The sequence below is a fragment of the Rhinolophus sinicus genome, chromosome 4, assembly GCF_057876585.1.
Source record: "Rhinolophus sinicus isolate RSI-liver-muscle chromosome 4, RSI-T2T, whole genome shotgun sequence".
Classification (NCBI taxonomy): Eukaryota; Metazoa; Chordata; class Mammalia; order Chiroptera; family Rhinolophidae; genus Rhinolophus; species Rhinolophus sinicus.
This window is the reverse complement of record NC_142504.1, coordinates 74,692,463-74,764,551: the sequence shown is the minus strand read 5'-3', so window position 1 is coordinate 74,764,551 and position 72,089 is coordinate 74,692,463. Positions and strand designations below refer to the sequence as shown.

Below are 72,089 nucleotides of genomic sequence, written 5' to 3'. Positions count from 1 at the left end.
CATTCCCCTCAGCCAATTACCAATGTACTAGTAGATTCATTATTGGGACAATTAGGCTGAGAAATCTTTGAGAAATTTAAATATTTCTCACCATGTAGAGCCCACCTGTACCAGATTTCCAAAGAAATCTTTGTACACAAAAGCTTTCTATTTTCCTTTTCATGTTTCCACTCTTTTAATTTAATACTCTGTAAGACAAAATAAAGGATAAATTGCAGTTACATCAGGGCAGATTTATTTTAGATGACAGTTTAAATATTGTTTGCTGATGCTAAATGTTAAATGGATTAGTTAATCCAGTTGTAGAAGACAGAATCAAAACATATAACTTCCCTTGTTAGATTTAATAACTAATTAGCATACTCAAAGTATTTATGATTATTACTTGTACTATGTAATTCTTTAAACTTGAATCTAAGTCAACTATTCCACTAACCATCTTTGTGTTTGGGCTAAAATTGGGCCTGGGTAATTTTTTCAGGTATTAATCCTCAGTTATTAAAAAGAAAACAAAACAAAGTAATGTAAGAAGTTAGCATATGAGTCTATTGTCTTATTGTGGGTTGACTAAGTAAACATAAAATCTTAGATAAGGAAGAGCCCAGTAACATACTAGATATTGTGTGTGGGGGACAATTGTCTTTTTTTTTTTTAAAATATTTAAACTATTCCTTGGAAAAGACCAAGTTATTTTGTCACATTTGTTTATGGTTTGTAAAAATCTTGGTCCTACCATTTTATAATCATTTTAATCATTAGTTTAGAAAATGGGATTATCGGATAATTGTGCAAATTTTATAATATACTGTGACCCTTATGTTCATTGGTTAATTTTTGTTGATTATATTATCTCACAACTAGAATTTAAAATATATGCATTTCGTTTCCAAGGTTTTACAAAAATCATTATTGCTCTCTCGTAGCTCTATACACTTTGCATTTATCTTCAATAATCTCCCCATTAAGACTAAGTATGTGAGTTTTAAGTATGTAAGGCATGCACTTTTAAATAATTAACTTTGCTTTTTAAAGAAGGGTTGGGGGCTGGATGAGAAAGGTGAAGGGATTAAGAAGTACAAACTGGTAGTTGTAAAATAGTCATGAGGAGGTAGAGTACAGTATGGGGAATATAGTCAATAATATTGTAAAAACTATGAATAGTGTCAGGTGGGAATTAGATATCGGATTCCTGAAGTCAAACAGAATGCATATTTGAATTATTGGTATTTGGGCATTAAGATAAGTGAAATTTTGGGGTAAACACTGTCAACTTTAGAGTAATTTGTACTTCAAAGAGGTTTTCCTAAGATGGAAGGAATTGTCTACATCAAAAGAATGAATCAAGAATGGTGAAATGATAACTATTGGTAATGTTTTAGGGACATTCCATGCCTAGTATGCCCACCCTCAATTAAAATTAAACCTGCTTACTTATAAATTGGTTCCTGTTTTGTTCCAAAAATTATCTAGACCTCAGAGCCTGAGTAACCCCCGTCCACCCTCTCCCTGCCCCAGATGGAAGAGCATCTCTTCAAAAACTTTTGAAGCTATTAAAGAGTTGGATCTGTATATCTTTGTTCTATTCCTGAGCTTACTTTTTGTCTAGCCACTTAATGAAAGGAATAAAACATTTACTTTGCCACCATCCTGTGATACTAGATAGAAAATTCATTTAGAGTAAAATTATGCCTATATTCCATATCCCCCTGTAGTTGCAATCCCCTCACCTTGCCCATAACCATTCTGAGAGGCTAATAAAATGTTGTTGAGTAAGTAATGTGAGCTATAGACAATGAGAGTGATGCTGGTGATACTGAGCTGCTGGTGACACTGAGATGCTATTAACAGGACTCAAAAGTCTCTGAGAATCTTTATGTGAGGATTGTGCAACCTTGGGCATTCCAGGATTTCAATTACAGAAACAGGAGCTAAGTTGGGAACTTCAAAAGGAATGGCTCTAGCCTTTTTAATTGATTTGTTCCACCACTGATATGTAGAACCAAGGGGTGTTTCGGACTTTAGGGCTAACAACGTCCTGTGAAAGGGGGCTTTACACTGAAAGCTCACAGATGGCCAGGAGAATGGTATCTGAAGAGTATGAAATGGACTAATTGTCAGGGCGTCCATACTTTAGAATTGAGTTTTAATATCAGGTGATACTGTGTGACATTTAGGAATCTATGGTTGGATTATTGTAGAAAAAGTTAATTTACTTTCTGGTCTGAGGATAATCCTTTTTTTTCTTTCTGAATCTTTAAGTGACATTTTCCCTCCACATTAATACTGGCATAATGGGGTTTTATCTAAAATGATTTGTGGAGATATAAATGTTTACTGGAATAAACAAAATGTTGATGTATTTTAAGATGATTTAAATGCTCGGTTCTTCTGGTTATCTAATATCTGAAAATTATTGTTATTTGGCAAACTTATTTTCTACTTATAAAATAAAATTGTTGTATTGTTAGGAAGGAAATTAGTAGCATGCCCCTTTAGGGAATGTATGCCTTTTAACCCATAATGCCCTATGACTTCGAAAAGTTATTACAGAAGAAATAGAGACACCCTGCAACAGAAGTGGTGGCCAGTTTACTTGAAAGAAATCTTTTTTACATTTTTTAACTGCCAGGCCAATAAGATAGCACTTTTTATTAAAATGGCAAAAAGATAGGAGTTGAAGTTTGCTCTCTAAAATTTTTATCCAATGACTGATTTAATAATTTAGGTATATTATGGCATTTTAATTTCAACATCTGGGAAGGGAGAATTACCCTTTAAAACACCATTAATCATTGAGGCTTTGAGGCTCTAGAATATCCTGCTTTGCAAAACCCAGAAGAATTCTAATTCCAATCTGTGGCTAGATTTTGGGTTATTTGGTTGTTTACAATGTGTCCATGGTGATTTTCCAACACATTTCACACTTAATCTTAAAAACTAGTGTTTTCTGTCACGTCTTCCACCCACTCTTTTTTTCTTGCAGAAACTGTTTTGAGTGATACATAATAGATAAATATATTCATATATATTCTGGTAGTTATGTTTACAAACAGATATAATTGCCTAGCAATATGTTTTGTTATTTCTGGGATTAAACCTTACTAATTAAATATTGTTTTTAAAAACATAAAAATTTAAACACAAATTTTCTCACCATCACTTTCTTTGGTTTAATATTCATACATGAGTTTTCCTAATTTAATGCATGAGATTCATTGTGATATTTACACCAGTAAATATTGGAAAATATGACATTCTTTAACACTAAATTATAATAACAATAACAAACATTTAATTAAGTGCTTGCTATGAGCCGAGTGCTTTCCAAACATTATTTGATTTAATCCTCATAATAATATTCTGAGGTAGGTAATATCCTCATTCCAAATTTACAGATGAGGAGATTCAAGTCTAGAGAGGTTAAGAAATTTTCCCAAAGTCACACAGCCAATAAATGATGGATATGAAACTGGTATCCAAATCAGTTTGCTCTCAAAGCTAGCTCTCTTAAGCTCTATGTGTTTTGTCACATAGTAATTCCATATACAGACAGAATTTCTTTGGTTTTTAAAGTGTCTGGAAGCTATGTGTTAAGAAATAAATCAATCTTGGGTGAGAATGGACCTTTGTAATCCAATTCTCCTACAGAGGATTCTTGATATGAGTATTACTGATAGTAGATACTTTTGTTCATTGCCCTTTGTACTGTAGAACTACTCTGATGGATGTGACACATGGATCTATCCTGGCAGGTCATCGCTGTATGAGAAACTGGGACCTCCACCGCCTGGATCCCTGACTCCTTTGGCCTCTGCTACAGTGACCTGTTTTGCTTGTAGTCACAAAAGACATCTTGAGAGAGTCCCTCTTGTTATTCTTTGGGATAAATCCTTCTTAAGAGGAAATTTCTCTTATGTTTCCTCTTTTATATTGTGTATTTTCCTTTATGGTATTGTGCTAAAACCTAGGAACTGCAATAAAACACTAACCAAATAATTCACGGCGAGCTTCTTAAATGCCACCTAGTATAAACAAGACCAGACAGGCCCAGAAGACCAGCAGGCTCCACCAGGAGGGAAATTCTGCACAGGAGAATTGCTCCTGACATTCCTGCTTCTAGTCTAGACTGAGGTAGAACTCTGGCCTAGGAACTGAGATGTGGTTTTTCATACCAACTCTGTCAATAAATTCTTGTGGGGCTACAGACAAATTATTTAATCGCTCTGGGCACCAGTTTCCTTGTTTGTACAACAGAGATAACAACGATTGCCTAACTTTACCTGGTTGTGATGAAGATTAAATATGGTAAAGTATTTTGAAAAATATAAGGCACCACACAAATAAACAGTAGAAGTACGTTTCTATGCAGTGAATTGATACAAGCATAATGATGCAGGCTTGTAGAAAATGGAATCAGTGGCTGGGAGCTGTGCATTCGTGCATCCTTTCTGTAGAATAAGATTCTGATGACTACAGCAAATTAGAATGAAGACAAGTTTCTAGGGAAATTTGGCCTTTTCTCTGAATTCTAGTATGACATTTTATTTATAGGTTTGGTTTTCAGCTCAGTTAACTGCAGGCTTTACTGCGAAGGCACAGCAACCAGGACAAAAGGAAAAGATACCTGCCATACTTTCACATGGGAAATGTGAGGCTTAAACTAATTATTTGTTAAGGACAAGAAAGAGATCCCAAAGATCAACATTTACATATATTCTATTGAGTAGCTATGGTTTGGGATAAGCAATTTGCTGTACATAGAATTTTAAGATGCCTTCCCATCCCACCTGCCCCAAGATTTTCTGCTCTAAGCTCTGGAACTGTGAATCTAATGAGCCATATGTCCACAATTATGTATGTACTTACTGATGGTAATCAGTTGACTCTGAGTTGATCAAAAGGAAGATTATTCAGGTGGGCCTAATCTTATTACATAAGCCCTTTAAAAACAGAATTTTCTCTGGTTGGTAGTAGAAGAAGAGTTCAGTGAGAGTCAAAGCATGAGATGTATTTAACCTGCCCTTGCTACCTTAGAAGATGGAGGGGGCTACTTGGCAAGGAAGGTGGATGGCCTGTAGGAGCAGTAACTGTAGTTTGTTTCACTAACCTTCTTGTAATTTTCCTCAGGGTTAGAGACCAACCAGAATCCCAGAAAAACTCATCTCTTAAGGGTAGACCAACTATGTGAGGTAAATGAATCTGTGTGGCACACCAGGTGGGCTATAGTGAAGCTGTGGTCCCCTCTTCAGGACAGAGACACTTACTCCATCAGCTGCCTGGAAGATTGGCTGCTGACAGCCCACATCTAAATCCCTCTCTTAGAATTGTCCTTCACTCATGGGAACTGTCTTGTCTGATGTCCAGTCCCCTCCCCAGAGCAGCTTATGTCCAATTCTAGTCAGTCTGTGGCTGCAAAGGGGTTCCTGACCTCAGTTTAGTACCACATGGTGTCCATCCAAGATGCAGGTATCCCTGTGGGATTGATTAAGATCTCTGTTACATCTGCATTGCTCTTCAATTCTTCCCTCTGCCAAATCTCTTTCCCTCACTACATTACAGGTATTTTTCTAGGGAATAAACCGTTAAACCTTCTACATGCAAGTCTCCATATCAGAGTCTATTTTTCTGAAAATCTGATCTGAGATAGTAGATGTGCAATACATAAGTGTATTACATATCCATAGCAATATGCCAGATTTTGCCCAGGCTTGTCTGGGATGATGGGACATTAGATGAACTTAATTTTCTATTTTAGATTGTTCTGCTTTTATAAATTTTCAACACTGTCATACATAAGTTCGGATAATTAAGTTCACAAGCTTATCCTAGAAAAAGTGCTACATACCTTGTTGTTGAATATCACTATCGTCACCTTCGAAATACTCACCTTGGGAAGCTATGCACAGATGCCAGCGCCTAGTCCACCCTTCAAAGCAATTTTGGAACTCTTTTTCTGGAATGGCCATCAGCGCTGTCGTCGTATTACCCTTGATGTTCCTGAATGTCATCAAAATGTCTTCCTTTCAATATTTCCTTTATCTTTAGATAAAGAAAGAAGCCATTGGGGGGCCAGGTCAAGTGAGTAGGGAGGGTGTTCCAATACAGTTATTTGTTGACTGGCTAAAAACTCCCTCACAGACAGTGCCGTGTGAGCTGGTGCGTTGTCGTCATGCAAGAGCCATGAACTGTTGGTGAAAAGTTCAGGTTGTCCAACTTTTTTATGCAGCCTTTTCAGCACTTCCAAATAGTAAACTTGGTTAACTGTTTGTCCAGTTGGTACAAATTTATAATACATAATTCCTCTGATATCAAAAAAAGTTAGCAACAGCGTTGCAGCAATTTCCTGAACTTAATTGTCAGACCTCGTATAAAGTAATCACTATTGTAATGTAAAAAATAAGAAAGAATACTATATTTGAAGCCAGAAAATTTAGGTTCTGTGGATAAAATGCTGGCTGTGTGGCTTTTGTTAAGTCACTTAGCAGTTTTTCTATAACAGTTTTGTCTTCTGTAAGATGTGGATTGTTATTATTACAGTCTGGATTTGTTTTGAGAAAAAACATAATGACTATAATACACTTAAAAATCTGTAATGTACTATAGAGATGTTATTTGTTTTTTTATTTTATTATCTCTTGGAACTGTTTCCCACTGTTTTTACTTTTATATGTTGGTACCAAGTGGCTTAAATGACCAAGAGGCTCACTGTATATACTTTATTTACCTATTAAGTGCAGATTAGAGCTGGACCAGTCAGTCTACTTTGTCAGACTGTACCCAGATCAGAACTTTGACATTCTCTATTAGGGTAAAGGAAATCAATATATTGTATGAGTTTTGCAACAATTCTGTATATCAGATCTATGTTTACTTCTGGGACTCAAAGCCAGAACACTCAATGCCTCCAAAGTAAATGATTCCCAAGGCATTCCTCTAACTGTTGGGACAAAATAAATGAATGCTCTATAAAGATTCCTGCTTTTACTCAGCTTGCTGAAAGAATTCTGCTTGCTGTAAAATCTAGTAAGGTTGGGACACTTGGATCTTATTTAAAAGAGCCTTCAAAATTTCCCTAGGCAGTAGCTCAAGTCCACGCAGTTATTAAAATCCTGTCTGCCTTGAATATAGAAAGCATCTGTTCACCACTGTTGAAGGAATTCTCAAATGAAATTTGTGGTAATTATCTGTAAGTCAACCTTCTTCTGTAGCCAAATTAGTCTGGTTTTGGTCAAAGCTAATTTAAAACATAGCATGCATTTCTATATCTAATACTTGACTAAATGATTTTCCCATTGTGGTAAATAACAAAAGGAGACAGAACATGTCTATTAAAAGGCTTAGTTGAGACTAATGTTGATGAGGCTCCTTTTTACACTAGTTGTTCATTATATGCAATGGGAATTTGTGTTCACAGAAAACTGTAACAAATTTAGAAAAAGCATGTCCCATGTACAGGTGTATGTTTTGAGCAAGTGTGCTGAGTCCAAAATTCTGTATCTTGTGGATTACTACTTGGGAAAGTGCCACACAGAAAATGCTAAGTAAGCATTCTTAGACACACGAAGTTATTTTTTGGTGGAGTTTCCTTCTTAGGAAAATTTTTAGAATGGGAAACTTTTAAGGCGAAGGTGGTAGGAGACAACCTCTAAGTTAACTTAATGCAATAAAATTTACAAAAAGATAGTAGTAATAGATATTTTTTGTGTGTATTCTTCTCTATTGAGAAGTATTATCTTCAAACTGGAAAGCATTACATTTTTGGATGACAAAATTGGGAGGACAAGTTATGATATTGAATAATATTACCAAGTTAAGTGAGATGGGGGACTTGATGGGTTGAATTTATTCCCTGAAATTGATAAGATTGTATTCAATTGGAACACATAAAACCTTGCTTTTGGGTTTGAACAACTTACTACAAAGGTAGTAAAAGACCAGTTTTAATACTAGTTCAAGTAAAAATTTATTTAAGTTAGTTTGTCACAAGTTCAGTATGAGTTGAGGTATGAAATGACTGCTGAAAGATACACTAAATAAGGGTTTAAGCAGAGTTAATATAGGTAAAACTAAATTTGGAATATAAATACTTCCATTGTATTTTGCAATTTCTGACCCCTTCTGGAATATTAGGTCATTGTGGACCCAAAATTCAAAGAGCAAATTTGACAAATAGAAGAACAACCATCCATGTTGTCAAGAGGTCTAAAAATCATGTTTGTAGGAGGGACAATTTTAGACTTAGGGACATTTATCATTGAAAAATGAATATGCAAGGTGGAACAGGGTAACTTTTATAAATATTTGAAAGGTGTTGATGAGAAAAGGGATTAGATTTATTTTCTAGGTAGATTTTCAGAGTGGAGCAGAGTTCTCAGTCTCCGCACTGAAGACATTTTTGTCTGGATAATGCTTGGATGGGCGGCAGGGGATTGTCCTATCTACTGCAGGGTGTTTAGCAGCATCACTGACCTCTCTCCACTAGGTGCCAGTAGCACCTCTGGACAAGCCAAATGTCCTTGGGTGGGCAAATCCCCACCCTTTGCCCCTTTGGTTGAGAACCAGTGGGGTAAAACAATAAACAAATACTAATGCGTCCTAATGAGTATCAGTACATCTTCAATATACAGAACTTCTCAGTTAGATCTCTCCACAGTGGCATCTCTGCCCTGTGCAGTGGTTGGGCATCTCATTACTAGATTTGCTGAGCAAAAGCTTCTTGATTATGTATCAAATATACTATTGAATGAATCTATTTTTTTGATGTTAGGTTAGATTAATTTATTTATAAATTCACATTCAACTTTATATTCTTTGATTTGATGACTCAATACAGATTATAATCTGCTTCTTGGAGGTTACCTATTGGTAAACATACCTTTGATTAATATCACATATAGATGCTAAATATCTTTAAGTATGTTACGAAAATTAATCACGACCATTACATATTATTCAATGTAAGAAATATAGCATTGATCTAAAAGTATGAAGTGGAAGGACCCTTGAATCATGAGGGTTTGTCCTTTCCTGCTTCCATGACCCTGGGTATTTTCCTCAACTTTCAGTGTCTAAATTCCTCATTATTCACTGAGGAAAACAGTCTAGGTCCTCAGTACTTGCCCCGATTTTTTGAGAGTTAAGTGAGATAACACTTGTGAAAATACTTGGAGATACATGCAGTGGTATATAAAACCATTAAAATAAAATGATTCAATTGCTTCTGTTGTTTTGCTCAGTATTTTATTTGAATTTCTTACTTCTTAGTAATGATAAACATTACAAATTATCAGATATTATACTCAAACAGCTTTTAAAGAAAATACGGTTCTCATACACCTTTAGAGATGACTATTCTAATGCACAATATTATGTTGTAGTGAACCTATTTTTCATGAGTTGGACAAGATGTGAAATCAGAGGTTCTGAGGACACTCTTAATAGCCTCTGGGTTTAATACAGCCTTCAGATTTGCACCTATCATGAACACAGTTACCACACAGATCTAAGGCAATGCATGACAGTGTCAGCCTTTACAAGGCCAGAGGGTACACAGGTGTTTATATTGGCAATTTAATTGCATTGGCCATTGAGCTGATCAGCAAGTTCCAGACCTTGTTTTAAATGACCTGTGAGAAAGAACATACTTTGTTCTGTCTGGCCACTAATTTTTCAGCTGGTTATAAATCACTGCTACTATGAGAAAAAATAGGTTTTCTTATTTAGCTCTGCCTGTGACATTTCTTTACTAATTTTTATTTTGAGAGATGTATAGAATTTTATTGGGGTGAAGAAGGGAACTGTCAAGCCTGGTATATAAAAATGCATACAGAGGCCTGACTGGTAATATCTTCTAGCCTAAGCCATGTTCTTGAGTAAATTATTTAGAGTTTACATATGAAATATCTCTTTGAGATCAGTTTTCCACTTGTGACCTGACAGCTTATAGATGAACATTTAGTGTGTTTTTAAAAACCCACTATTTCACATTGATGTATGTGTGTGTAAATGAAAGAAAAGACCTCTCCATTCTTTAATCTCCTTTAAACTCTCCTTGCTAATGGATTATAGGACTTCTCTGTGTCATCTGTTTTGTAAGAGTGGTGATCGCTGTTACTGAAGGTCACTCAAAAATAATTTATCATTTGTTGTTGATTATTTACTTATAATTGTAGCATATATTCTGTATGCTTGTGTATCTGCCCCTCTTTATCTTTCTAGCTCATCTTCACATTTTACTATAATGATCATTCTTATTTGAAGAGTATATGATTTATGGTTGTACTACAATGTAAGCAAGAATTTTCGAATCGTGGTGATAGAATGATTCATTTTATGTTTGATTCTTTTAGATATAGCAGTTCACATTGTGAACTTCTTTTTTTAATTTGGAGTAATCACCAATTTGTAATTCTTTTAGAAATAATGAAAATAAAAACTTCAGTTGAATATTCTCCAAGACCATAATACTTGGCAGATTTATTTCATTGTTATCTTTTAATTACTAACTCTTGACTGAACTAATCATAAAGGAAACAAACCTTTTAAAAGTTTGATTATGTTTCTGAGATTCGAAACTTTTGTTTTCATTTTGTCACTGATTTATAATATTTTTCTTTTGTTATTACAAAACATTTTAAAGAAAAAATATCTCAAAATTTCAATAACTGAACACTACCATTTAAAAAATATTCCTTTTTAATCTTTGTTTTGTGACATACTCATATGACTTTGTATTCCTTTTCTTTGATTTATATACTAAGTATTTTTAATGTTTCTATAATTATTGTTGTCAGTAACTACATAGTAGTTAGATATTACACTGTAATTTTCTTAACGATTCCCTATCTTATATTAATTTTTTTTTTTACTAATTTTGATAATGCTGTAACAATTATCTTTGCCTGGATAGCTGTTCTTTCTCTGCTGAGTTAATTACTTATGAAAATATTATAACTTCTTAAACTTATTATCATTTTGTAGCCAGGAACAATCAGGGACACAATTTTATAATTCCACAGTTGTATATAAATGTATTAGTTTTACCGTATCATGAAAATTCAGTGTCAATATTTTACTTTTTTCATTTTAATAGATATAAAAGTATACCTTAAGGATGCTTTCTTTTTCATATCTTTTATTTTATCAAATGAAGACTGAATATTTTTCAAATTTTAAATAATTTTTTGTATTCCTGCTAGTGTGAATTGTTTCTGGGACCTTGAGGATACTTGGAGAATTTACTTCAGTTCTTTATTCTTATTGGTGCTGATACTTTGTTTTTCATATTAATCAAGTATTTTATCAAACTAGTTTTAATGGGAAGCTGGAGACTAAGGACAGAAATTTGATAGAAACAAGGGAGCTTTGGAGGTTTGAGCAGTGGCACTACCATAACAGTCTGGTCCACTGCTGCTTCCAGGACATGGACTAGGCCTTCTTGCTGAGCATGAACCAGACTACCCAACATGAGGAATCCTCCAAAATGGAGCTCAGGATTGCAGTAGGAAAGGGGTTGAGTGTTGAAGGGCCCAAAAATGGTAAGTGTTTGCATAACACTTTTGCTGATTCAGCCTGGCCTATCCTTAAATTCTGTTTTTGTTTTTGTTTTTTTTTGCTTATGAAGGAATTATTAGTTTCTCAACAATTGGAATGCACTAACAAAACTCCAAGGGAACTAAGCTTTCTTTCCATTCCTAAATTGCTCCTACATTTTGAATAGAAGGTGTAAATAGTTTAAGAATGCTGATCAATCATCTATTCCAAGTCTTTTTTAAAATATCAGTTTATTACACCAAATAACTATTGGATGTTTGGTCTAATGAAATTAGTATCAGAAGGGGTGGAAGATGATTATTTCAGGTATAAATTCACTTGGAAGATTTGTTTTTCACTTGGTGTATTTTTATTTATGGGTCTAACCTTGGTTATTGTATTTGCTTCCTATGGCTGCTGCAACAAATTACCACAAATTTGTGGTTTAACACAACATAAATTTATTATTTTGTAGTTCTAGCGGTCCGAAGTCTGAAATGGGTCTCTGTGGGCTAAAATTAAGGTGTTAGCGGAGCTGGTTCCTTCTGAAAACTCTAGAGGAAAATCTTTTTCTTTGTCTTTTCTAAAATCCAAAAGCTACTCGACACTTTTTGGCTTGTAGCCACTTCTGTCTTCAAAGCCAGCAATGGCTGGTTAAGTCTTTCTCACATTGGATTGCTCTGACACCGACTCTCTGCTTTCCTCTTCCACGTTTAAGGACCCTTGTAATTACATTGGACCTACCTGGATAGTCCAGGATAATCTCCCTATTTTAAGGTCAGCTGATTTGCAACCTTAATTCCATCTGCTACCTTAATTCCCCCTTGCCATATAACTACATATTCACATGTTGTAGGAATTAGAACATGGGCCTCACTGGAAGAGGGGGCTTTATTCTGCCTACCACAGTGATTTATAGACTTTCCCTCCTTCACAGACATTTGTGCTGACATGGCTGAATGCTGGTCTTCTTTTGGAATTTGCTATAAGGTGTCTCTTCTGTCTATTCATGGGTAGAACTATACGGGTTTATGCTAAAAATGTTTCCTACTTGAATTCTGCCAGATTCAATATTTATGTTGTTATTAGGATATTAAATATTTGGAATTTTTGAATTATATCATCTACTTAGTTTACCTAAAATTTGTATGACTGTAATTGATAGCCATCTATCCCCACCTCAACATCTTAATTTTAAGTTAAGTCTCAGAACTACTAGGCAGTTGTATACATATACAATTGTTAGAATTATTACAGTTATTTGAATTGAATTATTTGAATTATTACTATAAGAAAGTGCAAATATGTTAATAGGTTTCAAAGTCTTGAAATCTAAATATTAAACAGAGTGTTTTTTACCATAATAAATCTACTTCTGGAAAAATGTGCTCAAGGAGCAACAGGTATTGATTGTTTACACTTTACAACAGGACATCTTGGTTCAAGTACAATTTATTTAATGCTTGAGACATATACATTTAAACCTGAATGAGATAATAAAATAAGGTCAAGACATCTGGAACTAATGTTTAAAATGAGAATGTGAAAAATACTTTGAAATTTCTGACCATTATACCAGGATTTATTACATTATAAATCTGACTTTCAAATACACCTATCTCTGATAAATCTAGTATTTGAGAGACCTCTAAGAATAATGCTTTAATCTTCAGGGTAAAGAAACAATACAATCCAAAGAAACAAAGAAGCAAACCCAAAGTTGTAGTTTCTGGTTATAATTAGGAGCCACTATTATTTCAAGGTCCAACCAAGCTAAACCAAGTAAAATCCACATGTGGTCGTATTTGTTCAATGAATCATTTAAACACTACTTTTTGTGCATTTAGTGTGGACCAGACACTATGGTAGAAAATTGGTGTGCAGATAATGAACGTGATCACTACATTCATGAAGTGCACAATTCAAAATGCTATTACTCGTATAATTAATTCAGCTGTTGCTGCACAGTCCACCCCAAATGCAGTAGTATAAAAACAACAATAGTTAATTATCATCATTATTTATCAGTGTTCTGGGAGTTGACTGGCCTCAGCTAGGCAGTCTTCACTTGGGTTCTTTTATGTGGTGGCTTTCAGGTAGGGCTGGGACTGGAGTTATCTGGGAGGCTTCCTCACCTTCGAGTCTGGTGGTTAGTTCTAGTTATCAGATAGAGCCTCAGCTGACCTAGCCTTGGATGTCACTTCCAATAGTGTCACCTCCACTGTACTCTGTTGATTGAAGCAGTCACAAGGAATACCGTGTAGTAACAATTGCATATAGAGCTATTGTTATAAGCCATCTTTGAAAAATACAGCTACCATCCTATTTAATTTTGTATGTGGTGTACTTGAGAATATTTGTGCTACATGCAGAAAATGGGTTTACAGAGATTACTTTGGTAGCCACACATGAGATTAATAGAGGATAGAAATGAGGAAGGAAAGACAAGAAAACAATTTAGGGCTAAGTGAAAGATAAAACGGAATGGAAAGCTTGCACCTAAAACATTCTGTTGGAAAAACAAGCAGAACTTAATTACTATTGGATATGAAGCATGAATTAGAAGATTTAAAACGATTCTAAGACATTAATTCTGGGTTTCTGGAATAATAGTTATGACAATAACAGAAGTGGGTATATTGAAATATATATCTAATTTTATGGGATGCACAGCGGTATTACTTTTGTACACTTGAAGTTTGACATGATGTTTGAGCTTTCAATTATAAATGCCTTGTATGTGAAATGCAGGGTGATATAACATACATTAAAATAGCTTCAGTGACACATATAAGGGATGGAAGTATGTATTGAGATTATAAATTTAGGAAGGAGAATTTAACCCATAACATAGAATACTTTATCTGAGGGAATAATAGAGAAAGAGATGAGCCTAAGCTTATGGACTAAATCCGGGCTTTCTACAGTTAGATATGTAGAAAAAAAAATTGTGTGAGAATTTATAAGAACTTTAATTTTATAATTTGTGGCCAAATATTTAGGTTTTTAGCTCTGCAGCTGTTTTCAGAGCATAACTTTGCCCTTTTGGGCTCTGGAACTGCCTGCAGAAGCAGCAGCCTCTCTGTGCCAATTGTATTGTTTGATAAATTGTACTCCTTGCATCATTCTTAAATAATATTTCCTGTACTATGTTTGTGTGATCAAAGACAGCCTTTTTGTTCTACATGCCTGGGCTGAAACTCAGATTTGTTTAATTTAGATAAATGTTTAATCTATATTAACCCATTGTTCTCACCTCACAACCCCACTTGCTTGAGCACTGAGTCAGGGAACCTTTGAAAGTCCAGTTGCCTCCACCAATCAGGAAACAAATGATTTAAGTTTATGGTCTTGTTTCCCCTAGCAACCCATCTCTTTGATCAACAGCTCCTTGCAACTTTTGCCTTTATAAATCCTGCCGTATCCCCTTCATTTTGGATCATATTCTCAGTTCATACCCAGGGCTACGTTTCCTGGTTTGAAAATCATTATCTGAATAAACTCTTTAAAGTTCTTTATTAAAAGGTATCTCTGGACTTTTGTTTTCATGTGTTTCATTGGAAAACTATGTGTTATCTGTAGCACACCTTCCTAGGTAATCAGATTCTAGCCCTGTTCACTGTCTTTAAGCTACTTTGCAACTCTTCATAAATTGTAGATAAGTGATAGATATGCAAATGCTTTCCTGCGATTTTAATCTACCCCCTTGTCTAAGGAGAAACCAGTTTTATTTTCATTTGCATTTCATCTCAGCATTCCCTTATATAAATTTGTACTGTTTTGACTTTACTTTTGAATCTGTCATGTCATGCAGGACGGCCTTGGGGGTCTCTGGTCCCGCTCCCCTCATAACGCAGGATATGGTGAGGCCAAAAAGGAACACCCACGGAGCCATAGGTAGGGGAGTCATACCACTATATTCTCTCTGGCGGCACTATACTCTCACTGGAGGCTGGATCCACACTGTCCGCAAACCGCCATCCACGCTTGCCAGCCCAGCCGCCATCTTCTTGCTAGCCCCCATTCTTCCTCTCCTCTCTCTTCTCTCCGTAGCCGCAGCAGTTATATTGGCGGCTAATTGGCTAACTGGCTACAGCTGACGGCCAATCAGCCACAGCTGACGGCCATCTACTACCCGAGCCAGCACTCCTCCACGTGAGGCCGAGAGCCTGTAAACTACTTTCTGGGGCTCTGTCCCCACAGTCATCTATCTTGAGCCCTCATATAATATGAGTAGAAAAAATTCTTCAATTTGTGTTCATGTTTATATTTCTGCGTTGTTAAAAATTATTCTTACACTTGTTAAAAGAGTAAGGAAGACTTTATGCAGGACGATTGTGATAAGTGTCAAGACTATCTCAATAGGGTAGAGAAATCAGGCTCAGCTCCTAAAACAAGGACAAGTAGAGATTTATAGCCAAGGAGTATGTTGAGAGGGGTCAGTGGATGGAATTATTACTAAGAGGAGATACTATGAAGGGTAGGGAGAATTCTTGTTAAACTGACCTAACACGATTCTTGCTAAGAGCAGTGTGGGGATAGAGCCAGGAGTGCAATTTCCAGGCTCTCGGCCTCACATGGAAAGGTGCCGGCTCAGGTAGTAAATGGTCATCAACTGTGATTGGATGGCCATCAGCTGTGGCTAGTTGGCCGTCAGCTGTAACCAGTGAGCCATTGGCTACTAATATAACTGCCGTGGCTACTCTAGCAGCAAATGGGGACTAGCAAGAAGATGGTGGCTGGCAAGCACGGAGTGTTGCGGAGTGTGGATTGAGGATTCCATGTCTCCTGCTTCCTGTGTCTCCAACCCAGCCGCTAGTGAGATTACAGTGGTATGACTCCCCTACCTATGGCTCCATGGGTACTCCTTTTTGGCCTCACCATATCCTGCGTTCTTATGTGGGGAGCGGGAGCAGAGAACCCGCAGGCCGCCCCGCACGACAAATGGCGCAGCGAGCAGGGTCTCCCGCATGACAAGCAAGCAAGGATGATTAGATATCACTTGGGGGATGGTGGGGAATGAGGAAAATTGATGAGATATTGAGGGTGATCATATATCAAGGACTGGAGGATTCTTTCTAAACTGGCTTAGCAGGATTTTTTGCTGTAACTCGGGTAGGCAGGCTTAAGGACAGGCCAAGTTGTAAAGAGGGCTCAGAGGTATTTGATTAAATTTGGTCAAGGAGAGAGCCTTTGTCAATGTAAATCATGATTTTACTTTTTTTCTGAAAATTATCTTAGCAGATGGTAGAAGGATAGTCTGACTGGCAGAAGAAGGACCTAAAGTTTTGGTGTAATGATGAACAAATTTAACCTAGAGGTAAACAAAGAAAAAACAAAAACAATTAATGTGTGTCTTGCCTCTTGACAAATTATGATAATTCTTTGAACATCTGTTTCTTATTAATAGACTTAGAAGATAATAATAATAATGTCTACTTTACAGAGTCATATACAACTAAGTGCAGTGATGTGGGAGACATTTTCCAGATTGGTGAGTCATGAAGTTATGACTACATTTTAGGAGTCAAAAGAAGGGAGTGTTTCAAAAGAACCATGAAATAGGAACATGGTAGAGACTGCTAATTGCCTTCTAGTAACCATTCCCTCCTTTCTCTGTTGTAGAACTTGGATTTTTAGTTGGATGAATTACTGCCCACTCATAGTCTGCACCTCCCACCCTCTTTGATCGCCTAGTATGGCTGTGGGATTTTGTTGTGGTCGTAAGAAATGAGCAGAAGTGTGGTGTATATTTTAGGAGTTGTTTTAAAAATTCTAATTTTTTAACTATTGCTGAACTTGCTATAAGCAAGTTGAACTTGCTTTTTAATTCAGTCACTTTTGTCAAAAGTGCTCTGTATTCACATAGACTATGCCCTTTCAGAATTTTTTCTAGTACAAAGTGGTTACTGCAAATTTCATAGCTATCTTTTCTTAGTTTGTACTTCCTCTGACTTTTATTTCACACTATTGTTATCAACTGACCTATGTTCCATAACCAAAGGCATTTAAAGGAATATGCAATGTCAAGGGAACAAAGAGAACAGGGGATTTTATCTTTGAGTCACAATTTGCTCTGAAATCCTGAAATTTGCTCTGAAATCTTTAAGTTTTGAAAAAACATAGCAAAACTGCACAAAAATTAATTTTCAACTTTACTATTTCTTTAACATACTTTTTATAAAGGCCTTAAGTTTTATTTTTACTCAGTTTGAACTCATTAGAGTGAATATGAGTAATGTAAATTATTTAGTCAAATGTCCATTTAGGGCCCAGATTAATCCACAGAGTTTTCATAAAGACCCAGAGAATTGTGCAATAATGCACACACTCATATGAGATATATTTTAAAACCTTAAGGAAACAAGTCTTGGACATTTCTGCTAGACAACTCTCTCCCTCCTAACTACCTCCCCATAAAGTAAAATCCAGCAAATGATTATATCAAAATCCTCTGGTTCAATTATCATTGGCCATGGTTGAGAAAATTTTACTGAATTTGTCTACACTTCCCCAAAAAAGTTTCCCCCGTCAAGATGGCTCCATTTTATAAATCCATGTAGGGTATATTATCCTTATTTCCTTCTAAAATTTTTATTCTCTGGATATTTTTATTGTTGTCCATTCAAGTTAGGAACGAATCTCAGATTCTGTGTTTGCATTGGCAAGGTCAACAGGATAGAGGAATTTGGTTTGTTTTGGTTATGTTCTAATTGACATAAATATGAATATATTGATTGCTTCACCAGTACTTGTGTTTAATGCATCAATTCACTGAGACTTACCTTAAAAGGGCATGTTTTCCTTTTTCACAGTCTCCCTCCATGATAGGGAATGTAAATGTCTGAGTCAGAAACAAGCCCTGAAAATGCTTCTGAAAATTTACTTTTAATACCCATTAGTATATGAACTCATTTCAACTTGGGGAAGATATTAGAGAAAAGCAATATGGATTCATTTATGATTCCCTTGCTTTAGAAAATCATTAACTTTGGAAACTAAGAGATTAGGATGACTAAATTTCTCCTTAAAATAGCTCACAATTAGGGAGAATTATGAGCTGGTCAAAAGATACTAGTTCTAAGTGGAGAGGACATGAGTGGAGGTTTAATATATTCATAATTAGATCATAGAACCAGATATGGGCTAAAATCTAGTTCATTTGAGGCTTTTCTGATGCACTACACGATGTTTTTACTTGTATAAATACACATAAATTTAAAAATCAGAGTTCTCCCACCTTTTGTCTAATTCTAACCAGTTTTCTTGATTATACCATATTTGCAGTTTCCTCACTGACCTCCTGCTGCACTGTGCCTACCATGTCACTTTCCTAGGAGGTATCATCTATGAGTTGTTCTGGCCACCTGCTTATTAAATAGACAGAACTTCTTTTTTTAATTCTTAAAATTCGTAATTACAACTGACATTTAATATTGTATTAGTTTCAAGTATACAGCATAGTGGTTAGACATTTATATAACTTACAAAACGATCCCTTGATAAGTCTAGTACCAACTTGACAACAGTATACCATATTTTGCCATGTATAATGCACACTTTTTGGCCCAAATTTGTGAGGGAAAAATAAGGATGTGCATTTTACATTGGTAGTACTGATTCCATAGCTATATAAATGTTTTTAATTCTTTTATTTATGCTAATGAGTTAAAAGTGTAACTCTAGATATCAATAACAATATTGGTAAGCAAAATAATACTCTGGAATATGATAACCAGCTTTGCTGAACTTACAACGAGCTTGCAACTACACAGAGTTCTTGGCCTTCTATGATGTATAAATATCGTAAATTTGTTACCCGTACATAAAATTTCTTGTAACTTGTATCTGTTCTTGTGTTTTTAAATTATTTGTTACATAAAATTTCTTGTGCCATAATATGTTAAAAAATAATACTAAAATTCCTTTGTAATACAGAAAACAAGTACCTAAATGTAAACAAATAAAAATTTGAATTAAAAAATTATAATGAAATATTTTTTTTCACAGTTTGGGCAAAAAACATGGGTGTGCGTTATATATGGCAAAATACAGTAGTTATTACAGTATTTTTTACTATATTCCTTCTGCTGTACTTTACATCCCCGTAACTATTTTGTAACTGCCAATTTGTATTTCTTCATCCCGTTAGCTTTTTCACCCTGTCCCCCAAACCCTCTCCCATCTGGCAGCTATCAGTTTGTTCTCAGCATCTATGAGTTTGCTTGTGTATTCCTCGTTCATTTATTTTGTTTATTTGGATTCCACATATAAGTGAAATCATATAGTATTTGTCTTTCTCTGTCTGACTTCTTTCAGTTAGCACAATACCCTCTAGGTCGATCCATGTTGTTGCAAATAGTAAGACTTCATTTTTTATGGTTCAGTAATATGCCATTGTATATATGTATCACTTCTTTATTCATTCATCTTTCGATTGGAGTATTTAAGCCATTTATATTTAAAGTAATTATTGATAGATATGTAGTTATTGCCATTTTATTGTTTTCTGATTGTTTTGTAGTTCTCTGTTCCTTTCTTATTTTTTTGCTCTCTTCTCTTGTATGTTGTTGTTTCACTGTATTGTTGTGTTTGAATTCCTTTCTCTTTATTTCTTGTATATTTCTGTATGTTTTTTGGTTTGTGATTACCATGTGCTTCATATATACCAAGCTACGTTTATAGCAGTCTATTTTAAGTTGATAGTGGCTTAAGTTAAAACACATTCAACAATCACTGCCATTTTTACTCATCCCTTCCACGTTTATGTTTCTGTTATTATTTTTTACTTTTTTTGTATATGTATATTTGTGTGTATCCCTTAATTTCCTGTTGTAATTAAACACAATTGTCCTACTTTTTCCTCTTAATCAGTGTACTAGCTTTAACAATGTTTAATCCACTGTCTGTATTATGTGTTTGCCTTTGTCAGTAAGATTTTTTCTTTGCAATATTTTCCTATTCATATTTTTTATTTATTTTTCTTCTTCCTCAAGAAGTCCTTTTAACATTTCTTGTAATACTGGTTTGCTGGTGATGAACTCCTTCAACTTTTTCTTGTCTGGAAAGTTCTTTTTCTCTCCTTTAATTCTAAATGATAACCTTGTTGGGTAGAGTAATTTTGGTTGTAGGTCCTTGCCTTTTATCACTTTGAATATTTTGTACCAATACCTTCCGGCCTGCAAAGTTTCTGTTGAGAAATCAACTGACAGTCTTATGGAGCTCTCTTTTAATTCTCTAACTGCTTTTCTCTTGCTGCTTTTAAGATTCTCTCTTTGTCTTTAAAGTTAGTCATTTTAATTATGATGTGTCTTTCTGTTGGCCTCTTAGGTTTCATCTTGTTTGGGACTCTGCACTTCCTGGACTTATACGAGTGTTTATTTCTCTCACTAAGTTAGGGGAGTTTTCAGTCATTATTTCTTCAAATAGCTTTTCAATTCCTTACTCTCTCTCTCTCCTCCTTCTGGTACTCCTATGATGCAAGTGTTGTTAGCTTGATGTTGTCCCAGAGGCCCCTTAAACTATTGTCATTTTTTTTTTTGGATTCTTTTTTCTTTTTGCTGTTCTGATTGGGTGTTTTCTGCTACCTTGTCTTCCAAATTGCTGATCCAGTCCTCTGCTTCTTCTAATCTGCAGTTGATTCTATCTAATGCATTCTTCATTTCAGTAATTGTAGTCCTTATTTCTGACTGATTCTTTTCATGCTTTCTCTCTTTTTTAATATTTCCTTTCTCTTTGTTGAAATTCTCACTGAGATAATCTATTCTTCCCCTAAGTTCATTGGGCATGCTTATAAACAATGTTTTGAACTCTGTATCTGGTAGATAGCTTGCCTCCTTTTTGTTTAATTCTATTTCTGGAGTTTTGTCCTGTTTTATTTATTTGCAGTGTGTTTCCTCATTTTGGTTGCCTCCTGTGTTTGTTTCTATGTACTAGGTAGATCTGCTACAACTCCCAGTCTTGTCAGAGAGGCCTTGTGTTCTGTGGGGCCCAGTGGTGCAGTCTTCATGTTCACTTGAGCCAAGTGCTCAGGGGTGTCCTTTGTATGTCTTTTTGTAGTTGAGCCTTGATTACTGTCAGTAGGTGGGATTGACTGTCAGGTGACTGGCTGTGAGGACTAGCTGTGATTTCAACACTCAAACTATTGTGCAGTGCACACCCCATGGAGCAGGATTTGCTATTGTGGGGCTCAGTTGTTTGCTAAGTCCACCCTTTGGGTGTGTTGTTTTTGGTGCTAATTGGGTGGTACTCTGGTGTGGTCTGAAGCCGGTCACCTGCTGTTGGTTCTGGAGCCTCTTGGGAGTGGCTCCAGTATAGCCCAAGATCAGCTACTGCCTGTGTCCAGCCTAGGGCCATCTAGTAGGAGCTACAAAGTGATTATCAGTTGGTAGCTGTCTTGCTGGGCTTGGGGGCACCTGGAAGTGGTTATGATGGGAACTGAAGACAGCTACCATTAGTGTCAGGCTTGGCAAGAGGTACTGTGCACACTGAGGTCAACCACTGCTTTTTTGGTGTTTGTGGACCTTTGAGAGATTTTAGGAAAGTCCACAGCATAGGCCCAGGGTGGCCCCTTGTGTCAGTTAGCTTTCGAAAAAGGTTCCTGCTGGGTGTGTTAATTTGGTGGGGCAGGGTCTCAGAGAATCACCAGGATGGAGTTAGAGTGGTGTTAGCCAGGTTGATAGAAACTAGACTTGATGCCCACTTACACCTGTAGACTGAGTAAAGGGAGCGCTCAAGAAAGGAACAAAATAGCAGAGAGAGCTGCCCCTCCAGCCCTCATTCTGAATCCAGACAATTCAATCCCTCCCTGTATGTCCCTGGTGCCTTTAGAGTTACTGTCCCTTCACTGGCACTTAGAGTGAGTAAATCTATGTTTGAGCCATTTAAGAGGATGCCTGGATTTCCAGCAGCCGTCTGTCTCACCTGGACTGAGTCCCTACTGATTTTCACAACTAGCTCTTGTGGGGACTCCTTTTTCTGGCACTGGTGCTCTGGGTTGGGGAGCCTGGTATGGGGCTGGAAACTATCACCCTTCAGTGAGGACCTCTGTAGCTGAGATATCCCTCCGGAATCTTAACTTCTACATGTGGGTGTGGAACCAGTTTCTTTTGCATCTTCACCACTCCTACCAGTCTCAAAGTGGCTCCTTCTTTATATTATTTGTTATAGGAGTTCTGTTTAGCTAGTCTTCAGGTGGTTCTCAAGGGTGGTTATTCTATTATTTAGTTGTAAGTTTGATGTAATCATGACAGGAGGTGAGCATAGCATTTACCTACTCTGCTATCTTGACTGAAAGTAGGCCTTCTTTTATGAATTATAGTTGTCTTGTCAGCTCTTGTGAGCTACACCAGCTAATATATTATGTATGACAATATATAATCTTAAGATGGCACCTCCACAAATCTCCCTTAAAGGGAGGAAGACCTAAGTAATCAAGTCCTCACGCCTTCTCCTTTGCACCAATTCTGACTCGGACAGCTCCACCTGAACCTAGTCATTTGACCTCAGCCACTCAGAGGATTAAAATGCTCCCAAATGCTTGAAACAATTCATGGAGTGGTCTCACACAACAAAGGATCATCTCCCCTTGAATACAGAGTGGAACCCTGCAACGTGAGAAATAATGTTTTGGGGGCAATGTAGGCAGGAGAGGAAGTTATCTGCCAATTCTCTGTTCCACTTTATTTCTACTTTTAATGTCTGTTGTGACTCCATAGTACATTTTTTATTACTTCTTGTGTTTGCCCATGCGTTGTTCGAGGTGACAGTAAGTGCATTTATTTGTTGGGTACCCATGTTAGAAAGAGGGCAGCAGAACTTGAGTTTTTGGAGGGGCTGTACAAAATAGATGCAGAAGATCATTGTAATAATGGCAATGTAAAATTTCAGCTTTTCTGAGCTGGAGGTGGAGTTTATTTGTCTACTACTTTGAATTTGGGACAGCCTTATGACTTGCTTTGAGTAATAGAAAGTAGTAGAAATGACATCATTCGAGTTACAAAGCTTAGGCTGTGAGCAGCCTTGCAACTTCTCTCATTTTGTCTTGGGACCTTACCATTCTTAGGAAGCCTGTGTAGATTTCCAAAGTAGGAGAAGTCTCCAGCTGAGAGCCAGCATCAAGGTCCTATATGTGTAACTGAGGGTATTTTAGAACCTCTAGTCCCAGTCAAGCAGACATACGATTGAACATGCATAAGTGACCAGGTGAAACCTGAAGGAAAACCAACCAGCCGAGCCCAGACCACCCACAGAATCGTGAGACACATTACATTGTTTTTGTAAGCCCTGGCTATGGTGGGGTGGTTTGTTGTGCATCAATAGATAACTGACACACCAGACCAAAGGTGATTGGGCTTAACAGAGACTCAAAGAGAAAGACCTGACAACTGGGAGAGAGACTTAGGCAGACAGTATTATCGTGTTTCCCCGAAAATAAGACTTAGTCAGACCATTAGCTCTAATGCATCTTTTGAAGCAAAAATTAATATAAGACCTGGTATTGTATGATATGATATGATATGATATGATAAGATATGATGTGATATGATATGATATGAGACCTGATCTTACATTGTATTAAAATAAGACCAGGTCTTATGTTAATTTTGCTCCAAAAGACATATTAGAGATGATGGTCCAGCTAGGTCTTATTTGAAGTTCTGGATATACTTAACAAGGACCCAGTTTAGGCTTGGAAATTTTGGATCAGGAATTTAGTACCAGGAATGAGGTGGGGACTGACTAGGACAGATATGGGAGCAGAAAAGGGACATAAGCACAGTGGTGGTAATAAAGACCTAGTTATTCAAATTAATGTGTCTTATTTTGGTTCATGGACATGATGCATACTGGACTGGCCTGTTAATTCTCCAGGTCAATGTTACAATTGGTTCTAGACCCAAGTAGAAGGCAGTACAGCCAAAATAACCAGTTACTCTGAAAGAGTAAATTCCTCTTTAAATATCATTGTAAACAAGGTTTAATTACATTGTCTTGTTAAGAAAAATAATGGTAGGTAGTCTTAGTTCCCTGGCATCTTATTATCTCCATGTATTAATTTATCAAATGTTCTTTGAGAACAGACACAGTACAAGGCCCCTAATCTCCAATAGCTTACAGTCAGGTTGCAGGGATAGGCCATATATACACAGGAGGTAATTAAGGGATAAACATGTGACAGATGGGATGGAGCTGAGAGGACTTGTACATCTGGGCCTCAGTGAGAGGGACTAAGAAGAAGACGAGCAGTAATGTGGGGTGGACTATCTGTTGGGCAAGGCTGTGAGGTTGGGGATAAGCCAGGGTGAGAGAATAGAGGATTCTGGCTGGAAGGGCAGGGTTAGTTTGGGGAGGAGGAAATAATTAGATCAGAGAGGAATGACGTTCTAATTATGTAAGTCTGATGGACCCATCTCCCGGTTCTCACTCCAAACTGACCCAAACTGCTTTCCCAAGGGGACAATGCAAGCACAAAGTAAAATAAAATTAGTCATGAGCCACAGGCTGCCGGACAGAGCAACTGAGTGTAAGCTTAGTGAGGAGATGGTCCAGGCTGTGGAGCCTTATCTTGACATTCTGGAAGAATATATTTGTGAATATGTCTCCACCATGAAGTTTCAATTACTGTGTTGGGTTTTAAATCGTGCCATGACACACCTCATTGTATATCTGGCTTTAGTGAAATGCCATTTGCAGGTAAGTTGTCCAATGTGCAAGGGCATATTTAATAGCTTTTTAGTTATGATGAATAAGATAGTGTTAAGAATTTGCCTAATGAGTGGGCTCTAAGCAGGGACTTGGCAAATTTGATTTTTAAAAGCCTTTGTAGACACACACACAAAAAATGCGTGTTTGGAGAGGATATGTATCTCTGATGCACATTATTTTATTTTGGTTCCTCTATCAGTGCTGAAGTTTTTACTGACTTTGCCCGGCCTCCAGTGGAAGCTGCTAAGGTGGGATTTCAAACCAAGTGAGGAAATGCTGACGTTCTTAGAGATGCTGCTTCCAAAAAGGATAAAGAAGGAATTAGATGGTTTCTCATGAATGAGATCGATATATACGGACCAAAATGAAGTTGCCTGCTTAGGATATACTATTGAAATATTGTAGACATTTGCTGACTTTTAAGCCTTGAAATAATGTTCAAAGACAGAATAGCTGGTTGTAGAATTTGAAGCAGGTTCTTTAACTGGGGTGCTATTGTCTTTCACCCTAGTGATTCTGTAGCATCTGTTGTGAATAAAGACAGCATCACCCAACTGCTCCAGAAGCTTGGACATAAAGGTGGATGGGGCTTCTTGGGTAGCATCATGACAGGGACTCTGACTATGGTTCCTCAGGAATTCAGAAGGTCTCCCCAGCTTCTTTGTCTTATACCACCTGAGATTGTAGTGTTTGAACGGGAGCATGCTTTCCCTGAGGAAATAAGTCAAGGCAAATATAGACTGAGTTGCTTGCTGGCTAGTGTTGAAAAAAGTACACAAATAACATTCATACATTTAACTATATAGGAAACTTCCTACTACTGGTGTTAACCTTGTGTGATGTGAGGGTTTCAAATGTATTTGTTAACAGAAATCAATTATAATGACTTGTCTGTGTTGCGATAATTACTTAGAGCTCATTATGTAAAGATGATACATTGAATCTGAAAATATTTAGAAAGAACTAAGTTTGCTATTTAAGACCTGTTAAGGAGACAATGGAAGAGAATCTCTTTAAAGTTTAACATTCTGATTCCAACTCAATTGTCAAATTTCCAAGTGTTTTCACTTAACACAATTCCGAATTTTTTATAACCTTTTAAAAGTTACTAAAACTCTGGCTTACTATATGAGATTTTTATAGGAGTTCTTGGTATAAAGTGTTTTTTTTTTCAAGAGAGTAAAATATAAATAAACTTGGCCCTTGCTAGAACAAAACATAGTTAATAAAATGTGGTATTTTACAGTGCCTTAATAAGTTAGTAGGTATCAGCAGATATTCACCATAGTAGAATGAACTAAAAAGTTTCAAATGAATGATTAGGAGGACTAAAGAGAAAACTGAAAGGAAGCCATGTGCAAACGTGACAACAGACTCTAGCTCTAACCAAATAAGTCTTTCTGTGTGGAAGAGTGTTTTCAATATTATGAGCATAAATGATAAAAGAGTTGATTACTGAGGGACCAGAAGAAAATTCATAATATTCTTAATTCGATGTAACAAGCAGGACCAACTATTATTTGGAGGATATAGGTAATTAAGGTGGCACAAAATCACAAGGCATTTTATTTTCAGATAGTTGATACAGAATTAAAGTAATTTAACCTAAATTGTAATTTTATTATAAATGTTTAGTTTAGACACAAAAATTAGAAGATAATACAGAAGTAATAAAAAAGTCGAGATAAAGATAATTGCACTAAATTCTTCCACTTTAAAGGAAGTCATGGGTGAGAGCTTTTATATCAACCTCTAAAATAAAATATCAATACAGTAATATAAAACAGAAACTAGTGCCATGTTGTACATACCGGTTAAAATAAAGCCTAAGGGACTGTAGGGAGATAATGTGAAATGGTGGTTCTGAGAGAATTAAGTTCAATAAATATAGCAGCAACTTATTAGGTATTTCATCTAAGGCTAATCTATTACTTAATGTTTTTGATCCCCATTTCTGCATCTTTGAGGTGATAGCAATAATGATAACTATTTAGGTATGTTTTGTGAAGGTTATATGAGATGATATAATATGTGCACAACAAATGGTGACAAATAGTCAAAATTATTAAAGAAAGATACAATATATGATTCTGAAAATATGGTCTTATGAGGGTAGTGTAATTTCCATACAATAAGCTAAACCCACAGTTTTGATGAGTTTGGACACATGTGTACATGCAACCACAAAACCAATCAGAATAAACATTTCATTACCCCCAAATTTCCCTCATGCTCTTTTGAAGCTAATCCCTAACACTTCCCTTGTCCCTGGCACTGGCTGATTTGCTTTCTGACATTATAGTTTCAATTTTCCTGTTTTATAGTGTCATATAAACGGAATCATACACTATGGACTCCTTTGTGTCTGGCTTCTTTCACTCAGCATAATGTTTTGTGATTCATTCATCTGTGTATCAGTTGTTTCTTGTCCTTTATAGCCAAGAGAATTCCTTTTTATGAATATGTGTTAGGTGCCATCCAGTCAGCTCTGACTCCTGGTGACTGTATGAATGAATGACTTCCACAATATCCTGCCCTCAACTGCTCTGCTCAGCTCCTGTAGAGTCATGCCTGTGGTTTCTTTTATGGAGTCAATTTATCTTATTCATATTTGGTCTTCCTCGTTTCCTGATGCCTTCTATTTTTCCCAGCATCATTTCCAATTAAATGTTCTTGGGCATTTTAATTATCTCTCTATATATATATATTAAACATATGTTTTCCATTCTTTTGGTCAAAGATAAAATGATCAAGGAGTGAAATTTCTGGGTTTCACTCTATAAGAAATGTTTCACTTTATGAGAAATGGTCAAACTCGACTCTGGGTTGTGAACACACAATGTAATATATAGATGATGTATTACAGAATTGTACACCTGAAATCTATGTAATTTTACTAACAATTGTCACCCAATAAATTTCAATTAAAAAAAAAAAAAAGAAATGTCCAAACTTGTTTTTCCCCAGTGTTTATACCATCTTGCACTCCCACCATCAGTGTATGAAAGCCCCAACTGCTCCATATCCTGTCAGTCCTTGGTATGGTCAGTTTTCTTCATTCTAGTCATTCTTTTGGGGATGCAGTGGTATCTCACTATGAGCTTAATTTTATTTCCTTGATGACTAATGATATTGAGTATATTTTTCATATGCTGATTATCCATTCATATCTTCTTTAGAGAAGTGTCTATTCAAATATTTTGTTCAGGACCCGAACCATGAAACCCTGGGTCTGTAGCTTGGCATGACACTATTTGGCTTGATTTGCCTTCTATGTGAAGTCCTTTGTATTATTAAAAGATGGGAGAAATTTCTATAAAAAGTGACATGGAGCAAAGATAAATCTGAAGTTCTGTCAGTTAAGTAGGAACTTAGCAAATTTTACTGATGCTGGTAACAATGATTAAGGACTTTAAATTGTAGTGGTATCTGGGGAAGATTAGACTCTGATTCTTTTATATTGTCATGTTTGACTACTATAATCAATACAAAAGTATACTTAGTGATTCTTTAATAAAAACATTCTGTTGTAAAGTCTTGTGCATTTCCTACATGCGATCCATGTGAAATCTAGGTAATGTAATTATTCATAGGATGTATCAGAATAAAAAAGAACTAAAGTTGTGAAGAAAAGGAACACATGGTTTAATTCTCTCCCTGTTTTCATCTTTCCATTTCCCCTGAAGCTCTTCCCCCTCAACTTTTTCCTTCTCCAATCCTTCCCTCCCCAGTGTGGTCAGGAGAATTTATTGGAGAAACTGCAGTTAATTATTGACCTTCTCACTTTTCTCAACTGCGATTAACACAATTTTTGTTGTTGTTGTTGTTGGGGGGTGTCAGTTTTACATCCAAAGATAATATTTTTCAGTAGATCATACTGTTTCCCATGTATGATAAAACTGACAAACTGCACCTGTGCAAAGCACTATATTGGCTGTACTATTTCTGTGAAGGCACTAAAGCAAGTTCACGCATTTTCCTGGAAATGTTAAAATGTCAACTCTGAGTGCTTTCTACAGTATTTGTGCTTACCCAGGTATATCTGTGACACACACACACACACACACACACACACACACACACACAAAATGTAAGAAGAGATGCGTACATTGTTTTTAGTTGGATCATTATAACTGTTTTTGTTTGTTTCTTTGTTTGTTTTTGCATCCAAGGGAGAATGTATTCTTTAAGTAGAAATTTAGATACTCCTCACAGAGGTTGTGCTATAGCTATGCAGCCAATTCAAGGACTGCTGATGAGATAAATTATCTCACATGGAATCTTTGTCACTGCTGCTGGGCTGGGGGAGTTTAGAACCACTGGCACATTTGGAAACTTTAATTACACAGCAGTTAACTGGTCTAAAAATTACACCAACTAATTCTATCTCAAGATAAATATATTCTGTATTAAACCACTTTTAACTGAGTCAAGCCCCATTCTTATCCTCTTCCCTAACAAATTATAGTGCTTCACTCCTGTGTTTGTTTTACTTTATATTTAAAAAAAAAGTAGTTATGTGGGAAAATGAGTTAAACTATTTGACTTTTAGCTCAAGTTACAAAGTCTCAGCTTAAGGTCCCACTTATAGGCTGATTTATAACATTTAAATTGAAGGATATAAAAAAAACATAAAAGAGAACATGAAGAGATTGAAAACAGAAACTTCCATAATGTTTTCCATTTTCATTTCTTTTTTCAGAAAAATTGATTCCTAGTTGAAATTACCTGTACAAAAACTAATATTTACAAATGGATTTGGATGCAAATGGGTTGTATTATACTTATAGTTAATTAGAAAAATGTGAATAGGAGAATTTCAAAATCTTATGAAAATAGAACCATAAAATACTATTGGTTGAGTATAACTTCAAAAGAAAGTGTCTAAGATATTTTTATTGGCAATTTCATTTTGATATTTTCCCTAAGAATTCAAAGTATGTTCTACTTTAGAGAGAAAGATCTGAAGCATGCAAGAGAGCACGTATTGACAGCTCTTCTAAAATGTTTCGTTATGAAAGATCTATGGGTTAAAAAAAAAAAAAAAAAGCACTCTGCCAGAAATTGGTGTTATAATACCGAAGAAGTATAAGCTCATTTCCCTGTGAACTGAATATCCTAGGTTTTCAGGGGTTTTCTGGGATTTTTTAAAAATAAATTTATTGGGGTGACATAGGTTAGTAAAATCATATAGGTTTGAAATGTACAATTCTGTAATATATCATCTATATATTGCATTGTGTGTTTGCCACCCAAAGGCAATTCTCCTTCCATCACCATATATCAGTTAAGAAGAAATTGTTCTTGTTCATCTTACTCAGTATGCCACTTGTGTCAAAGTTACATTCCTTTGTAGCCCTGATTTCTGGTTCTGATCTGGGCTTTTTAACCTTGATTAGAGATCAAGGCATAGAGAGGAAAATGGTTGGCTCTTCACGCTCATACCAATAATTGGAGTTATAGGACATGAATTACATCTTGAGTGGTAATAATTTCAAATGCTAGCCATTCCTACATTTCTGGCAAATATCAAGCTTTTAGAAAATTGATCCTATTTGTTGTTTTATCTATGTTTTGATTTTTAAAAACTCTTTAAAATTTTCAAGTGAAATATTTACAGGCAAAATGACAGATGCCTGGGATTTACTTCAGAATACTTCAGTGTGCCAGCAAATGCTTGTTTGACTCAAATCTATTTTCCTATCATGATTTTCTCTCTGTTAAGAAAATCTATTTCTCTGGCTTTCTTTCACTCTGGATTCTAGGGAGTTTTGGTCAATGGGAGGTACTGGTAGAAAATCGGGAGGTGGGAAGGATGGGCGAAGCGAGGGTATCCCACTCCAAATCACTCTGCCTCTTGTACATCTCTGGCTGTGAAAGACCTCCTCTGTAGTGCCAAGCCTAAGTGAACAACTACCATAATTCTAGTAGTGCATCTTCTGATGTTCTAGATCCTACCAGACTGCCCTGACATCTGGGCTCTGATAACAACATCTCTTTCTATGGTCTTTCCAAACTTAGGGTTAGCTAGCTGTTGTCCATTTCTGTGTAGATTTGAGATCTTGTAAGCTTTTCAGACGTTCTATTACCTGTGAAACCAATCCACTTATACAGTCTTTGTGTTTGAAACAACTGAAGTGGTTTTTATATCCTGGCTGGACTTTATTGACATATCCGCAAACAAACAAACAGAAAGATGGGAGGAACCTCCAGTTCTGGTATGGTGATATAAGCCGGCTCCAGCCAGATTCACTCACTGATAACACTTAGAAACTCAGAAAAAAATAAGCAAACAACATGAAGACTCTGAAAATAACCTAAAGAACAAATTTTGTAAGGGGATCACAACTAGGAGAAGTTAAGTGCTTGGGAGTGCTGTTTACTATTTATTTTTTCCTCTAATAGTTTTACCCCAAGGGCAGGCCCCATTCATGAATTTGAACAGTGTAACATGCAGCTAAAACTGATACAAATTCCATTTTTCTGAACAGAGGCATCAGGAAATGGAGGCTCAGTTGGCCAGAGAGTTTGAGGGAACTCCTGAGAGAGAAGGAGAGAGAGAGAGAGGGAGAGAGAGAGAGAGAGAGAGAGAGAGAGAGAGAGAGAGAGAGAGAGCCAGAAGATGGTTCTTCTAATTCTGTGTATTAACCTGAACTAGTCTCAGACTAACCCCTAAACTGCATGCATGGGACACAACCAAAGAACTACAGCCAAGGCGTGAGGAGCTTAACTGAAATTTGAATCACCTGAACAAGTCTCCTGACTAACACATGCATAGGATAGGCTCAAACCAATGTATCAAAGGTTTAAAAAAACTGCACTAGACCAATCCTAAGGCTGAGAATGCAACACTGATAATTCTCAAGAATGTATTTTTTTACTATAAGATATTTTAACTTTCTTTCTTCTTTGGAACACTGCTAAGTTTTGGTCTAGCTATGTTCCTAGTTTGCCAACTCCAAGACCCTTGAGTAAATCTCTATCATTTTTTTCAAAACAAATTAAAAAAACAACAACAAAAAAACACAAAATGGAAATTTGAACTACCCCTACAAAAGACAAAACAAACCTGAAGTTATGAATCTAACCAGGTTGAATGCCTTCTAAAATGCAAACATTAACATTCTCCAGAGGATTATAATAAGACCTAGTACCTATGCAGCATAACATTTATAATGTCTAGAATATAATTAAAAATGACTCAAAATGCAAAGATTGGAAAAATGTGACCAATTCCCAGGGGAAAAGCAGGACACACACACACACACACACACACACACACACACACACACACATCAGCCACTAGATGACCCCAATGTTGTATCAGACAAGATTTTAAAGCAGTTATTACAACTATGATCCATGAGGTCAAGGAAAAAACACTTGATATCGCATAGTTACTGTACATAATTGGTATGGGGACAATAATAATTATCAGGATTATAGTTTTGAATTGTTTCTTTTTTATTATGGTAAAATATACATGATGTAAAATTTACCATTTTAATTATATTTAAATGTTAGTTCTGTGTCATTAAGATTATTGTGCAATGATCACCACCATCCACCTCCAAAACATTTTCATCAACCCAAATTGAAACTCTATACTTATTAAATAATATTAAACAATTAAACACTAGAGATAACTAGGGTGAATCTTTTTGTGTACAATTTTTTTAAAGAGCTGACCCATAGAAATTTGCTGTTAAGTATTGCAATGGAAAATTGTGATCTTTCATTGAATTTTCAGATCTAAGTTCATCGACCCAGAGCGTATTGATTGTAGGTGAGTTGGGAACCCCTTAAAGAAGAATCTGGCAATGCCATTAGAAGTATATAAAATAAATACTTTGATCCACCCTTAAAAAGACTTGATGCCATTTTCCAGAATAACTTTGTGATAAGTAAATAGAACTGGTGTCTGAATTGACATTGGTACTAGGGGGCCTAAAACATCATGGTCTTCCAGGTAGACTGTGATCTTGGCCCAGGTTCATTTCAAAGCATACTCTACTGGTCTTGGGGCCCATTTGCAGTTATTTCCTCACATCTTGAATTTATAGTTCAGAGATATACAATTAGCAACTGGAAGGAACTTTTGACTTGTATATGTCTGTCTATGGTATAATGACCATTATAATAGAAAGGGCTCTTTTTGCTACATTATACACCCTGACCTCTCACTTCTTTCTTAATGTCTCCACTTTCTTGGCTTCCATGCCCCTGATCTTGTGTTCTTATTTATTCTGTCTATGGAATAATGGCCAAATATAATAGTTGAAGCTCTTGAAAATGTCATCTCCTGTCCTGGCCATAATGGTTAATGTGAAAGGCTTGGAGAAAGGATTAGTCCTTCAAGCAGAATGAACAGCCAGTGTAAAGGCTCTGAGATGGGAATAAAATCAATATCTTTAAGAAACAGAAAGGAGAGTATTGTACCTGGAGGGTAAGTAGGGAAGAAAATAGTAGGAAAAGGTGAAATTGTAAAGGTAGAAGAGTAAGATGAGGCATAAGGCTCTTAGGCCATAATAAATAATGTATATGTTATTTTAAGCATTGTCTATTAGTACAGGGCAGAAGTGCAAGTCAGAGACAGTTAATATCCAAAGGACATTTAAGATACAGCAAGAAATATTAAGGAGGGTGGATAAAATGTAAAAGCATTGGATATTTGTTGAATGTAGGGCATACAAGTGGAGAAGGAATTTAGGATGATTCTTGGGTTTCTGATTTAAATGACTATGCTTACATCATGGTAATATTATCTGAAAAAGAAAGAATAGGACAACAGCAAGTTTGAGAGAGACAGAATAATGAGCAAAATTTGAAAATACTCTACTTGAAGGGAATATACCAGTGATACATGTCTATGTTACAATATTAGACTATAAATGTCAATATGTAAATATTGAAATGAAAATCGCAGTAATTTAAACAAGGCAGAAGTTGTATCTTTCTCATGTCAATAAAGTTTAGAGATAAAAAAGTCCAGGGCTGATTTGTACCTGACTATTGATTTATAAAGGTGATTCAATGACAATCAGGAGAGGTCAATGCCGTTGAATTAAAGTTCATTGTTACTCATAGTTCCACTAGAAATTACAGACACAGCATGCTATGCAGAGTGACATGGGGAAAGCACCAGAGTTGGTCAGGAGGCCGAAGAAGGAAGCAGAGGAAAGCATAGATCACAGCTTTCATTGGGGTTTCTGTGGGGAAGGCATGTTTAGGATTGGCTAGTTTGAATAATTCTGATGGGCTTTGGGGAATAAGACATGTCCTTAGTTGTTTGGTGTCTGGCCCTGGGTTGATTTGAGTTTTGGGGCAGGAGATATATTGGTTTGGTGTGTGAGAGTTAGGTAACATGGTGGTTTGGGAAGTGGGCTCAGTACTGGTTGGTTTGTATATGAAATATGTGTTAGCAGGCAAGTTGTTTATTATCTCTAAGAATTAGCTAGCCTGAGAGGGGCAGTCTTCTCAGCCAGCAAGACCCCCTAAGATGTCAAAATATCATAAAATTTATAACATGATTAATACAAGGACTGGTAAAGCAGCTACATTATTACTAATGACTCCTATCTCGTTAATCTTCTATCCTCAACACATGGACAAACCTCAATGGCCAAGATAGGTCCTTCACCTCCAGATATCACATCTACATTCTATCCAGTGAGAAGAGGTGGATGAACACATCCTTTTCCTTTAAGGATGTTCCTGGAAGTATCCTACACCAATTTTCTTATATCCCATTGGTGAACATCTGAGGAAGAGTCTGTGAAAGAAGGCAAGAATTGACCTGGAATAAGTAAGAGTGCAAGATCAAGGGCATGGAAGTCAAGCGAGTGGAGACTTTAAGAGTGGGGGGACAACAGTGTACACATAATGTAGCAGAGAGAGCAAGGTCTTCTTTGGGTAATCAAATGAAGAGTGACCACCATTATAGCAATTTTAAAGGAGGGGTAAGAAGGGAATAAAAGAGAAGAGAGGAAATAGATGAGATGGCAAGCATAGACTGCTCTTCCTTAGAATTGGCTGATAAAGAAAAAGCAAGAAATTGAAGGACATAGAATTAGAGATTTGTATGGTAGATGTTAGGTTGACAATTGTTAGTGCAATATGCCTAGAAAGGGTGATACATTTAGAAAAAAATAGAGACTAACTTGTAAGTAAAAGCAGAAATTCAAATAATAGTTTAATGGTCTTTTTATGGAGGAATTTTGAATTGTGAGATAGCTTATAGTGCACTGGAATAAGATAAAATAGTGAATAGTTGAGATGCAAGTAATTGAAAACACATCTGTTTCTGTATGTGAAGCTGACTGGTGGGTGAGTGTAAGCAAAGAAGGCTATGTTATTTGTCGTCAATTTGGTCACCTAAACTACTACTTTTTTCTCTAATGAGTTGGTTTCATAAATACCAATTTAGTAGGGTGTAGTTTTCTTGTACTTTTTATGTTTTCCCAGAGGAAATGTTTAAGTTGAGATTTTATTTAGAAAGGTGGTGAAAAATAAGAGTGATATATTATGAAAGATAGTGTGAGTACCATCACTAAATTAAAAGTTTTTAAGGAAGATTTCCTTGGGAGTACTTTATTATGTAATCTGTCAGACAGTTTCAGTGCCAAATAGGCAGAATTTAAAGACCATTAAGTGATTTAAATATTAATGTGACTTGTACTTTTACAGGCAACCAATAAATTGGTATTCAACTAGCGTTTCTTACTGTTTAACAGGAAAAAAATACCCTCTCATTTTCCTTCTAATACTCAACAATGTTCTTAATTATGTCACTGATCTTGCTACAACTGCTGCACTTGACATCTAATATATCTGATTCTAAATTGGTTTGTAGTCGAATTTTGAAAAGGATCAATAGATTCATTTAGGCTGACTTTCCCTCTGTTACTGAAACGTGCCTGTACATGCAAAGAATGAGATTACCAGATTTGATTCACAACCCCTTAGCTGTCTTAGAAACAGCAGTACACCCTGAATACTGTATAACAAATGAAGAATTAAATTAGGAGTACTGGTTGGTCCTGATACTCTCATCTGTGCCTACTCTACATCAACAAGTAAATGAGTTGCTGGTTTTCTTACCATTAGAAAACACCCTTGTTTGAATTTTTCACCCTCAAAAATAAATGCTTAACTGCCACCTTTATCAATAATAGTAATGATAATGATTATGATAAAATTAAGTTCCATGTTATTAACATGATTATAACATCATTTGGAAAAAATATATCAGTAGATTATCCTTTTAAATTTAATTTGAAGAATCTAAGGGAAACTGATTAAGAAAATTGCATGTCTATGGAACCCATTAAGGATTTATTTGCTACTTGAGTTTATTGCTAAACTTAATTCAATAGTTATTGAAATAATATACTATAGCATTGTTTGCTGTTCTGTTGTGCACCAGGTCTGTTCGTAGTTGGTGGAGATCATTGGTGGGGATCAAAAGTGAATAAAGCAGACAAACATTCCTGCCCTCATTGAATTTATGTTCAAGTGGGGGATTATAGTAAATAAACATAATGAGTAAATAAATAATTTAGCAGATTACTTAAAAATTAAATAGTAAAAATACAACAGGTTAAGGGAAAACAATAATGTTTAGAAGTGAGTGTAATAATTTTAAGTAGAATGGTCAGAGTAGGCAATCCTGAAAAAGAGTTACTAAGGCAAACACTAAATAAATTGGAGGGCTTAGCAGGTGGGAAAAAGCATTTGGGGAAAAGAGCAAAACTCAGTGCAAAACTCCAAAGTTCTCACATGTCTGGCATATTTGAGGAACAGTAAGTAGGCTAGTATAATGAAAGTAGAGTGAGTGAAGGTTGAGTCTGATAGAAGATGAAGTCAAAGAAAGAGGTCATGGGGCTAGACTCAAGGGGAAGGAGAATTAGTGAAGGAGATTGGGTAAAAGAGGAATGTGATCTGACTTACCATTTAAAAAACATAAATCTATCTGCTATAGTGCCACAGGAAGGCAAGCCTGGAAGCAAAACAAAACAAAACGCTAGTTTGGAAGCTATTGCAGTAAAATTTCACAAAAATAATGGTGGTCAGTCTAGGGTGATAGCACTGGAGGTAATAAGACGGAATGGGCTTGTGTATAAATTTTGATGATAAACTAAATACTGGGTGAGAAATAAGAGAAGTCAAAGATGAATATAAGGATTTCGGCTGAACACCTGGGAAGGTGGAATGATCATCAGCTGAGAAGGGACTATTGAGAAACGTGTAGGTTTTCATAGAATATCACAAATTCAGTTTTGGATATTTAAATTTGAGGTGTATCTTAGACACCCAACCTGAAATATCAAGTGAGAAGCTGGAAATGATATGAGTCTGGACTTTAGGAGGTAGGTCTCATCTATAAAATTAAATTTGGATAGGTTGACATATCAATGACATCTAAAGTTATGAGACTGGATGACATCACCAATGGAGAAAAAAAATGATAGCCAAATACTGAGCCCTGGAATATTCTAACATTAAGATGTCAGAAAGAAGAGGAGAAAATGCAAAGAAACTGAGGAGAGATCAGTGAGGTAGGAAGAACACCAAGAGTGGTGTCCTTGAGGTCAAACAAAGAAAGAGTATCAAGGAGGAGAAAATAATCAATCATGTCAGATGCAGCTGAAAACTGAGAACTGACACTGGATTTAAAAAGTGAACATCATAGATTACCTTGAAATGGGTGGTTTCAGAATGGTGGTGGTGAGGAGGTGAATATATGATTACAATGGATTTAAGAGTGACTAGAAACAGTATTGAAGTAAGCCAGGCAAATATTTTGGGGGACTTTACTGCAAATGGACGCAGAAAAATGGAGTGGCAGATGGTGGAGGAAGTGGAGTCAAGAGAAGGTTTTTAGATGAGAGATTTACCAGCATATTCATATGCTGGTGGAAATGTTCCAGTAGAGAAAGAAAAATTGAGAATATAAAAGAGGCATAGTTACTATGTGACATCCTTGAATAGATGAAAGGAAATGGAATCTAACAAATAAAGAATTGGTTTTATGAAGGTATATGGCAATTCCTCTATGAAAAATAAAGGAAAGAAGATGGTGGATAGGGTATAGCTCCTGAGAGGTGAGTAGATTGGGTTAAAGAAATCTCTGGAAGTACTCTTCTGATTGCTTTAATTTTCCTGGTAAAATAGAAAAGTTATCAACTGAGAATGGAAATGAGGCAGGAGTATTGATTTGATGATAGAGAGGCAAGTTACCTAAAAGAGTGGAGAGATAATGGATCAAGGATATATTATATAATTGATGGGCAGTATTAATTTATGGTTGTAAATTTAAAATGAAAACTCTAGCATGGTTGTATGTTTTCCCTAGTCATGTTCAGTTTAAAGAATATTAAGAAACATGTTTTTAAAGCATGATTCTGATCATTGAGCTCTTAAAGTCCTTCAATGGTTTCCCAAATACTTAAAATTAAACCAAGTTTACTTACCAGGAGAATTAACTCTGATATCACTCTTCCCTTATTCAAAATACTCTTGCCTTATTGACCTTTTCCTAAACTACTGCATTTTCATATTTTCACCTCATCAGTTAGACTTTTGATGAAAATGTCAATTCCCAGAGAGGCCTTCAATGATCACTCTAGTCTCTCCTTATTTAAAATAATCTTTCTATATTGTTTTATTTTCATCATAGAATTCATTGCTATTTGAAATTAAGTTACTTCTTTATGGGCTTTTTAAAAACCCTCTTTCTCTAGTTCAGACATTATGAGAACATGGGTTGGATCTATATTGCTCTCTCTCACACAGTAACTCTCACACAGAGTAGGTAGGTACTCAATGAGTATTGCTTGAATGAATGATTATACCTGGACATAACATGGTGAAATATCATAACAATAAGGATAAAGAAAATTCCTTAATATTTCCAGGAGAGAAAATAAGTTATTTCACAAAAGAATGAAATTGGACCCTTACATAAAAATCAACTCAAACGGATTGAAGACTTAAAAGTATGCCCTGAAATTGTATAAATCACAGACGAAAACATAGAAAACATTGTCTTGACAGTAATTTATTTTTTTCTTTTGGTGGATATGACACCAATAGCACAAACAATAAAAGCAAAAGTAAACAAGTGGGACTACATCAAACTAAAAAGTAAACTTGCACATCAAAAGAAATCATCAATAAAATGACAAGGCAACCTACAGAACAAAGGAAATTTTGCATACCATATGTCTTATAAGGGGTTAATATCTAAAATATATAAATATATAAGGAATTCATACAACTCTATAGCAAAAAAAATAGCCTAGTTAAACAAATGAACAAGACAAACAAAGAAAGAAACAAAAACTCAGAGACACAGACAACATTTTAGTGGTTACCAGAGGGCAAGGGGGGCAGTAGAAGAGGTAAAAAGGGGTCAAACATATGGTGATGGAAAGAGAACTGACCCTGGGTGATGAATACACAATGCAATATATAAAGAAAATTTATGAAACTGGGCAAAGAACCTCAATAGGCATTTTTTTTTTTTTTGCCAAAGAATACATACAAATGACCAGCAGGTATATGAAAAGATACTCAATGTGACTGACCTTCAGGAAAATGCAAATTAAAATCACAATGCGTTATCACTTTAGACTTGTTACACTGGTTATTATAAAAAAGACAGGAGATAACTAACATTGGTGAAGACATACAGAAAGGGAACCCCTTGTGCACTGTGAGTGGGAATGTAAATTGGTACAGCCATTACAGCCATTACAAAAAACAGTACGGAGGTTCTGAAAAAATTAAAAATAGAACTACCATATCATCCAGCAATCCTTCTTCTGGGTATATATTCAAAGGAAATGAAATTGTATCTCGGAGAGATATCTGCACTCTCCTGTTCATTGCAACATTATTCACAACCGCCAAAATACAGAGGGTGCCAAAAAATAATGTATACACATTTTAAGAAAGGAAAAAACTGTATCAATATATAATAACAAAAGATGAATACAAGTCATATTTGACTTCTGCAATTATAAGAGGTGCTCAAAGTGGTTACCATCAGTGTCCAGACACTTCTGATTATGGGGAATTACTGCTTGAGCAACGTTGACCAAAGTTTTAACATCTCTTAAAATGTGTATACATTTTTTGGCACCCCCATATGTAAATAACCTAAGTATCTGTCTATAGATGAATGGATAAATAAAATGTGAATATATACATACATATATAATATTCATATTGTGTATATTAAATATATATACAGTGATGTACACAGACAGTAAGGGGTGGATGGACAGCCAAAGTATACACGTCTACGTTTCGCTGGCCAGGAAGGGGAACTGTGTGGTTTGGTGACTGGGGACTGAGCATTTTACTTGGTAAACCTGGTACATCACCATGCTGGCCACAAGACTTTGTGTCTCTGGACACTACTTTCCAGGGCTTTTCACCCTATTTTCACCAAGGCCTCCCCTATTGTGAAGAATTCCATCCAAGAATCAATGACTTAACACACAGCAGGGAATACACCAAGACAAGAATTGGGATCCAGCATGGGAAAACTTGCCAAAAACTCAAGGAGGCAGTATTGGAACCATCAATGGAAAAAATATTTAAAATTGATCCGATAGGAAGATGGTTTATTGCTGGAGGTGCTGCTTTTAGTCTTGGAACATTGTGTTACTATAGCTTGGGAATGTGTAATGAGGTTGGAGCTATTGAAAAGGCTGTAATTTGGCCTCTGTGTGTGAAGGATAGAATTCATTCTACCTATAGTACTTAGTAGTAGGGTTTCCAGGCAGGAATTCCCGCCCGTTCTCAGGAATTTTTTTCACTTTCCTGTTCCCAAATCCCAAGATATAAACTGTTTTCTGTTCTCCATGATGAATTGTTTCTACAAAGTGATGGCTGATCCTACCAAACACCTGGGTTTAAAGAGCCAATTTTCCCGATTTCCGGACCAACTTTTCTCAGGATTCTGGAACCAGAAAGTGAAAAAAATTCCCGAGAACGGGCAGGAATTCCTGTCTGGAAACCCTACGCAGGGAGTATTGGTTTAACATGTTTGTCTGGCCTGGCAGTGAGCAGAACTCCTGTTCTCATGAACTTCATGATGAGAGGCTCTTGGGTGACAATTGGTGCAAGCTTTGCAGCCATGATTGGAGCTGGAATGCTGGTACAATCGATACCATATGACTGGAGCCCAGGCCCAAATCATCTTGCTTGGTTTCTATATTCTGGTAAGATGGGTGAAGTGGTGGTTCCTCTGACAATACTAGGGAGGCCTCTTCTCATCAGAGCTGTGTGGTACACACCAGGCATGATCAGAGGTCTCTCCACTGTGGCCATATATACGCCGAGTGAGAAGTTTCTGAACATGGGAGCACCCCTGGGAGTGGGCCTGGGCCTTGTCTTTATATCCTCACTGGGATCTGTTTCTTCCATGTACGACTGTGGCTGTGCCACTCTGTACTCAGTGGCACTTTGAGGTGAGTTGGCTCTTTTCAGCATGTTTCTTTTCTGCGATGTGCAGAAGGTAATCAAGCGTGCAGAAATAGTACCAGTGTATGGAGTTCAAAAAGATGTCCCCATCAATTCGATGTTGGGAATCTAAGTGGGTACATTAAATATATTTATGTGAGTTGCCAGTATTCTAGCAACTGGAAGAAATAGAAAGAAGTGAAGTGACTCAGCCCCTGACTGCTTTAATGCATTAGATACCTTGTTTGTTTAATAGGAGTAGGTATTCATTAGTTTTCTCAAGCAGCTTCCATTAAAGTTTAGAAGGTAAGAACTTGTCATCATGTTTCAAAAGTTCCAGTAATGTGGTGCTTCAGGTTTGCTTTTCCTTCTGGAGAATAAATTTAGTACTGTGTTTCCCCCAAAATAAGACCTAGCTGGACCATCAACTCTAATGTGTCTTTTGGAGCAAAAATTAATATAAGACCCAATCTTATTTTAATATAATATAAGACCAGGTATAATGTAAGATAATAATATAATATAATATAATATAATATAATATAATATAATATAATATAATATAATATAATATAATAATATAATACTGGGCCTAATATTAATTTTTGCTCCAAAAGACACATTAGAGCTGATGATCCAGCTAGGTCTTATTTTTGGGGAAACACGGTAATTCTCTTCCAAATAAGCACATACATGTCCAATTCTCATGTTTGAATAATTCTAAAATGTTTCAAGGAATGAGAAAACTGAAGTTTGTATTGTAAGAATTTAAGTGTTTTATTATTTTTAAATTTATTTGGTTAAGTAAAAATTAGCAAACTTGTAGTTACCTGCATCTATTTTGGAAAGCAGAATATTAACAAGTAATGTGGTGAGTGATGTAGAGGTTTGGTAAAGGGAACAGAGAGAGGTAAAGGATCACTCACAGTCTTTTGTTGAATACTCAGAACTTAGGACTTGTGTAATTGGTGATGAGCCAGTGGAAGGGCTCTGGGTGTTTGGAAACAAGTCATCACTTTTCACATTCATGTGCTGAACTTATCAAAAGTATTAAGCTTAAAACAAAGACATAGGTGATACATTTTCCACTGTTCCTTTTCAGTGCTCTTTATAATGTAGATGTGATCATATTTGGTTCTTATTGTTTGACATTGTTCGGACAGTCTAGAATTTTAATTACGTGGAGAATTTCTTATATATTGTGTGTGTGTGTGTGTGTGTGTGTGTGTGTGTGTGTGTGTGAATTTTGCTTTTGAAACTTCTAGAACAAAATATCCTTAAAATATCTTCTCAGGATCAAATATTCAAATCATGAAAATTACTGTATTTTCAAGTATACAAAAATATGTTCAAATTGCTGAACATTTTGCACATTTATTGAAATGTTTAACAGAATACATGCTTACTTTTCTCATTTCTTCAAGCTTTGAAGATTTTATTGGAAAAGGCTGTGTATGGTTTCCACTTGAGATTATGAAAGCAGATTTCCTCCTAAGACTTGGTTTCTTGCATTTAGACTAAGCACAACAAAAAAGGAAAGCAAAGCTATTCTTTCCTCATGAACTATACCAATCAAAAATCTAATGGGAAGAATGCTTCATTAGAGTGTCACCTAGCAGAATTTTCCTTCTCTCCTGCATAGACCATTACTTAACTCTTTTGTGACATGTGTAAGTTTTTTGATAAGAATTATTTTTGGAAGTTCCTAATGAATAAAATAAGTGTGTATGATTATTGAGTTGATTGTTGTTCTTGCTAAGCATTTATTACAATAATCCAGAAATAACTATTTTAATCTCCTCAAGTTACATAGGATGCTTATTTTTGAAATAATAAAGGTCTAGCCAGAAAAAAATTATTATATTTTATTAATATATTATATTAATTATATATAATATAATTATAGTAATATAATACAATTATACATATATATTATATGTTATATAATAATATTCCATTATATATAATGGATGTTATTCAGCCATGGTGGAATATTATTCAGCCATGAAAAAAAAAAACATCTTGTCATTTGTGACAACATGGATAAACTTAGAGGGCATTATTCTAAGTGAAATAAGTGAGACATAGAAAGAAGAATATTTAATATTGACTCAGGGTAATGGAGCTGATAGTACTTTCTTGCTCAAAATTATATTGAGGTTCACTTGGGGATTTATTCTTCATTGTTTATTTACTAAAATGTTTAATGACATATGTGCCTGTCACTGTGCTAGATATAGGGGATAGATACAACAGTGAAGATTGTTTTTCCCTGCCATGCTAGAGTTTAGAGTCCATTTTAAATGTTTAAACTGTCTTCTTCCTGCTGTCTGACATGATTTTATTGTTTTGCTAGTTGTGTGCTTGGGGAAAGTAAATATTTGTGAAAGCAATACATAATTTGGAAAGTAAATCTTTCTCTTCAAACCTGAAAGTGAATCCCAAGCGTAAAGAGTACTTCTTTTTCTCTAGGGATATCTAAATTTTCTCCATTATCTTTAAAAAGGTTGATACTCTATGTGTGTGCGCACACATGTGCTCCCATATGCTCATCCCATCTGAGTGTGTATGTATGTACATTTCATATATATATATATATATATATATATATATATATATATATATGTAATTTTAAAATAAGCACAACTGTTCAGGGATGAATCAGTAAATAAGCTTAACCAAATTGAGCACTTTCTCATCTTGGCTTCTTTTTCTAGCTGTGGGATATATCACAATCTGCTTCCAGACTTGCAGTAGGGAAGAAGATACTTTTTCCAAGGTTCTTCTCCACTGAACCAAGCAGAGAGGTGACTCACTCACTTGGAGCTGATGACCTCTTGGGTGGGTGACTAATGAAGACTCCCTATAAAGCTCCTTATGGCTATTCTACAAATGGCTTGTTTTGGGGAGACACCTCAGTGATAGGATTGCTTCATAGTTCCTAGAAGTGACTTTTTAAAATCCCCATAAAGATATTCAGATTGGCCAATTTTTCTTGCATATTCATTAAGTGCCAGGTACTATATTAAGTATTGTATACTTTTTCTCAGTATTCTATGAAGTAGATACTATTGCTGCCCCTAATCAGAGATGAGGAAACCGAGCTTCAGAGATGTTAGGTAATTTGGCAAAGTTGGTACAACTAGTAAATGGGGGAATCAAGGCTATAACACTGATTTGATTAGACCTGAAAATTTATGATTTTGATAAACAATACTACCATAGGGTCTCTTCTTTATCCTCAACTCTTAATCTTTTATTTTCATAGTGTACCTATTTTCTTATTCTTTTTTATTGCTTTCATTTACTTCCAGATACTAGAGTAATGATGAAAGCTGCATGGTCAGAAGCCTGATGAATTATATGACATAGAAAATTATTTTAAGTTACTACCTAAAAATAAATTATGATGATTTTTAAAATGTAATAACTAGATTTTAAAAATGTATCTTATTAACATTGAATCAAATAAAATTAACAGGTAGTAATGATTCACATTTCAAGTGGTTCACTTTCTATATGGTTTTGAAAAAGGCCACATGGTGGAAGGGAAAGAGAACTGGAATAAAAATTAGGAGTCAGATTTGAATTCATTTCAGAAGAAGTTTTCTTTTGAAACCTGATTTTAAAACTAGTAAGGTCTTCAACCTAAAATTCTATGACTTGGAAACACTATTAGTTCATTTAGAGTTTCTCAGAAAGGCCAATACAGCCTGTATTGATATTAAAAAATCTAATTAGACTATGTATGAAATAAATTCAGGTTTTCAAAAGGCAAACTGTGCAGTGAAGAGATTGAAATAGATATCATGTTGTTCCTGAAGAAATACATCCATAGCCTTCGATCTTTAGAAGTTTTCAAATTAGGTAATAAGTGAAAAATTAGTGATGGTGGAAGCAATGCTAGTTGTTAATTCCAAAGATAATTCAGCTTTTATAATCTGAGACAGAGCAATTGTTCATCCACCATATTGCGGGGATGAATGAAGAGGCTAGGCCAAGCTGCTGTCAAGGCATCTGCGTCTCTTTCTCGAGCTGGTAGTAGAAGAGCTCACTTTATAAGCATGCCATTTGGTTTGCAGGCATTGTGCCTTTCACTTAAGTAGAACATGAGGGCTAGAGGATGTGTGTGGGATATGAAAATACATATGAGAGGAAATAATTCAGATGGCAGAACCCAGAATAGGAAATGTATTCAAATCCTATACTTCAGGAAAGACAAAAATACATTAATACATACTAAGTGTTGCTTCTATTCTTGATACTATCATTTTAATTCATTTTTACGCAAATAGAAGAAAAAACATTTCTGTGATCTTAGCTCAGAATGATATTTCTGCAACATTTTAAAAAAAGTTTCCTTAAACCATATGACTTAGTCTGATGAATATATTCTGAAATAAAAATAAATTATTGGATGAAATCCGAAAGGACACACTGTGCTCAAATTTTATCTTTCAGCAGTGGTGTAAATATTGTGAACTAAAGCCAGGAACATATGGCTTAAAACTCAATAATGCAGGCAATGAGGCAAAATATTCCTGTATCTATGTGCCACCCCAAATTAGAAGTTAGATTTCTTATCCCTCCCTGAAGGGGACATATTTCTGTTGCTTTTTATGAAATTTATGAATAAATAGGGCTTACTTTTAGAGATTTTAATTTGCAGCTTATTTTGCTAATGTATACACACCTACTTTGTGAAGCAAGCACACCTCGGCAGTGCAGAGGCAACAGGGATGTGCCCTTCTTCATAGCTCTTCAATAAAAGATATTTGCTGTAGCAGAATGAAATCTCTTATATATCTGACAGAAAAAAAAATCCCATGTTTCTTATGAGTTATCTACTATCACTGGATAAACATGAAAATAATTTGAATAGGTAGTTCACAGAAAAAGAAAAATGGGTTTCTATTTTATTTACGTCAGTGCAGTTGTAAGGCTAAGCAAAATTATGTATTTTTAAGCCTAAAATTTTAAAATCTTGTTTTTTAAAAGAAAGAAACTTGTTCTGTAGTGCTCAGGAGTTAAAGTGACTTAAACATTCCCTTTAGCATAAAATAGTGTTTTTATGGTCAAGCAAAAAGAAACGAAAGTAGTCTTTATTTGTTATAACTAAAAAAAAATAATAAAAACACTTTAAAAGGACTATCTTATAACATTATTTCCTCAAAGATACTGCCTATAAGCTACTTCTATGTTTACATTTATCAATGAACAAAGGTGAAACCCATAGAATAGAGAGAATTATATAAATGCGTGATAAATCTGTGTCCATATTTGCAACACTCGTCCCTACACACACTCTCTTTTTCCTCCTTCTCAGCTTTCTAGTCCTCTTGCACATATTTTCCTTTGTGTTTCAATCTCTTTCAGTTCGTTTTCCTTTCTCGCTTGATTCCTTTTGTCCCCCTGTAAAACATTTAGAAATGCTAGATAAGGGAGTAAATCTAAAAATTCTCATCACAAGAAAAAGTTTGTAACTGTGTATGGTGATGAATGTCACTAGACTTATTGTGGTGATCATTTTATAATGTACACAAATTTTGGATCATTATCTTACACACCTGAAACTAATATAATGTTATATGTGAATTACATCTGAATAAAAATAAGAAATGCTGGATAAACTATAACAAACATCCTTTAAAATGAATAGCTGGGAAAAAAAGGATGAGATGGAAATGTTCAGGGATCGTATATGAAGAGGGAGCAGAACACCAGTGTGGCAAGTGAGTGCTGAAGTCAAGGCTGTCCTGAGGATATCTGTCCATCTCAGTATCCTAGAGCTCTGGGTTTGATGGTCATGCAGGGGTCATTATAAGGAGGCAAGTGGACCTTGAGACTTCTGTTTAAATTGGGACTTATGAATATCTACAATGTTGGTGAGAGTGTAGACTAGAAAAATACCATGTACCAGCAAAAGAAAAAAAATAAAGGAACTTGACAGTCTTGTCCTGGGCTTTCAATGAAAACAAAACATTGGGGGAGGGGGACGGTAGATGAGGGTAAAGGGGATCAAATATATAGTGATGGAAGGAGAACTGACTGGGTGGTGAACACACAATGGGATTTATACATGACGTAATACAAAATTGTACACCTGAAATCTATGTAACTTTACTAACAATTGTCACCCCAATAAACTTTAATTTTAAAAAAAACAACAAAAAACCCCAAAAAGTTCTCTAAGAATTTGTATTGACAAGCCTATGCTTACATGGTTTGGGATCCAAATTTGTATTAGATCCAGAAAATCCCAAACTGAGAATTCACCTTAAACTGGCCTCTGCTAGGACTTTGTATGCTTGGCTGTAGAAAAAGAAAGTTTCTCTCAAACAGAAGCCCCAAAAAACTTCTACTTTTAAATCCCACATGACCTTGATCTTGTAATCTAAAATGACAAGACACAAGCTACCATAAAGGACAGTCATCAGAAATTAAAAAAAGAAAAAAAGAAGAGTAGAATTAGACCCCCAAGGCCACCAGATAAAAAAATTGTTGAATAGAAACATAAAAAAGTTGCTTAATATGTTTAAAAACAGAAAATAGGAAATAAAAAAGTGAGCATTAAATGAGATAGTGTTTTTAAATAAAGACTTAAAAAAGAACTATAGTTTCTGGATATAAGCAATATACACATTGCTATAAATGTCCAAAAATTTTACATAGCAGAATAGACAAAATTGAAGATAATTCATAAACTGCAGCATAGATTTAAGAACAATTGCACAATACCAAGAGACAAAGGAATAGATGATATGAGGGGCTAGGCAATGTGAAGGTTAGAATGAAAAGATCTAACCTATTTCTATTAGTATTTCAGAGGAAGAGAATTTAAAAATAAGGGAGGACTATTTGAAGAAGTAATAGAAACAGAAACATAAAATAAAATTCACTTTTAAATACACTGTAGTGAAACTTTGAAAGCCCAAAGCAGAATAGAAGACTTAAAAGCAGCCAGAGAAAAGAGACAACCAGAATGATCCCAGATTTCTGAACAACTATGGTAGGAGCTTGAAGGGTAGAGAAATGCCTTCAAAGTGTTGAGAAAAAATAACCATTAACCTAGAATTGTATACTCAGCTAAGCTATAATTCAAGAAGAGGTTAGAGAGTGTGTTTTAATTTAGGACTTTAATTAGGTAAATATGCATATTAAAAATTTGAAGATAACTAAAGAATAATAAAAGAGAGGGGAAAACCTGTAGAAGGCAAAAGAAGTGTGAAATATCTCAATCAAGATTAAAATTTGCATAACATCAAGTGAGTGTGAAGATATGGGACAACAAAAAGATTGCTTTGCGGCCAGAGGGAGTATAAATTTGTCTGATTTTGAGGACAATGTGATACTGCCTATAAAAGATGAAGATATGCCCACATTAAAAATATTCATAAAAGCATTTTATGTAACAGAATAGAAACAAAAACAACTCATATTTCCATTAATAGGAGAATGGATAAATAAACTGTGGCATTTTAATACAATGGAATATTACTAAGTGGTAAAAATTTTTAAAAAAGCTTAAGAAAAAAACAGGCTACACATCAATATAGTTGAATCTCACAAACATAATTTTGTACAAAAATAGAATAATTGTCATCTGACAACATATAAAATACAAAAAATACATTTATTTTTATTAATATTTAACAAAAATGCATGAAATGACAAATACCATAAAAGATTGGTTTTCTCTCTCAGCTAGAAAGGGGATGTCTTCAGAGGAAGTTATTCAGGGAGCTTTTTAAGATAGGAGTGGGTTTAGGGTTTTATTATACTTTATATCTTCTTGTATTATTAAATATTTCATATTTAATGTTAAAAAATGGTAAAGTACATGCACATTGACCTAGTAATTCCACTACTATGAATGTATGTTGCACACATACTAAGAATACATTTTAAGTTATCTATTCTGATACACCTACTGGAACATGCCATGATCTTCACATGGCATCTTCTTCTGTCTCATTGCCCTCTGACACCATTAGATCTGTCAGATTATATTGCCTAAGCAGCAGGATTGCTTGTACCATATCCTGTTTACTGGTCTTTTCTGCTCTAGGTCCCACTCAAACCTGACAGCATTTCCTGACTTTCTTGCATGGATCAGAACAGTATTCCCAAGTGAGGAAAATGTTGCTCACAGCACCCAAAGAGGCCTATTGGTCTTTGTGCTTCCATTTTAGTGATGAGAAGTGCATGATACAATAATTTTAGTCCTTTATGCTCTAGGTCACTGGACCCCTAAAAACTTCACAGATGTGTTGAGCACCACAGATGGTTTATTTCCCATTATTTAACTTAGTTGCCTTTTTTTTTTATTCAGCTGGTCTAATTAACATGTATCATTGGTATAGTGGACCAATGATATGTTTTCTAGAACATCCACACCACCCCGGACCCAATCAGGACCCTTATGTTGGAAAAGCTGACTTACAGAAGTTGAGAATTCAATCTTCTCTTCCACTCTTGTAATTAAGTAATTCTGATCCTCAGCTTGTCCTTCCTTCTGCCTACAAGATATGAGAGCCTTTAGATATTACCTAGCAAGCCCTTGGCTTTCACATTTTGCCTAAATTAGTGATTAATCCAATGTTTCAATAGTTCTCAGTGAGAAGCATCCAATTTCATAGTTCTTATACTTATTAGTCCCTGCCCCTAACATTTCAAATGCCACCTGGATGTATTTCCTTCTACCAGTGCCCAATCTCAGTTCACCACTGGTGTAGATGACCCACTATAGGTCATCTCAGCTTACTGACCTAATTCAGGAAGCCAGGCTATTAGGACTCCACTTTTCACAAAGGACGGTGTCCTCATTGCCAGCCAATGAGTGATGCATTTCAGAATTCCAGTTTAGAGTATGCTTCTATGGCCTACTTCAGGTACTAACCCTCATAGTTTTCTTTTCCTAGGGAACAGATTATAAAATAAAAATTTACATGCTGGTGATTTATTGGGGGTGTGCTTTCTGAAACAACCCTGATAAAGAAATTAGTGAAGCAGGCTTAGGCAAAGGGCAAAAGCTGAACTGTAATGCAATCACAAAAGAGATTTCAGATGGTCTTCCAGCAAGCTCTGTAGGTGGGATGGCCATTCAGAGATAATGAATTGAGATAAGACATCTGGGCCTTCATTGCTTCCCATCTACACTAAGCAGTCATTGCACGTGGACTGCCCTTGGGGAGGGACTAATATTTGGCAAAGAAGTACTCTGTCCAAGGACAGTTCCTGGGGAGAAATCCAGCTATGAGCCCTCAGCACGCAACACTACCAACAATATGGGGAATGAGTGCCTCATTCCTAAAAAAAACAGATTTGGTAGGCACAATGTAGTCTACTCCAGACGGAGAGAAACAAAAAAACAGTAGAGAGAAGTTTTAAATTTCATCTATCTATCTATCTATCTATCTATCTATCTATCTATCTATCTATCTATCTATCTATCATCTATCATCTATCTATCTTGCAAGGTTTAAATTTTTTGCAATATGTACATTTTTTATTTATTTTAAAATTATATTGCAGAGTAAGTGAAGGGGGAAAGAGAGGGAGGAGAAGAAGGGGGAGGAAGAGGAAGAAATCATCTTGATTTAGCTCAAGTGATTATCTCTGGTACAAATTAAAAATGCCCTTGGCAAATAAGGCAGGCCACACTAGATAAAGTAGCAGTTGCTATTGCTGAAAACTTATATTTAATTACATCAATAAATCTTCATGTTTGATTGTTAGCTCATTTGATAATGAAACAAGCAGTGTAAAAATCAAAACCTTTTGAAATCACATGAAAAATGGTGGCTTCTAAAGGTCAATGTTGTGAACGTAGGACATCAAAGACAAGCCAGCAGGAAAGAATGTAGAAGCACACTGGCTGTACGTAACATTTATGATTGTCACAAGACATTCTCACTACATAAAGATATCACAGATTTAAAGGGCAAATAGAAATATTTCTGATGTTATTTTTGGTGCATGTGATAATTTTGTGTGTGTTAGTTTCTGGAGATAAATTTGAAAGTAGTGGAGTAATTGGGGGGAAACAAACAAAAATATGTACTGTATCATGGAGCTTCTAAAATGTATCAGTGACTTTAATAAGATAGCATTTTTATTTTCATTTGTGAAATTGCAGTTTTTCATGATTAATTTGATTGTAGAATGCTAGGGAGTTACCGAATCATAAAACAACTCCTTTTTGTTTACTGAATATACTTGAAATAAAAGAGCAAAATTCAAGCTACTATGAAATTGTCAATACCTTATTTTGACAGCCCATACAAAAAAAGGCATTATCAGAAAATGTTCTTGCAAAATACCTGAAAGTCAATAGTTTAAGACAAATCCTTCCATCATTTTTCCCTATCTTTCCTGTAATGTTTCTTCTTCATCCAACCTCTTCTCTCCCCTGTTTAAATTTATCATTAATTCAGTTATTTATTTATAGATTCCTCACACATTAATGGAATACTATAACAGGCAGGATTCAGTCAGTAAACAGAAACCACTGTAGATATTTTGGTAAGAGAAGTATTTGATATAGATTATTAGGCTGGGAATTTGTTAGAAGTACTAGAGGAACAAATGGGTGGTATTAGTGAAAGATCAAAAATTGAAATGAAGCTGCTCTTATGACCACTGGAGCCTTTTTTTCACATGCATCCTGGATGCACAGCTGCAAAGGAGCTTATGCTTGTCTTCTGGTCATAGTCACCTCTTCTCCTGTGTTGCCACATGCCTGATGAGAGCACAGTAAACTACTACTAGAGTCTGAAAAAAAAATAATGACTTCTAGATTTTATCTCCCTTCTAATCTCATGAAAGTGCCTCATTGGCAGACTCTACAGTGCAAATATGCTGACAATAGAGCCTTAATCTTCTAGCACATAAAATATAGAGGAAAAATTAGAAAGATGGATATGGTACTAAGTACCAAAACCAGTGATATCTGGCACAATTCATTCCCTGGTTACTTAGTATTGTGAAAAATCCAGAAATAGCAAAATTAAAATTATCAGATCAATAAAATAGTGTTTAGTAAGAGTGTTTTGTGCATATAGGACCAGTTCACAAACTGGGAACTTTAAAATCCAAAACTGATAATGAAACTCAGGGACATGACATTACAGGATGGGTTATAAAGTGAAAATGAGGAAGTTGTTTAACTTTTACAGTAGTTGGTTATTACAATGGGTTTTTCTAGACAATAGGAAACTGGTTAAAAGTGATTATCTTAAACCATTTTTGGGAACATGACTTAAGTAATTTTTTATGATTATCAGAGGCATTTATAAGAAATGACCGAAATTGAGTTTTGCTTGTATTCATGCAATAAGCTAGATTTAGTTTTGCTTATGAGGCTTAAATGGTTTTGTTTTTTCAGGGAATTTTCAAGTCTGGTCTCCATGTTGTATTTAATTTTAATAGTATCCACAGCTCTTCTTTACATTTTAATTGCTTTGTATGTTAGGTGCAACCATCCTTCTTATTAAAACACAATGGTCACAATATCTACAAAAGTAGGGTGGTGACAAAGTCCCATGAGTCACTGTGTTAATACCTGAGTTTTGTTAAATCTTCTTTTTAATAATATTTTTACTTGTGACTAAATTTTATACCTTAGAGACTGAATTATGTGTTATACTTCCAGCAAAGATGGAGTAACAGGGACTAGGTTTACCTTCCACCTAAAACAACTTAAAGATAAACCAAATATATGAAACAATAGCTTTCAGACATGGAAACCTGGCAACAAAGTTAAGTGGTCTCTGAGATAAAGAAAACAAATGAGGTGAGACCTAATATTGCCTGAGCCACTAACTGGAGAAAGTTCCTAGGTTATTTCATAAAGAGGAAGAAACCAGGCAAAGCACAAATTGAAAAGACAGAGCTGAAAATGGAAATTTTAAGGCATAACAATGGAGGGGCAAGAGGTGAACAGAAAGAGAATTCTGGAAATCTTCAGAAATATTCTCAAAGATTCAGTTTAGTACTGGTGTGTGTGTGTGCATTTGAGGACACTACTCAAGGTTGGGAGTAGCGGGAACAGAGCTTAGAGCTCACATAAAGCCAGCAGTAGTGTGCCTGTTCCAAATAACCAGAGTGGAAAACCTGACAATTCACTGAGCATTTGGTAGAATATAAAATGTCTTGCTTCAGTAGTGGGGAAAACTAATTTTTGAATAAATGTTGCTATGATCGACATAACAAAGTTTAAAATAAGACCCCAAAGCATCAAATAGTTTTCAGATAACTTTTATTTATCCCAGAACAAAGCTCAAGAATATTCATAGGCATACAAAAATATATAGCAAGAAACAAGTTAACATTCACAATATTTAAGACCCAATTAAAAATTACTAGCAAAGAAGCAGGAAATACTATTCATAATTAGGAGAAAAATTAGTCAATTGAAACTCACCTAGCAATGATATAGATGATAGAATTAGCAGACAAGTCTATTACAACAATTATTATAATTGTGTTCTATGTGTTCAAAAAGCTAGAGAAAAGAATTAATGTTAAGTATCGACATGGAAGATATAAAATAGACTAAATTGAAGGTCTATATATGATAATTACTATTCCAAGATAAAAATACACTGCACGTATCCCACTATATATTGTTTACAAGAAACCCATTTAAATATAAAACCATATATACAGTAAAAGTAAATGAATGGAGAAAGATTTATTAGGCTAACACAGATCAAAAGAAAGCAGGTGTAGCTATATTAATTTCAGACAGAGCTGACTTCAGACCAAAGACAGTTATCAGGGATAAAGAGAGGCAATACGTAATAATTAATGGATCAATTTTCCAATACATAATAATCCTTAACATGTAAGCACCTAACAACGTAGTGTCAAATTATGTGAGGCAAAAACTGATAGAGCTACTAAGAAAAACATATTCATTATTATAACTGAAAAATTCCATGCCTCTTTATCAAAATGGACAGATACAAATAGACTGATCTAGCCCACAGACAGTCAATAAAGACATAGTTGGACTCAACAACACTATCAAGTAACAAGAAATGATTAATATCTCTGGACTACTTCATTGAACAACAGCAGAATACACATTCTTCTCAAGCTTACATGGATGATTCACAAAGATAGACCATATTTTGGGGCATAAAACGTACCTTAACACATTTAAAATAATAGAAATCATATAGTGTCTGCTCTAAGACACAATGGAATTCAACTAAAATCAGCTACGGAAAGATAGTTGGAAAATCTCCAAACACATGGAGATTAGATAACATACTTCTAAGCAACACAAAGGAAGTCTCAAGAGAAAGTTAAAATCTTTTAGACTAAATGAAAATTAAAGCATATCTTATTAAAATTTGTGGGATTTAGCAAAAGTAGTGCTTAGAGAGAAATTCATAGTATTGAATGGCTATCATCAACAAGACGAATAATAACAAGTGTTGGAGAGGCTGTGGAGAAAAAGAAACCCTCATACACTGTTGGTGGGAATGTAGATTGGTCGAGCCACTATGGAAGACAGTGTGGAGGTTTCTCAAAAAATTAAGAATAGAATTACCATATGACCCAGCAATCCTTCTCCTGGATATCTACCCAAAAAGTCTGAAAACCTTTATCCATAGAGATATATGTACTCCAATGTTCATTGCAGCTTTATTTACAGTGGCCAAGACATGGAAACAACCAAAATGTCCTTCAACAGATGATTGGATAAAGGAGATGTAGTATATATACACAATAGAATACTACTCTGCCATAAGAAAGGATGAAATACTGCCATTTGTGACAACATGGATGGATCTTGAGATTATTATACTAAGCAAACTGAGTCAGACAGAAAATGTCGAGAACCACATGACTTCACTCATATGTGGGATATAAAATTGAAAGCAACAAAGGAAAAACACAAACAAATAAACGAAAACTCATAGACACAGATAATAGTCAGTGCTTAACAGAGGGTAAGGGGGGAAGGGGTTGGTAGAAGAGGGTAAAAGGGGTCAAATATATGGTGATGGAAAGACTCTGGGTGGTGAGCACACAATGTGATATATAGATGATGTATTATAGAATTGTACACTTGAGAGCTATGTAATTTTACTAACCATTTTCACCCCAAGAAATTTATTTTTTTTTTAAAAAAGAAGAAAACAAGATCTATGTAGGGAAGATGTTAAAAAAAAATTTGCCTTCATTGGTTGATGTGAGTTTTTTACTATTAGCTTTTATCTGTTCCTAAATGCAAGGTAATTTCTGTGTTGTGATCAGGCGTTGAGTCAATTTCTCCTTTGGTCTCATTCTCCTGAGCAGGGGAGATATGGGATGATGTTGTTTTCTGGGTCTCGTTTTCCTGAGCAGGGGAGATATGGGATGAGGTTTTTTTCTATTCCCCTTTGGTCTCATTCTCCCGAGCAGGGGAGACATGAGATTAGGTTGTTTTTTTTTTTGTTTGGTCTCGTTCTCTTGAGTAGGGGAGATATGAGATAATGTTTGTCGTTCTCTCTGTGTTGTGAGGTGATGGTTAGCTTAGGGTTAAAAAAATTCTTGATCAGGGGTTGAGAAAATTCCCTCTTTGTTCTGTCTGTTTTGTCCACATCAATAGATGAAATAAAGAAGTAGCTAAGTTATATCAGGACGACTTGAAAAGCACATTGCCAGACTTTGTTGTTTTTCTGGATGAATTGGCCCCTCAGCCAGATGGGCAACATTTATATCAGTAACTGACGGACTCTCCCAAAACTAGCTATTCCCAGAAATAAAGATATGGAAACAACCAAAATGTCCTTTGATAGATGAATGGATAAAGAAGTAGTGGTATATATACACAATGGAATACTATTTGGTGGTAAGAAAAAATGAAATTGTACCATTTGTGATAACATGGATGGATCTTGAGATTATAATGCTAAGTGAGACTAAGTCAGACAGAAAAAGTAGAGAACCATATGATTTCACTGATATGTGGTATTTAAAACTAAAAACAACAAAAGAACAAGATAAACAAATGAAGGCACAAAAACACATAGACACAGACAATAGTTTAGGGGTTACCCGAGGGTAAGGGTGAAGAGGACTCTAGAAGAGGCCTACAGGGTCTATTATACATTGATGGAAAGAGAACTGACTCTGAGTGGTGAACACACAATGTGAGATATAGATAATGTATTACAGAATTGTACACCTGAAATCTATGTAACTTTACTATCAATTGTCACCCCAATAAACTTTAATTAAAAAAAAAAGAAAATAGAAAAATATAGAGCCAAAAACCAAACCAGATGTTGATTATTTGAAAAGATCATAAAATTGACAACTCTCTATCAGAGCTACTAAGAAGAGAGAGAAAGCACAAATTACTATTACCAGAAATGAAAGAGAGGACATCTCTACAGATCGCATAGACATTAAAAGGATAATAGAGAAATACTATGAAAAACACTATGCCCAGAAATTTGATAACCTTGATGAATTAATCATTCCTTGAAAGACATAATCTGCTAGAACTCAGACAAGAAAAAATAGACACTCTGACAGGCATATAGCTATTAAAGTAATTGAACCAATAATTAATAACTTTCCAAAACAGAAAGCACCAGGCTCAGATGGGTTCACTGGTGAATTCTACCAGTTAAGGAAGACATTACACCAATTCTCTATAATCTCTTCCAGAAGATAGAAGCAGATAGAAGCTTCCTAACTAATTCTATAAGGCCAGCATTACCCTAATACCAGAATCAGACAAATAAATTACAAGAAAAGAAAACTATACACCAATATCTTTCATATATATAGATACAAAAATCCTCAAGACAATTTTAATAAATTGATTCTAGCAACATATAAAAAAAGAATTATATGCCATGACCAAATGGGATTTATCATAGGTAAGCAAAGCTGATCAACACTTGAAAATCAATTAATGTAATCCATCACATTAACAGGCTAAAAAAGAAAAAATCATATCAATAGATGCAGAAAAACATTCAGCAAAATCCAACATTCATTCATAATAAACATTCTCAGTAGGGAAGTAATACAGAATATCTTCCTTAACTATGTAAAGAATATCTACAAAAACCTACAGCTAGCATCATTTTTGATGGTGAGAGACTTGAGGCTTTCCCACTAAGATCATCTTCTCACCACTCATTTTCAACATCATATTGGATATCTCTTCTCACCACTCATTTTCAACATCATATTGGAAGTCTTAGAAAATGCAATAAGACAAGAAAAGCAAATAAAATGTATACATATTGGGAAGGAAGAAGTGAAATTTTCTTTGGTTGCATATGACATAATCATTTATGTAGAAAATCCAAAGGAATAGACAAAAAGTAATCATGGAACTAATAAGCAATTACAACTGAGTTGTAAGATACAAGGTTAATACACAAAAGTCAATCATTTTCCTATACACTAGCAATAAATAAGTGGAATTTGAAATTAAAAACACAGTACATTTACATTAGTACACCCCAAAATTAAATATGTAGTTATAAATCTAAGAAAATAAGTACAAAATCTAGATGAGGAAAACTACAAAAATCTGATGAAAGAAATCAAAGATCTAAGGAAATGGAGAGATATTTCGTGTTCATGAAGAAGACAATATTGTCAAGATGCCCTTTTTTGCCCAAATTATTCTGTACATTCAACAAAATCTCAATCAAAATCCCAGCAAGTTATTTTGTGGATATTGACAAACTGATTGTAAAGTTTATATGGGGCAGTAAATGACCCAGAATAGCGAATACAATATTGAAGGAGATAGACAAAGTTGAAGGACTGACACTACCCAAATTCAAAATATACTATACAGATATAATAATGAAGACAGTGTGATATAGGAAAGAATAGACAGTATTGAAGGTGAAAGACAAAGTTGGAGGACTGACACTCCAACCGAAGTGGTAATTACATGAATAAATTTAGACATTTTTCTTCTTATAAATCTCTCTAAAAGATAATTGATAAATGTGCACTTTTGGCCAACTGGAATAATATGAATCAAATTTATTCTCCTATTTGAAACAATAAAAAAAAAAGAAAAAAAGAAAAAGAAGCGTGGATTTTCAAGACAGTGAACATCAGGCAACAAAGGACAGTGGTAAATTTACTAAATAATTCATGTAAAAGATTGTGTTTGCTAGACTATATACAAAAACATGGTTTGATGCAAAGACTTAAAGTAAAAGAAAAGGAAAAGAAATGCTATGCAAGTACTTATACTGATGGTGTAGCCATTCTAATATCAGAAAAAGTATAATTGGAAGCAAGATGAATTAATACAGATAAAGAGGAATATTTTATAATATTAAATATAATATAATATTTTACAATATTTTTATATTAAAGGGGTACATCTATTAGACTCTTATTTCTGTGCACTCAATATCATAACTTCAAAATATATAATTCAAACACTGAAAAAATTAAAAGGATAAATATAAATCCAATGTCATAGTTGAAAACTTTAACATTTCTGTCTTAATAGCGAATAGAAAAAGCAGACAAAAATTATTCAATGATAGAGAAGACTGTAAAACAGTAATTACTTAATTGACAAATACAGTGCACATAAAACATTTATTAAAATTGACCATGCACTAGAACATAAATAAAGCCTTTACAAATATCATAGAATTTGATAGAATACAAGGTCTGATCAAAAACTAAAATGAATGTTTAAATTAAAAAAAAAAATTATTACAGTAAAAGACACATTGTAATCCCTGTCAAAATACTCTCCCATGCTTCAAACACACATACCTCATCATTCTCTCCACTTTCTGAAGCAGTTCTGGAAGTTCTCTTTCGTGAGTGTCTTTAGTTCATCTTCCATTTTGACAATGACCTGTATCACACATTGCTTGTGGTACAGCAATTTCTCTGAAATAAAAACATTGTGGTGTGTTCTCATCTGCCTTATTCACTGAATCTGGCACTGTGTGACTTCTGGCTCTTCCCCAAAGTCAAAATGATTCAGTACATCCAGGCAGCCATGACAGCACAACTAAAGGCACTCATGAAAGAGGACTTCCTGAACTGCTTCACAAAGTGGAAAGAATGATGGGATAAGTGTGTTTGAAGAGAGAGGTAGTATTTTGAGGGATATTAATGGCAATGTATCTTTTACTATAATAAATACTTTTTAATTTAAACATTCACTGTATTGTTTGATCAGACCTCATATATTCTACTATCACAGTGGAATTTGGTTATGTATCAGTAATAAAAAAGATAAGTTCATAAGTAGTTGGACATTAAGGAATGTCTAAATAATCTGTGGGTTAAAGAAGATATCACTATGCAATTAGACAACATTTAAAATCTACATGATGATGGGTGATGGCAGAAACATGTCAGTGTGAGGGGTGCTCCTTGATATCCCCCCTTGAAGTTACAACAAATTGAACAGCTACAATTCAACAAAGGATGCCCTACACAACACACAAATACATCTGAGAGATTCACACATGGAAACATCTGAAGGTGGGTGAATCAGGGAGAACTGAAGAGGAGGAAAGGGAGAAGTGCAGAGATGGGGCCACAGGACACAGCCCAGAGCTCACTGCAGTCCCAGGAGAGGGTAAGATTGACACTGCAGGTGCACCCTCTGTGGGCCCAGCAGTTTTGCCTGAGGGATCATCATATAATACAGCTGCACCTAATGATTGGGCAGAGACCTTGGTACAAAGACTGAATACACACTGCCAAGCAGAAAACAAAGCCTCGGAACCTGGTTGCCTCCCCTCAACTTCCCAGAACTTGCCTCCCCCACACCCTCCCAGTTTTAGCAGTGGACCCAAAAAATAGTAGCAGTGTCAGATTAAAGAACAGAATATCTAAAGCCTTGAGAAACGAAGAGACAGTTCCTAAACAGGAGACACACAGTGCAGCTAATTCCAATGACAAGGGTAGAGCTAAAGGGGAGAGGCAGCTGTGGTCAGGCAGTCACCATTATTCAGAAAAGAACAAAGCCACAAACATACCAGCTGCCTCTCCCAGTCCACCCCGTGCGCACCTTTTGTAGCTGACCATGGCAGGGGCACCCAGGGCTGCTGAAGAGCACAGATTTTCAGTTGGCTGTAGGAGTAGCACTGGGCTTTCAGAAATTCAGAACCCTGTCACCCACAATATCCTCCCATTGGGGGGGGGGTGCTCTAAAAACAAGGCGACCTGATCACAGGGAAGAAGTGCACTACCCCAGGAAATCTCCCACCATGCAAGAAGCAGGAACAGCTCAAGAGAGAATAAAACACTGGAGCAAAAGAGAAAATAAAATACTCCAGTGCTACTTACTGGGAGGCAAAAGGAAGACCCTCTCAGATAAACCTGCTGCAGAATTCACTCTGTAGATGCCCAGGAAAAGAAATATTTCATTAGTTGCCGTGAATAACTATGGTAACAAGGCAGTTCAGAGAGAAAATGAAAAATCCAGAAAATGAACCTAAAAATATGAAAATATGTGACTTAAATGACAGAGAATTCAAGATTGCAGTTCTGAAAAAACTCAACAAGATGCAGGAAAGCTCAGATAGGCAGTTTAATGAACTCCCAAATAGAATCAATGAACAAAATGCATATTTTACCAAAAAGAATCAAATTTATAAAAGAACAAACTAGAAATTCTAGAGATGAAGAACTAAAAAAGAAGAGATAAAAATGAAATAGCCAGCTTAGGAAATAGAGCTGACCAGATAGAGGAAAGAATTTCTATAAAAGATAGAAAACTGGAAATGACCTAGATGGAAGAAGAGAGAGATTTAAGAGTTAAAATAAATGAAAGAACTCTACAAGAACTATCTGACTTCACCAGAAAGAGCAATATAAGAAAAGTGTGTATACCAGAAGGAGAAGAGAAGGAGAAGAGCACAGATACTCTATTCAAACAAATAGTCCACGAGAACTTCCCAAACCTATGATAAGAACTGGATCCTTGAATCCAAGAAGCAACCACCTACTTCAGTCCTAACAGGCCTTCTTCAAGGCACATTATATTGAAGCTGTCAAAAATTAAGGACAAACAAAGAAATCTTAAGGCAGCCATGGAAAAGAAGACAGTAACCTACAAGGGAAAGCCCATTATACTATCACACTTTTCCGCAGAAACTCTACAAGCCAGGAGGGAATGGAATCAAATATTCAAATTATTGAAAGAAATTATGAGCCAAGAATAATATATCCAGCAAAGTTATCTTTTAGATATGAAAGAGGAATAAAGACCTTTCCAGACATACAGAAGCTGAAGGAAGTTTCCACCACGTGTCCTGTATTCCAGGAAATACTAAAAGAGTCTATAGGACCTGAAACAAAAAGACAAAAGGATACAAAACTGTGAACAATACTACTAACAGACAGAAACAAGAATTGGCAATGCTTACATAGAATAGGGCATTATACACTTAAACATAACATAAAGGGTAAAGAATATAAAAAGATAAAAAAAATTAAGATGACAATTTGCTACTGCAACTCAGAAATGAACTCACAGCATAATAGGGATAATTTGTAACAACAAAAACATAAAAGGGGAGAGACTATAGGTCTGAATTTGCAAAGGGGAAAGGAGATAAAGTGTATGCTGGAGGGAAAAAAAAGACTGTATATATAAAACTTTCTTTTATATAAACTTAATGGTAGCCACTCAACAACAGCAAAAAAATTCCAAAACCGAACGTACAGAGGGATAGTGGATGGGGGCGGGGGGTTCACACAGTGTGATGGATATAAATGATAAACGTCTAAGTTTTGCTTTGTCTTGTGCACCTGAAACTAATTAAAAAAAAAATTAAAAAATTCCAAAACCAAAACATACAACATATAAAAGAAGAAACACAGGGGGAAAAAAAATCACAGAATACCACAAAACTGAAATAGCAGACAGAACCACAAGGGCAAAGAAACAATGGAGACACTGAGCTACCAGAAATTCCTCTTGTGTATCAATAATCACCTTAAATATAAATAGACAGAACTCACCAATAAAAAGGCACAGAGTAGCAGATTGGATCAAAAAACAAAACCCAGTCATATGCTGCCTCCAGAAACACATCTCAGCTACAAGGACAAATACAAACTCAAAGTGAAAGGAAGGAAAACAATACTCCAAATGGTATCCAGAGAAAAGCGAATGTATTCATACTTATATCTGACAAAACAATTTCAGGATAAAAAAGATAACAAGACACAAAGGTGGACGTATCATAATGATAAAGGAGACAATACAACAAGAAGACATAACGCATCAATATATATGCTCCCAATCAGCACCAAAATATATAAAGCAACTACTAACAGAACTAAAGGGAGAAACTGACTAAAACACAATTACTAGGGGACCTAAATACGCCGCTGACAACTATGGATAGATCATTTAAACAGAAATATCAGCCTTAAAGGACACATTAGCCCAAATGGATATAATTGACATTCGCACAGCATTTCACCCTAGAACATCAGATTATACATTCTTTTCTAATAAGCATGGAACATTCTCAAGGCTAGACCGTGTGTTAGGACAGAAAACTAGCCTCAGCAAATTTAAGAAGACTGAAATCATACAAAGAATATTCTCTGACCACCGTGTTTTGAAATTGGAGATCAACTGCAAAAAAGAAGCTGGTAAAAACCACAAATATGTGGAGATTAAACAGCATGTTATTAAAGAACTACTGGGTCAAAGAAGAAATTAAAGGAGAAATCAAAGCACACACAGAAACAAATGAGAATGAAGTATATAGCATCAAAATTATTGGGATGAGGCAAAAGCAATAATAAGAGGGAAATTTATATTATTACAGTGCCATCTCATGAAACAAGAAAAATCCCCAATAAAATACCTAACATTACCTCTTAAAGAACTAGAAAAAGAACAAATGAAACCCAAAGTCAGCAGAAGGAAGGAAATAATAAAAATTAGAGCAGGATTAATTGAAATAGAGAACAAAAGACAAGAGAAAAAAATTAATGCAGCAAAGAGATAGTTCTTTGAAAAAAACATTAATAAAATTGACAAACTCTTGGCTAGACTTACTAAGGAAAAAAAAGACACAAATAAAATTAAAATGAAAGAGAAGTTACCATGGTTACCACAGAAATACAAAAGATCAGAGAACAATAGTACAGTGTTTCTCCGAAAATAAGACTGGGTCGTACATTAATTTTTGCTCCAAAAGACACATTAGGACGTATTTTCAGGGGATGTCTTACTTTTTCATGAACAACAATTTACATTTATTCAAATACAGTCATGTCATCTTCTTCAGGAACATTGTCATAACGTACTAAATGTGTCCATCTGGCTGACGATTTAACTGAGGCTTATTTTCAGGGTAGGTCTTATTTTTAGGGAAACATGGTATAGAGGATTATATGCCACCAAATTCAATAACCTAGAATAAATGTACAAGTTCTTAGAAACATATAGCCTTCCTAGGCTGAATCACAAAGAACTGGAAAATCTAAGAAGATTGATGAAGAGTAAGGAAATTGAATCAATCATCCAAAACCTTCCCAAAAGTAAAAGTCCAGGACCAGATGACTTCAGTAATGAATTCCACCAAACATTCAAAGATGATTTAATACCTGTCCTCCCCAAACTCTTCCAAAAATTTGAAGAAGAGGCCATTTTATGAGGTTGAACTCATTTTATGAGGCCAACATCACCTTGATACCAAAACCTGGTAAACATAACACAAAAAAAGAAAATTACAGACCAATATCTCTGATGAATACAGAACAAAAATCATAAACAAAATGCTAGAAAATTGAATACAATAATGCATTAAAAAAAGACAATACATCACAATCAAGTGGGGTTCATTCCATGGGCACAAGGATGGTTCAATATATATAAATCGATCAAATGTGATACACCACATAAACAAAATAAAGGATAAAAATGGTATCATTATATCAATAGATGCAGAAAATTCATTTGACAACATAGGACATCCATTTGTGATTAGAATACTTAATAAAATGGGTATAGAAAGAAAGCACCTAAACATAATAAAGGCCATATACAATAAGCCCTCAGCTAATATTATACTTAATGGTGAAAAACTGAAAACTTTTCCTCTTAGATCACAAAAAAGACAAAGATGCCCCCTAGCACCATTGTTGTTCAACATAGTATTGAAAGTCCTAGCCAGGACAGTGGAAAGAGAAAGAAATTAAAGGTATGCAAATTGGGAATGAAGAAGTTAAATTGTCACTTTTCGGAGAGGACATGATTCTTAATTTCAAAAAAACCCTAAACTGTCCACCAAAAAAACTATTAGAAAAAATAAACAAATATAGCAAAGTTGCAGGATATAAAAATCAATATGCAAAAACCCATTGCATTCTTAAATATTAATAATGAAATTTCAAAATAAAGCAATGAAACACACACACACACACATTTCCTTTTGTATTTGCAAAAAAAAAGAATAAAATACCTAGGAATAAACCTAACAAAGCATGTGAAAAACTTATGCACTGAAAACTATAAGACATTATTAAAAGAAACTGAATAAGACACAAATAAATGGAAAGCTATTCCATGTTCATGGATGGATTTGGAAGAATTAACATAGTTAAAATGGCCATACTACCCAAAGCAATATACAGTTTAATGCAATCCCCATCAAAGTCCCAACTGCATTTTCTAAGGAAATAGAACAAAAAAATCATCAGATTTATGTGGAATCACAAAAGACCTCAAATAGCCAGTGCAATACTAAGAAAAAAGAGCAAGGTATCACACTCTCTGACTTCAATTTACACTGCACTCTCTGACTTCAATTTATACTACAAAGCAACAATACAATAATAATAATAATAATAGTAATAATAATAATAACAATAATAGAAGAAAGCATGGTATTGACAGAAAAACAGATACACAGACTAATGGAATAGAATTGAAAGCACAGAAATAAACCCACATATATACAAGCAGATAATTTTTGAACAAAGGAGCCAAAAACAATGGAGAAAAGAAACACTCTTCAGTAAATGGTTCTAGGAAAATTGGAAAGCCACATGCAAAAGAATGAAACTAGACTACCTGTCACCATATAACAAAATTAACTCAAAATGGATCAAAGACCTAGAAATAAGACCTGAAAACAATAAATTGTATAGAAGAAAGCATAGGTACTAAACTTATGGACCTATAAATGAATGGGACTATATCAAACTAAAAAGCTTCTGCACAGCAAAAGAAATCATCAACAAAACAAAGAGTCAACCAACCAAATGGGAGAAGTTATTTGCAAACAACACCTCTAATAAGGGGCTTATATCCAAAATATATAAAGAAGTCACACAACTCAAAAAAACCCAATTAAAAAATGGCAGAGGACCTGAACAGACACTTCTCCCAAGACTTACAAATGGCCACTTAGATGTTTGAAAACATGTTCAACTTCACTAGCTATTAGGGAAATGCAAATCGAAACCACAATGAGATACCACCTCACACCTATTAGAATGGCTATGACAAACAAGGCAAATAATAACAAGTGTTGGAGAGGCTGTGGAATGTGTAAGAGGCACTCTTATACACTGCTGGTGGGAATGTAAATTGGTACAGCCACCATGGAAAACAGTATGGAGTTTCCTCAAAAAATTAAGAATAGAATTATCATATTACCAGTAATACCTCTACTGGGTATCTACTCCAAAAAATCTGAAAACATTTATCTGTTTAGATCTTATGTATTCTGATGTTCACTGCAGCTTTACTCACAGTGGCCAAGATATGAAAACAGCAAAAGTGTCCTTTGATAGATGATTGCATAAAGAAGATGTGGTACATATACACAATGGATATTACTTGGCTATAACAAAAGATGAAATAGTGCCATTTGCGACAACATGGCTAGATCTTGAGATTATCATACTGAGCAAAATAAGTCAAGCAGAAAAAGTCAAGAACCATATGACTTCACTCATATGTGGGATATAAACCTGAAAGCAACAAACAAACAAGACAAACAAACAAAAACTCATAGACACAGACATTAGTTTAGTGGTTACCAGAGGGTAAGGGGGAGTGAAAGTGGTAGAAAAGGGACAAGGGAGTCAAATATATGGTGATGGAAGGATAACTGACTCTTGGTGGTGAACACACAATGCAATATACATATGATGTATTATAGATATACACTGGAAACCTACATAATTTTACTAACGAATACTACTGAATAAATTTAATTTTTAAAAACTTGATAATGAAGAAACATTTTAAAACTTGTGAGATGTCAGTATAGCAGTGGTTAGAGTAAAATTTGTAGCCTTCAGTACATATGTTAGAATAAAAGAAAGGTGGAGAGTACATCATCTTATCTTTGACCTCAAGAATTTAGAAAAAGTAAATCAAAACAAGACAAAGAATGGGGAAAGAAAATGAAGTAAACAAAACTAGAAATTAATAGAATACAAAAAATCTAACAGAAAATTCAAAGTCAAAATTTGGCACTTTGACAAATACAACAAAATTTATAAACTCAGCATTACTTTATCAAGAAATGAGAAAAAACACAAGTTATTTGTACTAAAAATTAAAAATTGAGTATCACTACAGAGTCTACCAAAATTAAAAAGATAACAAGAAGGCATTCTAACAGGTATGAGCCATTAATTTAGAAAATTTAAATGATATGTAAATTTAGAAAATACAACTCAAACTCATACAGAGTATGTACTTTAAATAGTCTAGTAACTATTAAATATTATGTTCTTTATCAAAAAAATTTTTTTAAATTTTTCTTTAAAGAAAACCCCAGGCTTAATGTATTCAACAGTAAATTCTTTTAAACTTTTATAGAAATATCACTATCAATATTGTATGATTTTTTGAGCGATTAGGAAAAGAAAGACCAGCTTAACATTGATACCAAAACCTAATGAGGACATCACATCAATGGGAACTTGCAGACCAGTCTCATTCTTAACAAAGTTACAAAAACCATTAAAAGAATTAAGAGAATTTAACAATATTTAAAAGGAAAGTACATCACATCAAAGTGGAATGTATTTCAAACATGCCAGAGTGATGTATCATTTCTAAGGTAGTCAGTCTAATTCATCATGTTAACATAAAAAGGAAGAAACATTTTTTGATCATATTGATAGATTTCGTTACTGCACTTGGTAAATTTAGAAAGCATTCATAAAATTTTTTAAAGAATTTATTTATTTTATTTATTTATTTTTTTAATTAAATTTATTGGGGTGACAATTGTTAGTAAAATTACATAGATTTCAGGTGTACAATTCTGTATTACATCATCTATAAATCCCATTGTGTGTTCATCACCCAGAATCAGTTCTCCTTCCATCACCATATATTCGATCCCCCTTACCCTCATCTCCCACCCCCCACCCCCCGCCCCCCTTACCCTCTGGCAACCACTAAACTATTGTCTGTGTCTAGCAATGTAAGAATGGTAGATAATTTTATTAATGTAATAAAGAATTATCAGAGACATTGTATTTAATAGTGAAATAGTGAAAGATTTCTCTCTGAGATTGGAAATGAGATAAAAAATGCGCATTTCATTAATCTTGTTCAACATTGTATTTGATACTCTACACAGTTGAAGGAGGCAAGTAAAAGAAGAAAAAGGAATAAGGATTGGAAAGGTAGGAACTAAACTGTCAGAATTCTCACAAAATAGGATTATGAGATAAAAACTCAAATTCTCTATACAAAAATATTAAAATTAATAAAGTGGAGTTAGCATAGTCATAGAATACAAGTTCAATAACAAAATAGCAAAATCCAACTTTATAATTTAAATTAGAAACAAGTACCTAGAAAATTAATTTACAATAATATAATTTTCAATTGTTTTAAAAATTGCAAGACAAATAGAATCTGAAAGGATTTCTACATTGAAAGTTACAAACTATTGACAAAATTTTTTTAAAGATAAAATAAATTATGTGATATATCATGTTCATGGGTTGAAAGACACACTATATGAATATGTTTTGTTAGAAATTGTTGTGTAACAAACTGCCCCCACTTATTATTACTCATAAATCTACTAGTCATAGCTGATCTAGGTCATGCTCAGTTGATCTTGACTGGTCTCACATATGCAACTGTGGTGTTCTGGTGGATGAACTGGAGTCTGGTTGGTGCAGAATAACTTCACATATTGTGAGTTGTCTGGCTTCCACTTGGGCAACAGGTTTTGTATTTCCATTTGTCTCCCATAATTAATCAGGCTATCCTAAGCTTGCACATACGGTGTCTTGGTAGGGTTCAAAAAGAGAGAGAATAAACACAAAGCTTCTTCATGCCTAATGCTGACACTACATAATGGCATTTCCACTGCCTTTCATCATCCCAAACAAGTCATATGCCTTGCACAGATTCAGGGGTAGGATAAACAGACTTTATAGTTTGATAAGATGAGATGCAAATTTCATTGCAAAAAGATGACTATAGGTAGGGATGGAAAACTGTGGGCATTTTTTAATTTTTATAACAGATGTCTGTTTTCCAAATTTGTTTGTAACTTCAATGAATCCCAACAAAAATCCTGTGGTTTTCTTTGGTGGATTCTAAAATTAATTTAGAAATGTAAATGGCTAGTGATGGCCAATGTGCACTTAATAAAAGGAAACAAGCTGGAGACTTACACTAACAAATGAAAGGATCTATTATAAAGTTGTGGTAATTAAGGTCGTGTGCTATTGGCTTAAGGATGTGCATCACGTCATTTCTAACAAAGTTGATATGTGAGGCATCATGGATATAATTTATATGAAATAAAACCTAACATTGATCCTAGTTAAAGCCACACACACACACACACACACACACACACACACATACACACATCAATCAAGCAGACTGCAGGTATAAGTGAAAAAGATAAACAATAAAGTTCTTTAAAAGGACACTGGAAAATATTTTTATGAGTTAGGAGTAGACAAGTAATTCTTCAACAGGACACTAAATATGCTAAACAGAATTTAAAAATGAGCACTTAGACTATTTTAAGATTAAGAAGTTCTGTTTATGAAATACAACATTAAGAACGTGAAACTATAAATCACAAAAAAGGCAAAGAACTGCCGCAACTCAATAATAGTAGACAAACAACCAAAAAAAAAAAAAAAATATCTGCAAGATTTGAAGAAAGACTTCATAAAAAGTGGATATCCACATCTTGATACACCAATAAAAGGTACACAAAACATTATTAGTTATCAGGGAAATTCAAATTAAAATCACAATGGGCTACACAAAACCACAATGACTAAGATAAAGAAGACAGAGAAGACTAAGTATTGGAGAGGATGTGGAACAACCAAAACTCATTTATAAAGCCAAATGGGAATATAAATTGTATAATCACATTGAGAAACTGTTCACTGATACTTACTAAAGAATTCCACTCCCAGGTCATTACTCAACAAAAATACCTACACATATCACCAAAACATGTGTATATGGATGAAGATAACAGCTTCATTCATAGTAGTCTCAAAATGATAACAATGCAAATAACCAAAATATAATAGAATGGATAAGTAATATGTTGCCTATTCACATAGCGAAATACTTTGCAGAGATAAGAATGGACAACCTGAAATCATATCCAAAAACATGAATGAAATGCACATACATTATCAAAGAAGCCAGAAACAGAAGAGTACGTACTCTGATTCCATTTATATGAAGTTCAATGAAAGGCAAAATGAAATTATAAGGCTAAAAGTCAGAATAGTGGTTGTCTTTGGAAGGACTGACATGAGAAGGCATTCTGTGGTGATGATAATGCTGTTTACTGATATGGGCTAAAGTTCTGAGGGGAAAAGAGAAAGGCAAAAACCAATAATATTTAATCATACCTAGAATGTTTTAGAATAGGGGATCAGCTAGTATATAATTTGAAATATATGATACAGTTCCTTTTTCAGACATGGTTTCATAAACTGATAAAAGTTTATATTCTAAATGCATACTTATTTGCTCATCTTCCCTTTCATTGTTCTTTAGTCATTCAACAATACCATACTTGTCTGATTTGTAATCTTAGTTTATTATCCAGATTGTGTCTCTGCTGGCTTTGGCATCACCATTTTCTGTAATTATTGGAAAATAAACCTCATTAGACAACATTAAGGCCTAATTCCCAATTGGGGAAAGTGCATTTTTTATTAATCCATTCATTTCACAATTTAATGGGAAAGTTTTGAATTTTTTTTTTTCCCATTAGGAGAATAGGCAGATAGATTTGTATCAGAAATCATCCTGTGCTAGAATACAATGGTGTAAGCTCTTAAAACAAAAAACTCAGAGCACCTGGCCCAAGGGCACAGTCTTTCCCAGATCTCCAAACAAGTGATGCATAGGAGCTGAGATGGGAGCGGTAAAAGTGATGGCACTGTGTTCTATGGCTCCTTTGATAAAATCATGACCCCGTAATTTGAAGACCAATTAGTTGCATCAAACAATAGAATATTTATTGTTTTATTTCCCTTGTGCACTTGTCATTAAGGAATAAAGGGATATTTTAATTTGAGTGTGACAGATTTTACAGAGATTTGACAGAAGGTAGTGCACATACAGCTCTATAAGCAAAACATATGAATAGACACAAATATACCAGGAGTGCCAAAAACATGTATATACGTTTTAAGAGATGTTATCTATGCTCAAGCCATAGTTCACCATATCAGAAGTGTCTGGACGCCGATGGCAACAACTTTGAGCACCTCTTGTAATTGCAGAAGTCAAACGTGACTTATATTCATCCTTTGTTATCGGTGTATATTGAGTATTACAATTAATACAGCTTCTTCCTGTCTTAAAATGTGTATGCATGTTTTTTGGCATCCTCTGTGTGTGTGTGTGTGTGTGTGTGTGTGTGTGTGTGTGTGTGTGCATAAATTTAACAGTGTATCTATCTATCTATCTACATCTATCATCTGTCTATGAAAAGGAGTGACCTATATGTTTTAGAGAATAACTACCTTGATATTGTGAGATTTTGAATATTATGACGTCCTCCTAGTTATTGGCTTGGGTTTTTAAGACAGAAACATAAAAACATTAAAAATAATTATTTAAGACAACTGAATATACTGCTACAATATTTGCAAGATATTCTCTGTCAAAATATGCTGTACAAGACATTATAACTACAGTTTTGTATTGTTATGGAATGGCTTCTTGACTTAATTTATTAAAACTCTCTTTAAATTTCTCTTAGCTTATCCTCATTTCTGCCATAATAAGAACCCTTTAACAAACAACCCTCTCCCACCACCACACACATGTGCACTAAAAGAAAGGAAGTGATATAAGTGATATCTATTTTGGAGGCTATAATAGCCATAAAGAAAAGCTAGAATTA

At 35.0% G+C, this 72,089-nt stretch overlaps 1 pseudogene; it reads left to right on the top strand.

Moving 5' to 3' along the window:
- The first annotated feature begins 25,023 nt into the window (after positions 1-25,023).
- On the top strand, positions 25,024-41,914 carry LOC109433837 (growth hormone-inducible transmembrane protein pseudogene; annotated as a pseudogene).
- The last annotated feature ends 30,175 nt before the right edge of the window (positions 41,915-72,089 follow it).